The sequence below is a fragment of the Trachemys scripta genome, chromosome 1 (genome assembly GCF_013100865.1).
Source record: "Trachemys scripta elegans isolate TJP31775 chromosome 1, CAS_Tse_1.0, whole genome shotgun sequence".
Lineage (NCBI taxonomy): Eukaryota > Metazoa > Chordata > Testudines > Emydidae > Trachemys > Trachemys scripta.
Window position 1 is genome coordinate 40,316,295 of NC_048298.1, and position 67,440 is coordinate 40,383,734.

General features: G+C 40.9%; 1 protein-coding gene across 1 annotated transcript; it reads right to left on the reverse strand.

Annotated features, from left to right (window-relative positions):
* Positions 1–34,081: 34,081 nt before the first annotated feature.
* On the reverse strand, positions 34,082–60,351 carry LOC117876132 (ADP-ribosylation factor-like protein 8B; the record flags this gene model as incomplete). Its single annotated transcript, XM_034767968.1, is given in 6 exon segments — positions 34,082–36,027; positions 37,167–37,237; positions 39,401–39,468; positions 41,967–42,060; positions 45,443–45,516; positions 60,271–60,351. Coding segments are annotated over 6 exon segments (438 nt in total), but the record flags the coding sequence as incomplete, so codon positions are not given.
* Between the last annotated feature and the right edge of the window lie 7,089 nt (positions 60,352–67,440).

Consider the following 67,440-nt stretch of genomic DNA (forward strand, 5'->3'; position numbering starts at 1 on the left):
TGCATCTCCTGGGCAATCTTTTCATAGATATCCATGTTTCCGTGGCTGGTCCATAGCTGTGTTTACAGTTTCATTAAAAATAATTGCTATTGGGCTTGCAATTTCATGTGATGTTCTTTTAATATTCTTGGATGGAGATTATCTGCCCCTTCCCTCCCTGATTTGGTCCTATTAAGTTGTTTGAATTTGACTTACACCTTGCATGTGGTAATATTTACTTCCATATCCTTGTTGCCATTAGCTATCCTGCCATTACCCCAAAACTCTTCATTACCTTTATTATAAAACGGAGGCAAAGTATTTGTTTAGGTATTGGGCCAAACCTAGATTATCTTGAATCTCCACCCCATCCTCAATGCTTAGCAAGCCCACTTCTTTCCTTGTGTTCTTTTTATTTATATGGATATAGAACCTTTTACTGTTGGTTTTAATTTCCTTTGCAAGGTCCAACTTTGCTTTGCTTTTGGCAGTTCTCACTTTATCCCTACATGTTCTGACTAAGAGGAGCTTTCCTTGCTGAGCCATCCTATTTTCCATTCCTTGTAGGCTTTCTGCTTTCTTTTAATCACCTGTTTGAGATGCTTGCTGATCCAGCTTGGTATGCAACCCTTCCCTGTGAATTTTTTTCCCTTGTTTTGGATGCAGGCTTCAGATACTTTAAGTCAAAGTTGGAGAAACTAACTCCAAACCACCTCCACATTCAGTTCTTGAGTTCTTTGGTCCACGCCACTTCCCTAATTACTTCCCTTGATTATTTAAAGAGTTCCTTTTTAAACCAAGGACCCTAGTTGCAGATCCATTTTTGTTTATCCTTCCATTTGGTTTAAAGTGAATTAACTCATGATTAATCCAACCAAGGTTGTCCCCTACAACCAGTTCTTCTATGATGTCCTCACTACTCACCAATAACAAATCTAAAATGGCGTCACCTCTTGTTAGTTCAGCAACTATTTAGTGAAGAAATCTGTCAGCTATCACATCCAGGAAAATCTGGGCCCTATGGTTATTAGTAACACTTGTCCTCCAATCTGTATCTGGGAAGTTAAAGTCTCCCGTAATCCCACAAATTCCAGTAATATTTATTTTATTAAAAACATTAAAGAGGTCTCTATCCTTATCCAGATTTGATCCTGGGGATCTGTAGCACACCCCCAACACTATCCCAGGGGAGTTTCTGGTAGCTTTCTTCCTGAAAGTGATTTTGACCTAGACAGACTGTCTTATCCATTCCATCACTTCTTATCTTTTACAGTCTACCTCATCATTCATAAACAATGCTACTCCACCACCTTTCCCTCTATTTGTCTTTCCTGAACAGCACATACCCTCCAATACCGGTATTCCAGTCATGACTACTATTCCACCATGTTTATGTTATCCCTATAATATCTGGTTTCACTTCCTGCACCAGTAGTTCTAGTTACTCCATTTTGTTACCCAGGCTCCTAGCACTGGTGTTCAAACATCTTAGTTGTTTCTGCTTGACTTTGCCCAGATTCCTCACCTGATTGGGTACAATCATTCTACTGCCAGTATTGCCTAACTGTTAGTTTAATTGTTATCAGCACTAGCTTTTCTCTTAACGTCCATTCTCCTACCCACTGCTGTTCCTTTCTCCATTGATGTATCCTCTCTTACTTGATTTTCCTCCTGCTCAATGTTAGAATCAGGAGTGGAGGTTACATGAGCATCTCCCAACTGTCTCCCCTGAGTTCCTAGTTTAAAGTGTGCCAACCTCCATTCCAGAAGTCTATTTCCCCTCCCTTACTGAGGTGGAGTCCATCCCATAAGAACAGTCCTCTGTCCATGAATGCATCCCAGTGGTCAAACATCCCAAAGGCCTCCTTATAACACCACCGCCTGAGCCATCTGTTGATTATCATAATCTTGTCTTGCTTTCTTTCTCCTCTTCTAGGGACAGGTAGAATCCCACTGAAGTTCACCTGAACCTCCATTTCTTTCAGCATCTTCCCCAGACTGGTATAGTCTCCTTTGATGCATTCCAGTGAGAATCTAGCAGTATCATTTGTTCCCACATGAGGGACAATCAGTGGATTTTTTCCTGCTCCCATTAGGATCCTCTTCAGCCTCAGGTTCACATCCTGTATCTTAGCTCCCGGCAGATAGTATACCCTTCTGTTCTTTGGATCAGCTGTGGTGACAGGCCTGTCAGTTCTACTTAGTAGGGTATCCCCAATCACATAGCTCTGCCTCTTCCTCATGTTGGTGTGATTCTCCAGCCTTCCTCCTGTTGTTTCTGGTTGCAAGTCTTATCTTTTGTTCTCTCTTGCAATCTTCTGCAACTCAATCTGTATCCTCCCAATCTGGTTATCTCCATTGACTCTTTTCCTTTTCTTATAGGATTAGCCATTCTTATCTCCTTCCTTGTCCTTCCACCATCAGTTACTGCCTTCTGTGCCCCTTCTTCATTTTCCAACTCAGCACAGCTGTTCCTGAGCTCTATTTCTCCTTCATAACCAGTCTTTTCCTATGCTTAGTTCTCATAGTCACATTGCTTCCACTGGACACTTTCTTCACCCAGCCATCTCCCCTCAGAGTTCTTCAGTCCAAATTGCAGCTGCAAGTCTTGATTTTTCCTTTCAGCCTCCTCTTGCCTTCCCTTCATCATCTGCTCAAAGTCTCTTCGAAATTCAAATAGTTTCTCCCTGCATCTCCAAACCTTGGATTTTCTCTGGCAGCAGCTCTATCAGGCAACACTTCTTACAAACCAAGCTCTTTCCAGGTACCCACTCCAGGATAATGTACATGCCACAGCTTCCACATCCAGTCATCTTCATTGTGTCTTCCATTCCTTGGGTGACTACCACTGCTGCCTCTGTATCTGTCATAGCCTACCTGTCTAAACTCCTGTCAAGGAAAAAAACGAAACAAAAAAAAACCAAACACCACACACACACCTCCCCCAAACTCCTCCAACAGAAACTCGCACTCAAACTCCCCTGTTTTCAGCTCTGTTTGCTGACTCCTGTGCCAATGGCTGCCTTTATAGGCCCCCTAATCAGGGTTCTGCTTCTCTCACTGCCTCTGCAAACTACAAAAAAAAAAAAAAAGGTGGGGAGTTCCATTGATGTAGGTAATCCATCTCTTTGAGAGGCAGCAGCTAGGTTGATGGAAGAATTATTTTATTGACCTAGCCACATCTACAGCAAGGGTTAGGTCAACCTAGCTGCACCTACAGTGAAGGTTAGGCCCTCACAGCATGCACATTTTTTCACAGCCCTGAGCAATGTAGCTAGGTCAAACCAAGTTTTAGGTGTAGACCAGACCTATATAAATGAAAATAAAACTAACCAGCAGCCACAATGTCATCTTGTTACATCCTTCATTTCCCTTTCATTTGCCATCTCTCACCCCCCCCCCCCATGCTGGTTTTGCTCATCATTATGTCTAAAATCAGAATGGAGTTTCCTTCGGGCAGAGTGGACCCCAGTCCTACAGAGATCCGTTGAAATCAACAAGGTTCAGAGCAACTGCAGAGGTCTTCCCATAAGAGGCTAGTTACAGGAGCAGGGTATTGGTCTATAAACCACCTAGCACACTTTGTGCACTGCATAAGGGATAACCACTAGTTGAATTTCACATGCCTCATTGTACAATTGCCATACTTTAATGGGATTGATTTGGTTCCGGGTGCCTTTCACTATAAGAAATATTGATTGGAAAACAAAATGTACATATGAAGGATAACGGGTGAATAATGGCAGTATAATTCAAACAGCACCAATTAACATGAATGCAGCAGCCACCGTGCACTGGGTTTCACTTTGTTGCAGACAGGGACACCTCTGGAAACATGTATTGCTGATTTATATCTAGGTAATTCTGCTCCTTAATTACCAATATAAGCTACAATCAGACACATATGAAAGCACCTCTAGGGTCCAAATGAGTTCCTGGTGGCCAGATGAAGGTTAAAATTCCTGTTGGCAAATTGCCTCAACTTAATACTGTTAGAAGATGCTTTTATGGTTTTAAAACCCTTTTTATGATGTGTAAGTAATTGCATCAATTTGGCAACCATCTACTTAATTTTAAAGAGATTTAAGAGAACGCCTAGAGTTGAAAACAATTTTTCTCAATGCTACAGTAAATTGACTCATTTTAACTGCTTTTCTGTTATGAAAAGGGGAAATTGAAACAGCTTTTGTCACTGCTAAATTGAGTCACTTGAACTGTTATTTACGTGTAGTGTAAAGTTTTATTTACTGTCAAAAGACTGTTCATGCAATTGCATTTACATTGTAAATCCTAGACTTTGTTTAGAGTGAAAGAGTTATTTTTTTGCTTTTTATTATGCACTCCTGTACGGGGAGATTTTGGCAAACCAGTAACATGCCTGAAACCACTATGGCTTATTGTTAAAAGCAATCTATTAAGAAGTCTCAGCTTGACCAAGGCAGGTGGAGTGCCACAGAAAGGGCAGCTTGACCCCGCGTCCTTCCTGATAAGAATTGTGTTGAAGTTGCTGATACATGCATTTTAAAAGAGCAGGATGTGCCCCAGGAATGTCTATTGGGGTCCCAAGGTTGCAAACTCTGGAAAAACCCACACCTGGTTAATCAATAATCAGAAGGAACCTCTTGCTTGACTATTGAAACTGCTTATTTAACAAGTTTTCTTTAAGGGACATGTCATTCTATTACTAATGTATAAATAAGCGGGGGGGTGGGAGCTCGAGATAGTTGGACTTGTTTGGGGACTCTTTTGGACTCTTTTTGGACTCTCCCTCTGGATACATCTTGCGGTCCTCACCAGCAGACGGAAGATTTGGCCACCGGAAGCCTGCCACTGTGTCACTCAAAAGCCACACTCAGCTTTGATAATTATCAAGGGTGGGGGTGTTTTACTAACTTCTTGTGGACGTGTGTAAGTGCTTGAGACTAAGTAGAGTTTAGCTTTAAGTGAAAGCACTCTTGTGTTGTCCTGTTTGTGCCAGCCATCTATCGATCGGACAGCCATGTCTCCCCTGATTTATTTCCTGACACCACCTCACACAGAGCAAAAGTTACCAAGAGCTTTGGGTTGAAAGAACCCCAGGTAACACTCCTAGTTGGCAACAGAGTGATCAGAAATAGTTAGGTTTAAACAAAAATAGTTTCCATCACAAGTAGTACTCATTTCTATCATTAGTTTCCAATAACAAAATACTATTTGAAAGCTGAAAGAGCCCCTTACTGAGCATTTATCAACTCCTCTCTCAAAGACCAGCTTTATTCAGCACTTTGTAGCTACTGCCAACAGATAATCCTTTTATCTGCTGCTTTTGACAGGTTTTTGTTATTGACTGAACTGCCACTGTAATGGTAGATTTAACCATTAACCCCAGATGAGCAGCAAAATATCCACCACTCATTAATGACTTGCATCTAAGCATTTAAAAAATCCACAGTATTGACATCACTATATTTTACATCTTCACACACAAATGTATTGCCTATCAAAAGTGCCAACTTGACAGCCTTGCTTAGCATGAAATCTTGTCTCAGCAGAAGAGATGTATGCTGTAGCTGGCTTTGTCATATTTCTCTATGCTACCCTTCCAGCCTGCCTCCTCACTGACTCAGAGGGTGCGTAGAGAATTTAGACTACCTGCACCTTCAGCCTTTGACCTCTTACTAAGATTATCAACACAGGAAGTCAATTAATGCCAGTCATGGTTATGGTGGGTGTACGAGAGATGGACATCTGTCTGCTGGCAAGTTTGTTTCACATTGTCCCAGTTTCAGTGACCCTGGGCTGGATTTGAACTGTTAATGCAAAAGGTAAAGATTTAATATAATCGTTATTTGACATTCAAAAAAATATTGTGTATGTACAGAAATTTAAAGCAATGTGACTTTGTTCAATAAGGGGGTTGCACTTAATATGGATAGCTAAATACTTGTACTCTTCACAGATTAATTGCTATTCCTTACTTCCCTGCTATTAAATTCTAGAGAATGAGGTGAAGAAAGGCTTAGCTGTTATAAGGCTAGATCCTAGATCAGGGAATCCCAAACTGGGGGTCGGGACCCCTCAGGGGGTCGTGAGGTTATTACATGGGGGGGTCGCGAGCTGTCAGCCTCCACCCCAAACCCTGCTTTACATCCAGCATTTATAATGGTGTTAAATATATAACAAAGTGTTTTTAATGTATAAGGAGGGATTACACTCAGAAGCTTGGTATGTGAAAGGGATCACCAGTAAAACAGCTTGAGAGCCACTGTCCTATATCCATGTTACGTAGCATGTTCTGTCTCTCATTCTCAAAATGTATCTACAGAGTGCTCAACCACCTTTGTATTGAATGTGCTAAGAATTTCATTTCGTTTATACCTGCTCCACTTCTTTATCTTTTTTGCTTGTTGGCCCAGACATTTCTTGTGAATCAAACATGACTAGGCTCCTGTGTAGGACACCCTTGCCGTTTCACTGAATTTTTTATCGCGAGCACATCATTTCACTCATACTGAAGGTATATGTTGTGGAACATATTTTCAAGAATCTATACCTTAATCTTCTTCAGGCCGCCATGTTTGTTTGTTTTATTTTTAATTTTTTTAAGGAGACCCATCTTTGGTCTTTGCACCTCTCGCAGTAGTGTGGCCAAATTGCTTGCTTCTAATCTGGAGAACTAAAGCTCTTTTCCTGAAGTGCGTGCCATATGTTTGCTGCAGGTACATTCTGATATAGAAGGGTATATTTTTGCTTGATTTTTACAAAATAACAATTTGCTCCATTGTCAAATGGTAGCAGGTTTAGGATTCTTGCAGTGGGTCACAGACTCAAGGCTAACAGATTTATTTGGGCATAAGCTTTCATAGGTAAAAAAAACCCACTTCTTCAGAGGCATCTGAAGAAGTGGGTTTTTTTATCCACAAAAGCTTATGCCCAAATAAATCTGTTAGTCTTTAAGGTGCCACCAGACTCCTTGTTGTTTTTGTGGCTACAGACTAACCCGGCTACCCCTCTGATACAGACTCAAGGTATTTTCTCCTACTCAATTTTTACCCAAAACACAAAGAATTTCTCCAAGACTATTCTGAAGCTATTTTACAGGCTAAGAGAACCTTCCTATCAGTATCTGCTGAAGCAGCCAAATTCAACCCTGAAGAACTATCCATGGTGGTAAACCAATTCATCAATCATAAGTGTCTACAGCCCACAAGAAAACCTCATACCATGTAAGGAGAACTATCATCCTATTTCATTGAAACGGTCATGCATATTTGGGAAGGCTTCTCACACAGCATGGACTGGGTCCCCCTATGCCAGCAAGCAAACAGCTTTTCTACACTTCCAGAGTTCAGCAAATGCATTCCTCAAGATATATTGGCCATCTTAATGGAATCTTGGCCAAAGACCTGTACGAATGACCCAGGCTTTTCCTGGTTGGTGAAGAGTCATGAGCAGAGCTGACCAGAGGGAGGATGATTCTGTTTCACAAAACTATTGGGTTTTGACATTTGTTTTTGGTCTTCACTGGAACGAGAGCGAAACCTCTCAAACTTTTTTGCAAAAATGGAATCGTCTCAAAATGTCCATTTTTGGACCCAAACTGAGCTCTCCAATTTTGGGTGTGCACCTGTTTTTCCATGAAACGTGTTGGCTTTGACAAAACAGCATATTTCAGCACCGTTTCATTTAAACAAAAACATTCCAACCTGCTCTGCTCATGAGCAATTGGTGCTACTCATGACCAAAATTATCAATGGCTCATTCAGGAAAGGAATCTTTCCTTCCTCTATCAAACATGCAATAGTATGACTGACACTGAAGAAACCCTCCCCAGGTAATCATTTTTAGCAACTATCAACCAGTATCAAACCTTCCATTCCTGAGCAAGCATATAGAGAAGCTAGACAAAAGCCAGCTAGAAGCTCATCTAATATTTTAGAGCTAGCACAGTCTGGATGCAGGCCAGGACATAAAACAGTTTTAGTGGCACTGATGGATGATCTCCAGCAATCAGTGGATGGTGGGAAGACATCAATTCTCATCTTCCTGCGCCTCCTGCAGAATTCAGCACTATCAACCCTGAGATACTGCAGTCCTGCTTGAGAGATAACAGCATTTGATCATGTAATCAGAGACTGTATGCATACACCAAGGTGGCAGATTAAGATTGTACAGGCATTGGCAGTTGGCATAGCTGGGAATATGTTTTCCAATGTGCACTACTTTGCATTTATCAACATTAAATATCATCTACTTCTTTGTTGCCCAGTCAACCAGTCTTGTGAGATCCCTGTGTAATTCTTCACACTCAGCTTTGGACTTAACTATCTTGAGTAATTTTGTATTGTCTGCAAATTTTGCCACCTCACTTTTAACTCCTTTTTCCAGATCATTTATGAATATGTTGAACAGCACAAGTCCCAGTACAGATCCTTGGGGAACCCCACTATTTAACTCTCTCCATTGTGAAAACTGAACATTTATTCCTACCCATCGTTTCCTATCTTCTAATCAGTTACTGATCCATGGGCGGACCTTTCTTCTTATCCCATGACTCCTTACTTTGCTTAAGAGCCTCTGGTGAGGGTTCTTTTCAGAGACTTTCTGAGAGTCCAAGTCCACTTTAAATTGACTGGATCACCCTTGTCCACATGCTTGTTGACACACTCAAAGAATTCTTATAGATTGGTCAAGCATGATTTCCCTTTACAAAAGCCATGTTGACTTTTTTCCAACATATTGTGTTCATGTACATGTCTGATAATTCTGTTCTTTGCTATCATTTCAACCAATTTGCCTGCTACTGAAGTGAGGCTTCCCAGCCTGTAATTGCCAGGATCACCTCTGGAGCCTTTTTTAAAAAATAAGCGTTGCATTATCTGCCCTCCAGTCATCTAGTACAGAGGTTGATTTAATGATAGGTTACATATCACATTTAGTAGCTCTGAAATTCCATATTTGAGTTCCTTCAGAACTCTTGGGTGAATACCATCTGTTCCTGGTGACTTATTACTGTTAAATTTATCAATTTGTTCCAAAATCTTCCCTATTGATATCTCAGTCAGGGACAGTTCCTCAGATTTATCACCTAAAAAGAATAGCTCAGGCTCCCACATATCCTCTGCAGTGAAGACTGATGCAAAGAATTCATTTAGCTTCTCTGCAAGGGACTCGACTTCTTTGAGTGCTCCTTTAGCAACTTGATCATCCAGTTGCCCAGTGATTGTTTGGCAGGCTTCCTGCTTCTGATGCACTTAAATTTTTGTGTGTTCAGTTAGTTGCTCTTCAAATTCTTTTTTGGCCTGCATAATTTTACTTTTATGCTTGATTTGCCAGAATTTATGTTCCTTTCTATTTTTCTCAGTGGGATTTGACTTCCGATTTTTAAAAGATGTCTTTTTCTCTCTAACCCCCTTATCTACTCTGTGTGTGGCATTTTTTGGTCCTTTTACATTTTTTTCTGATTTGAGGTATACATTTAATCTGAGCCTCTACTATCACGTTTTTATGAAGTTTCCATGCAGCATGCAGCATTTCATACTGTTCCTTTTAATCTCTATTTTAACTAGTCTCCTCATTTTCATGTAGTGATCCTTTTTGAAGTTAAATGCTAATGTGGTTGGTTTCTTTGGTATTTCCCCCCCCCCTACAATGATGTTAAATTAGTTACACTATGGTCACTATTACCAAATGGTTCAGCTGTATTCACCTCTTGGACCAGATCCTGTGTGTCACTTAGGACTAAGTCAAGAATTGCCTCTCCCCTTGTGGGTTCCAAGACTAGTTGCTCCAAGAAACAGTCATTAATGATGTCTAGAAATTTTATCTGTGTATGATATCTTGAGGTGATATGTTCCTAGTCAATGTGGGGATAGTTGAAATCCCCTTCTAATCTCCCTAAGCATTTCACAATCCTGGTCATCATCCTGGTCAGTAATATATTCCTACTGCTATACTCTTATTATTCAAGTAAGGAATTTCTATCCATACAGATACTATGGTACTGTTTGATTCATTTAAGATTTTTACTACATTTGACTCTGTTTTCTTCCACATATAGTGCCACTTCCTCACCAGCATAACATATACTGCCATTCCTATATTGTAATGGGGTCTACAAACTGCATACTGAGCAGAGGCAGAAGGGGGAGGGGAGCATCTTCTGCATACTGGCAAGCATCTTGACCACACCCCCATGCAGCTTCCACAACTGCCAATCATGGAGACTGGCACCCAGAGCTGCAACCAATAGGGAAAACAAGGCCTGCTATAAAAAGAGAGCTCAGAGACGGTAGAAGGCAGAAAGGCCTGGGACAGTGAAGGAGTAATACTGTTGCACCAGGCTGCCTCCAGAAACACAGCCAAAGCAACAGAAGCAGACTGCTAGGCCTAACTAGAGGCCAGGGGCCAAGAACTATCCTGACCAGGGGCTAACCAAAGAAATCCAGTCAGGGTAAGTAGAGACCTCTCAAAAGACCATATCAAGGACAGGTGACATATATACTTTGTACCCTGGTATTATTGTGTCCCATTGATCAGCATCATTGCACCAAGTTTCTGTCATGCCTATTATATCAATACCCTAATTTAATATCAGGCATTCCAGTTCACCCATCTTAGTATTTAGCCTTCTAATGTTTATACATAAGCACTTGTACATTTTGTTAATATTCAGTTGCTTGCCTTCATGTGTTTTATTTAAATAGGACTCTCTTACATGTGACACACTAACTCCTACTTGTACTTTACCAACTTCTTTCCTATCCTCTCTACTGGGATAAAGAATCCCTACTTTAATAAGTTCATCCTGAAGGGATGTTTCCACCTGAACAGTGTGCTCCTCTGTACCTGTTAGTTTTTTCCCAGTCCTTAACTTAAAAAATCCTCTACAAACTTTTTTATTTTACGTGCTAGCAGTCTGGTTCTGTTTTGGTGTAGGTAAAACTCATCCTTCCTGTATAGCCTCCTCCTTTCCCAAAAGGTTTCCTAGTTCCTAAAAACCCAAAACCCTTCATCCTACACCATTGTCTCATCCATGCTTTGAGACCCTGCAGTTCTGCCTGTCTTTCTGGCCTTGAGCGTGGAACTGGAAGCATTTCAGAGAATGCTACTATGGAGGTCTTGGACTTTAATCTCATATCTAGCAGCCTAAATTTGGCCTGCAGGACATCTCTCCTACCTTTTCCTATGTCACTGGTACCTACCTGTACCATGGCCACCAGCGCCTCCCCAGCACTGCACATAAGTTTGTCCAGATGTCTCATGAGATCTGCAACCTTCACACCCAGCAGGCAATTTACCATGTGATTCTCAGGTCATCACAAACCCAACTATCTATATTTCTAATAATCGAATCCCCCATTTCTATTACCTGGTTCTTACTAGTAACTTCCCAGGAGGTATATCCTCAGTGCGAGAGGATAGCATGACATCATCTTGAAGGAGGGTCCCAACTATGGAATTGTTTCCATCTCAATGTTCTCCTTCTCTAAGACTTTCATCCTCTTCAACAGCAGAGAGCCTATTAGACTGGGACTGCACTATTGTGTTCCTGAAAGTCTCATGTATATACCTCTCTGCATCTCTTAGCTCCTCCAGTTCAGCCATTCTGGCCTCAACAGTCCATACTGTCTCTCTGAGGGCTATTAGCTGCTTTCAGTATAAGAACACACATGCTACCTGCCTAAAAAGCAGGTCATTGTACATTCTGCATTCAGTGCAATAAATCCCCCTCTGACAGAATACACCCCTGTGTTCACACCGTATACGCTATTGTAATAATATTTGTACAAGATATGCCTGTTAAGATATGATATGAAAACTCATGATTTGCTGGTCAGTATTGTCCTGATAAAACACGTGTGGGAACACTGTATGTGAAGTTATGAGAGTCCCCTGTATGATGTTAAGAGTGCACATTCAAACCTCACATAGCACCAAACTGGTCAAACAGGCCTGTGTTGAACAAAGGAGTGTATGTGTGATGTTGCACTCTATGTGATTTTATGAAAATATACTAATAAGTGTGAATATAATGTAACTGGAATATGCTTCATGCCAAAGGTCTCTTGTAAAGTATCATTACAAAGCTTATAATCTACTGAGTGTGGTCCTCCTATTTGTATAAATGTATCACTCTTGTATCTGAAACTAGAAATATGAAATATAACTCTGAGGTCCTATTGTAATTATGCAAAGTGTGGGCCATTAATGGTGGTTTGGAATCTTGATGGCTCCCATCAACTAGGACAATTGACTTTAGATGGCTCTGTTTACTTGTAAGTCTTCCTGTATATGTGTGTGCTGGCAAGTGGGTAATGAAGTCTTACAGTGACATGTGATCATGTCACCTGAACTGGAATCCATCTTTAACCTTGTGCTTTTCCATTTAGAAGGAGGGGTGGGAAACCAGAAAGGGACAAAGGATTCCCACCTTGTGCAAAAGATATATAAGGGGGTGGAACAGAACAAAGGTGGCTGCAGTCATGAGAAATCCCCTAGCTACCACCTGAGCTGGAACAAGAGCTGTACCAAGGGAAAGGATTGTGCCCAGACTAGGAAGGCGTCCAGTCTGTGAAAGAAACTTATTGAAACATCTCTGAGGGTGAGATTTTATCTGTATTCAGTTTTCTTACTGTATTAGGCTTAGATTTGCATGTTTTATTTTATTTTGCTTGGTAATTCACTTTGTTCTGTCTGTTATTACTTGGAACCACTTAAAGCCTACTTTTTGTATATAATAAAATCACTCTTTACTTATTAATTAACCCAGAGTATGCATTAATACCTGGGAGGGGGAAGCAAACAGCTGTGCACATCTGTCTATCAGTGTTACAGAGAGGGAACAATTTGAGTTTACCCTGTATAAAGTTTATACCAGGTAAAACAGATTTATTTGAGATTTGGACCTTATTGGGAGTTGGGTATCTGAGTACTGGAGACAGGAGCACTTCTTAAGCTGTTTTCAGGTAAGCCTGCAGCTTTTGGGGGACATGGTTCAGACCTGGGTCTGTGTTTGTAGCAGGCTTGTGTGTCTGGTTCAACTCAGGCAAGGTTCTGAAGTCCCAAGCTGGCAGGGAAAACAGGCTCAGAGGTAGTCTATCAGGTGGCAGTCCCAAGGGGGTTTCTGTGATCGAACCCGTCAAAGTATGTTTGCCTTAATTTGCATATAAGCAGTAAACAGTCATCAAGCAGGGAGGAAAAACAAAAGAAGCTCAAACAGGTGAGAAAAAACAGCAGGAAACATCCTTACATATGGACTCAGTCTCCTCATTCCTAGCTGGAAATGGTTTTCAAGGAAGGGGGACTGAAACTATAAAAAGAAGGGGCAAGAGACCCTCCTCTCTCTCCCTGCCCAGTACATTCTTTGCATCTGATAAGACAAAAGGAAACAGCTGTTGGATTTGGATGGGGCGGGGAAGAGGAGGTCCTGACCTGAAGAGTTTGGTCACCTTGCTGGAAGCATGTAGCAAGAAATTTTGCTTGGATCTAATATAGTTTAAGTTAGGCACCACTAAGTATTTTATCCTTATTTTTCTTGTAACCATTTCTGTTTTTTTGTGCCTCGTTATTTGTACTCCCTTAAAAACTTTTTGTAGTTAATAAACTTTTTTTACTGTATTATCTAATCCAGGGTGTTTAAATTGAAGTGTCTGGGTAACTATTTACGATAATAAGATGGCACATTATTCCCTTAAAGGAATAATGGACTTAAAATATTTGTACAACCAGGAGAGGAATGGGCAATATGTTTCTGGGGTGGGGTGGGGGAATCTGGGATTGGAGGGGGGTGTTGGATTGACCCTGCAGTATAACCAAAGCTGGTGAAAGACAGGGTGTAGCTCGCAGGCTGCAGTTACACACAGACACTCAGGGTGACACTTGCATGCTGGAAGGCTGTTTGTGAGCAGCCCAGGTGGAGCTGCTTCAGCAAGACATTGTAAGGCACACAAGGTTGCAGTACATGGGTGACAAGGCCCACCACTGGTCTGAATTGTACCCTAGTATGTCACACCCCCATTCTGCTGCTAGACTTCTGCATGCATTATTTTTACTCTTGCTGGAGGCGGGGGAGGTGTTTGTTATTGGCCTAAGTTCAGAGTATGTTTGTTGGGTGTAACTGCCTCTAATGTACCCTATGTAAACTCCCTTGCAAAACTCCCATTTGCTACTCCTGTTCACTAGCTTTTGTTTGTCTGTCAGTTTGTGGTTGTATGCTTGCGTATCCCTTCTGCCAAGTGAAGCCAGCAGCAACAAGGGTTGGGTTCTGTATCTAGGGGTTCCTTTTCATCAATACAACACAAAACTGGATCGAGCCCCCACCCAGTGACCTGGGACAATTACACACCACCCCCCGGGCACCGCTAAGAGGCAATACTTCCCCTCTCACAAGCGCAGAGTCTGGGTGTGGCAAAAAAAATAAATAAAAGGGGGAAATTAACTCAGCATTAATTTGGGAAAACTCCGCAACTAGGGTTCAGAAACACAAACCATGAGCAAAAGATCCACCCCAAGTAAGTTGGGCAGTGCCCTTTTCTCCTCAGGGTCTTAAGTCCAGCAAGTCAAAAGTCCCTTTAATGTGCCCGTCCCTTCTCTGTACCCCACCCACAGTTGATGTCCTTCGCCAGTGCAGTCCCAGAGTTCAGAGGTTCATTTGCAGAGTTTACCTCCTACCCTGGGCGGAAGGCAGGGTGTGGGGGTAAGGAGGCACCTTACACGCTGCACTGCTCGGGCACTCACTTGTCGCCCCAATGGCCAATTGCCACGCTTCTGCAGGGTTCTGCTCTGACCCTCTCCACCAGCTTCTCTGCCAACTGTCCTGCTGGCAGCTTCTCTCTGCCAGCCACCCTGCTGGCACTACCTTAGTGATTTCAGCTGTTAGTGGGAGAACTGCACTGCTGGTACACACTGTCCCATAGAAAGTCTAATACTTAGACCTAGATATCAGTGATTTCAGCTCTGCAGCATATAACAAGACTCTCAATTGAGTCTAAATTAGCTTTTTTATTATTCCATGGAGAAAGGAAGGGTCTAATCATGTCTGGCACCCTTAAACAGAGCCCAAACCACCCAGATACGTGTTCTCACCCTCTCTCAACTCACTGGGCTTTGGAACCCATGTCCCCTGCCTAGTGAGTGCTATGCATTTGAGGGTATGCCATTGGGTATGCCAGGTACAGTTCTGTGGCCCTCAGTTCACACAACAAGGATAACAACCCTTTATTACTCCTGCCCCAATAACAAGGAGACTGGGGATCCAACACCAGCCACAAGTGATCATTTAGACAAGCAATCCCATCATGCTGAGCTCCTAGGCGGGGTGGGTGTGTCCATGCAAACGAGATCAGCTTCTGAAGTCTTTTTCCACAGCTCACCACTAGATGTCAGGGGAGAGCTCATTCAGACTCTGCTTACGCTTGCTTGAAGATTATAGCATGGTCTGTTCTGGGGTCCAGGGTGCTAGGCTAGGCTGAGAGCTGACCTGAGAGCTGAGGTGAGGCTCTTCATGGGAAAGGAAAGATTATGTCAATATAGATCAACAACAAAAGATTTGGCACATATGGTGTTGGACTAGTTGATTTTTAATATCCAGTGCAGATAATATGGTACTTTCAAATAACAAACAGGAGAAAATGGGGATGGGTGTCATAATAAAAAAAATTGTGTATTAATTGCTATGTGTTAACTTTTAGGTGTCTACCCATGCAGTGGAATCCACAAACCCTGAGTTAGGTGCCCAAGCTCCCTATATAATGGGAAGAATGCCTGCAACTGTGTGATGCTTCCTGGGAGTACCCAGAATTGGGATGCACCTCGCTACCATCTGCCCGTTGAGTGAGGAAGCCGTGTCTGTGCCTGCCATGGGTCAGCTCCTGACACCACCAGCCACAGGCAGCACAAGCACTTCCCTCTCAACCTAGGTAGGCTTCACTATCCCTCTGCAGATTAGGGATAGGCACACTCCAACCTCCGAGCATCCACCTGCAGTGCCCAACCCCATAGCCCTAACTCTGCCTTGTGCTTCAACAAACAGTTAAGCTGAGGCTCAAGAAGAAGAGGAGCGTAATAGTTATGCAGAATATTGCCTGATCATCCCCTCCTTTCCCTTCATTACACAAATGAAATCAATGAGACTACACGCATGCATAAAATTAGGCACACGCTTAAGTCTTTGCAACATCAGAGTCTGCAACTGTCTGGATGTCCGTGGCAGGGCAGCAGCGGGAGAGTGCTTGGAAATCCCTAGCAGTTGAGGAGATAGTCCAGCCCTGCCTACAACGTGCTGCTCTTCCCTCTCTGGGGGCTCCCTGAGTGCTCTCCCCACTGCTGCCCAAAGCCAGGCACCTGGCCAGCCACAGCCTCACTTATTTTGAACCCTCCCAAGCCTGCAGGAGTGAAAGTCTCTGAGCAGGGGAAGGGGGGCAGAAGCTTTGGTTCACTCCATGTCATGTTACCATGCCATGTGTTCTTCCAGGGATGGAGCCAGTCAGTCCTGCCACTGTCCCTCAGTGAGTCACTTTCTACTGCAACAGGTGGGACCTGGGGATAGGGTACAAAGACTGTTATGTGACTTCATGGAGAAGGGAATGCAGCAACACAAGTTTGGGAACCTCTAGAACCCAGAAGTTCTAGAATATCACTTCTGCTCTGGAGTTATTTACTTGGACAAATGGACACGTCTGAGACTTACCTGCCATCCGCTGTCTTCAATCTACTGTAGCTTTTTGTTTTCTACACACTGCCTCAGAGTAGTGAGGAACCCATCCCTTTTAGTGTGAGGATGGTGGTTTCTTGTGGTGATGGTTTTTGTTTGTCATAGTTGCTATTATTTTCCACTCATGCACTGTGCTCTAGAAGCAGAACTCCAGAGTTAGTGGAGATGCAGTCTGCATGACCTGGAGCTTTGAGAGCTTCCCTAATGAAAAGGGAATCGCTTGACTTGGCTTTTAGGAGTTCTGCTGCTCAGGAAATTCAGAGAATCCTCACTGGTACAGCAGTCATTTCCTGATGATCACTGTGATTAGGAAGAGAAAACCAGCTGGGGCTAACTGATAGGTGCATAGGTGGATAATAAGCTGAAGTCACTCTAAAATTGCCTTTATAAGTCCGGAACAACAGCTAAAAATTGGTTTTGCTGCATTCCCCAGCAAACTGGCCAGGTACTGGCCCTCCAGTTAAGGAACATAGTAAAGTGTTCTCAGGCTTTAGGGGACTGCAAAAGCTTACTTGAGAGCCTGTCAAGTTCTTTGCCTTTCATTGGTTAATAAAAGACCTGTCTATGTGCGTCTTACTGCCAGCTTGCCCAAGTCAGCAACCTTCGTAATATTCCTGTGGAAGTAAGAGGCTGCCCCACTGCTGGCTAGCAGCCAGAAGGCTTAGGGCCATCAGTGATGGACTGGGCAACCTCTATAGCCACCCGGGGGCCTGGTCCACTTCAAAACCTGGAGAGCTGTGGCTAATGGGATTTAAAGGGCAGGTGTGGGAGAAGATCAGAATGAATGTGAATATCATGTACAGCTGGTGCGAAGTCCAATCCCTCCCCTTCACACATGCACATTTTTAAAAGATTGAAAAACGCACAGGAAAGACTGGCTACATTTTAGCAATATTCCAGCACCCTCTTCTCCATCCAGCTCCTCATCTCCAGTTTTTTTTAATTACCTATAGAGCTGATGGACATGTTTTGACTTTTGAAACTTTGTATTATTTTTAAGGGGAAAAACATCAATTGCTTTGCTTGTAGAAATGGCCTCACTTTTTGACTTGCTGTATTATTGTGGGGACCTCAGAAAACACCAGCCTGATAGACTTTCAATAGTTGGGGCCAATCTATATTTTCAAAGCTAGCGTTGCAAACAAACAACTAAAACTTGATTTTAAATAAAAGCTTAGATTGACTTGGATGTCTGTAAAGTCCCCAAATGAGAAGGGTGAGAGGCTGCAAACATGGGCTTCATAGACCCCAAATGCTATCTGAATGGATGGTTACTGCCTTTGGTTACAATTGGCTTGGGAGAGATTGGAACTGGTTACTTAGAAATGGAAGGCTGTTTTGTTACCAGTCACTTGACTCAGGATGTTATTTCATGCTTTAATATTTTTGGAAGAACAATTTCACCCTTTTCATATTTTGGAGTTGGAAAAGAGTTGGTTAACTTTTTATTTTTGCCTGACTCTTCTCTTCCTGATTTCTGCTGCAGCAGACAATGGAAGAAACAGAAATTTCACAATAACAATACTAATATGTAGAGCATGTTTGCTGGACTGGAGGTCAAGTCATGACAGAGCTGGGGATAGAATCCAGTCCTATCCATTACCCTCACTGCCTTCAGCTTGTAAGATTTCCTGCCATTTTACTAAACCAAAGAGGTCTGAATGAATTCAGAAGCAATGAAACTTGTTCTGCTTAGTTGAACCTCCAAACCTTTTCAGATGCCCCCTTCACTACTAAAGACTGCTTTACACACCAAGATAACATCACCATATTTTGAAAAATAAAAATAAATCAAAATGTGAGAAGTAGTTATGGCACTAAAAGTCTAACCTGCCATTGGTCATATTCTGCTCTCTGGATCCAGACATTAGGAGAATTTTCTCCTTGTTAATTAGTTGGAGAAAACAGAAAACATATTCTTTTATTCCCCAGATGGAATCTCTCCAGTTCTGTAATATGCCTCAATTATTGGCAGTCTATCTATTTTCCATTTCAGAACAATCTCATATCTGCCCACTAACAGCTAAGAACTGATCATACTTTGGCACAAATTATCAAAGACATAGTTGGTGAAATCCAACCGATTTGAAGTCATTGGGAATTTTGCCATTCATATCAGTGGAGCCAGGATTTCATCCTGTCTATCTAGAATTTCAGTAGTAATTAAAGAGATTCATTTCTCTCAGTAAAAGGAAATCTGTTACCTCATTTGGAAAATTAATTGTTTGGACAAGGCAGTAACATTTGAGGCAAAGTTCCCTATAATGGGTATAGAGGTTTTTTAGAGATGTACAGGACTTTTGGGGAATCACACAATGTTTGTGGAACTCATTGCCACAAGACTTCATTGTGTCCAAGAGCTTAGCAGGATTAAAAGAAGGACTGGACATTTATATGGATAACATGATTAAACAGAGAAAGCATTTTGGAAGGTTATAAACCTTCAGGGGTCAGAGCATAAACGCGTCTCTAACTAATAGTGATTAAAAAGGAACTGTCCTTGGGTAGGCTATCCCATAATGGCCTATTGCTGGTTTTCATTGCACCTTCCTCTAAAACCAGTGTTTCTCAACTGGTGGGTCATGACCCCTGGGGGACTCATGAAGGGCAATCAGAGGGATCACAAGACATTGAAAAATTGATTACAATCTGAAGCAAACAAAATCTCCCTACCCCACACGCCCTTACCCTTCAAGGTCAATTATTCTCAGTTTACCTCTCAAAACACAAAAATAAATAAATGACATAGGCTTATCACTGTTATTGCTGAGACATTTTTTGCTCTTTTATAGAAACGAGGTTGAACATTTTCTCCCTCAAACCTGAAAAGATTGAGAACATAAGAACATAAGAACGGCCATACTGGGTCAGACCAAAGGTCCATCCAGCCCAGTATCCTGTCTGCCAACAGTGGTCAATGCCAGGTGTCCCAGAGGGAGTGAACCTAACAGGTAATGATCAAGTGATCTCTCTCCTGCCATCCATCTCCATCCTCTGACAAACAGAGGCTAGGGACACCATTCCTTACCCATCCTGGCTAATAGCCATTAATGGACTTAACCACCATGAATTTATCTAGTTCTCTTTTAAACCCTGTTATAGTCCTAACCTTCACAACCTTCTCAGGCAAAGAGTTCCACAGATTAACTGTGCGCTGTGTGAAGAAGAACGTCCTTTTATTTGTTTTAAACCTGCTGCCCATTAATTTCATTTGGTGGCCCCTAGTTCTTATATTATGGGAACAAGTAAATAACTTTTCCTTATTCACTTTCTCCACACCACTCATGATTTTATATACCTCTATCGTATCCCGCCTTAGTCTTCTCTTTTCCAAGCTGAAAAGTCCTAGCCTCTTTAATCTCTCGTTATATGGCACCCATTCCAAACTCCTAATCATTTTAGTTGCCCTTTTCTGAACCTTTTCTAATGCCAGTATATCTTTTTTGAGATGAGGAGACCACATCTGTATGCAGTATTCACGATGTGGGTGTACCATGGATTTATATAAGGGCAATAAGATATTATCCATCTTATTCTCTATCCCTTTTTTAATGATTTCTAACATCCTGTTTGCTTTTTTTGACTGCCGCTGCACACTGCATGGGCGTCTTCAGAGAACTATCCACGATGACTCCAAGATCTCTTTTCTGATTAGTTGTAGCTAAATTAGCCCCCATCATATTGTATGTATAGTTGGGGTTATATTTTCCAATGTGCACTACTTCAGTGGTTCTCAAACTTGGGCCGCCACTTGTTCAGGAAAAGCCCCTGGTGAGCCGGGCCTGTTTGTTTACCTTCCATGTCTGCAGGTTCGGCTGATCGCGGCTCCCACTGGCCGCGGTTCGCTGCTCCAGGCCAATAGGGGCTGCAGGAAGCGGTGCGGGCCGAGGGAAAAAGTGGCCACCCTAGTTTGAGAACCACTGCATTACTTTACATTTACCCACATTAAATTTCATTTGCCATTTTGTTGCCCAATCACTTAGTTTTGGGAGATCTTTTTGAAGTTCGTCACAGTCTGCTTTGGTCTTAACTATCTTGAGCAGTTTAGTATCGTCTGCAAACTTTGCCACCTCACTATTTGCCACCTCTCCAGATCATTTATAAATAAGTTGAATAGGATTGGTCTGAGGACTGACCCTGGGGGAACACCACTAGTTACCCCTCTCCATTCTGAGAATTTACCATTAATTCCTACCCTTTGTTCCCTGTCTTTTAACCAGTTCTCAGTCCATGAAAGGATCTTCCCTCTTATCCCATGAAAACTTAATTTACGTAAGAGCCTTTGGTGAGGGACCTTGTCAAAGGGTTTTTGGAAAACTAAGTACACTATGACCATTGGATCCCCCTTGCCCACATGTTTGTTGACCCCTTCAAAGAACTCTAATAGATTAGTAAGACACGATTTCCCTTTACAGAAACCATGTTGACTTTTGCCCAACAATTTATGTTCTTCTATGTGTCTGACAATTTTATTCTTTACTATTGTTTCAACTAATTTGCCCGGTACTGACATTAGACTTACTGGTCTGTAATTGCCAGGATCACCTCTAAAAGCCCTTTTTAAATATTGGCGTTATATTAGCTATCTTACAATTATTGGGTACAGAAGCTGATTTAAAGGATAGGTTGCAAACCATAGTTAATAGTTCCACAATTTCACATTTGATTTCTTTCAGAACTCTTGGGTGAATGCCATCTGGTCCCAGTGACTTGTTACCAGGGCAGGCTCCAGACACCAGCGTAGCAAGCAGGCCAACGGAAAGGGGCGGCACGTACAGCTCTTTGGTGGCAATTCGGCGGCGGGTTCCTCAGTCCCTCTCGGAGGGAAGGACCTGCCACCGAATTGCTGCCAAAGAAGCGGCGGCGGTAGAGCTGCCACCGAAGTGCCGCCGATCGCGATTTGTTTGTTTTTTCCCACCACTTGGGGCGGCAAAAACGCTGGAGCCAGCCCTGCTTGTTACTGTTAAATTTATCAATTAATTCCAAAACCTCCTCTAACGACACTTCAATCTGTTCTAACATTGCTCTAACACATCTGGTACTGGTCATTGTGAATTGCAAACAACAGGATAAGCTGGGTCATGGTTCTGATCCAGTATGGCAATTCCTATGTATCTGAGATAACACTTTGTCTCTCTTTCAGAATAACTACACTTAACATGGGGGGAGGGGGAGGTGTGGAATAGGGGCCACTAGCATAGCTCCCTGTCCTCTGTTTCTCTAATAAAAGGGCCTCTCCTCAGGAGCGGAATTTTAAAGGGCGAGACAAGGGTAAGGCTCCTGTGACTGGATGACTTTCAAATAGCTGGCTTAGTAGAAATTATCTGTATTATTTTTATTTGTTATTTGTATTACAGTAGCATCTATGTATTCCAGCCAGGGTCTGACCTCACTGTGCCAGGTCCTGGACAGCCAAATAACAAAGACAGTCTCTGCCCTAGTGGGCTTACAGACTTAGTGCCAGATGGAACACTACAGGTGGTCAAAACAGACAAATGGGGAGGTGAGTGGGAGTCTGAGATGAGAAAATTAACAGTTTAGCAGAAAAATGAAGCCTTTTCTCGGTTCTTGCCTAACCAACATCAGACAAACGCTTGTTAATTGTAGTGGTTTTTTAGCTGGGCATAATTGTCACTAGTATCTGGTGAGAGGGAAGATACCCAGGACCCTTTATTTGTGTTTAGCTGAAATGTGCTATAGACTTTTTCAATAAAAGACCATTCCAGACAGGGATTTCTTCTGGTCTGAACCTCTGTGATGTATTGATCCGTCAAAAACCTCTGGCCTCTTGCATTCTCTTATGGCTGAAGCATCTGCATCATCTGTCTGATATCCATTCTGTGAAGTCTACCTGGGCACTGATAAAAACTTAAACCAAATGTTAGTGCATCACCATCACACTACAAACAAAGTCAATTGTTCTTAGAGCAACTGAATCTCTCTCTCCAAACTACAGCACTATCGCCTCCCACTGTTCGAGAAAAGGCTGTTACTTTACAGACAGCACTCAAAAGATTTCCACTAAGATTTGTTAAATTCAATGACGGAGAAATAATCCTTTCAATTTTATTTGGGAGCTGAATGATGTGATGTTAAATGTGCCTACTAAGGATAAAGAATTTGCAAGGAATTCAGTTAAAGTTACATTTAATTTCAATAGGAGTTAGAAGCCTAAATGCCTTTGAGGATCTGGGCCTAAATTCTAACTTTAGTTATGGAAACTAATCTACAGCCCCCAAAAGAATTGTGAGAAGATAATAAGGCCTTTTACCTTCATTATATTGATCACATCATTATTAAGTGGGGAACAGGACAGCCACTAGCTGAACACAGGGAATTCACCTGGTCCTTAGTGTCTCTCAAATTATAATCACAGAAGAACTTAAGGGGTGGTGGTTTCTGACACTTACATCTGAGTGGGAGCATTCTGAGGAAGTTTAATGGCAGAAGCTGGTCTGTGCTATATCTATCGAATGACAATGGACTAAGTTTAACCTCCAATAAATTACCAAACAGTGTAATATAAAGTTCAGCAAGTCCTACAAATGTAAGGAACCCCAGTGCTTATCTAAGATGTATGTTGTTTTAAATAGATTTATCTTGTTGCAATATCTTAAATTTGACTCAGGGTCTTTCATAAACACAAAGGCAATGGCAAATCCCACTATTAATCACAAGGAGGAGAAAGATGAAGGTAAATCAGTTGGTGGCACATAGAACAAGTGAATGATGCTGGCCAACCAGTTCATCTCTATTGCACTCAGTCTTTCTATCCTGGAAATATATAGATATAGCATCTGTCCTCAGCTCTGATTTTGCAATCAAGAGCAGGCTGAAGTTTGTTTTACATAACTACTAAATTTTGGCAGCAAAGTATAATCTAAATATCTTAGTTTATCTTTCTCCCTCTAAGGATTATAAGGCACATACCACATCACTCACCAGAACTGTTACAGTATGTTTAACAGGAGGACCATTGATTTCCTCACAATAAATCATTTCTTTAAAAAAATCCAATTTCGGCTACAAATTAGAAATAAAAGTAACAGAGAGGCAAGAAAACTAGCAGCCTATTTGCTTACAAAACAAAATTTCATTTAATTAGAGCAAGAGAATTTCCTTTGATGCTCTTTGGCTGGCTGTAAATGAGCTGAAAGCTAGAGCAAATGAGGACACCTTCCCCTTTGTAGCCCAAAGCTATTTAGAAGGTTCTGACTCAGCAATCACCAGTTTAATAAACATTGCAGGGTCCAAACCTCTCCAATTGCCAGAAAAACCCAGTGTATGCAATTGAGCCAAGCAGAGCTCTCTTGTCTATCAGATGCAATTTTTACATACATCAAAAGGAGCATTGTTTGTTGACAAGTGGATAATATCAAGTATATGAAATTGCTTGATGGGAACCAAACATTTCTAAAAATGGTTTGATATTGGTTGATGAAACCTAAATAAAAATCCTTTCAATAACAGAGAACATGGTTACACTACATGGCAAAAAAGGCACGTGCAATATAGACTCATGTTTTGGTTTTCTATTTTAGAGCTATATCTTGGAAACCTTAATGGGACTACTTACGAGTAAGGTCTACAGAATCAAGCCCTTTTAAAAAAATCATCTCCCCATGCAAATAGATGCAAGTAGATCTCAAAGCACTTTACAAAGGAGGTCAATATCATATACCCCTATTTTACAGATGGAGAAACTGAGGCACAGAGAAGTGCAGTGATGTTCCCCAGGTCTTTCAACAGCAGCGAATTGAACCCATGTATCCTGAGTCCCACTCTAATGCCCTACCCATTAGGCATTAGTGCTTCCCTAATGGATATTATTTCCATTCTTAGGGAAATCATACAGCAGGCTTGGATAGTCAGATGCTTAAGGCCTCTTGGCTGTGGATCACTAGGCATTTTCAGGCCTGCTCAGCTTTTATCAAAGCAATGTGTGTACTGGGCTGTGGAATGGCTTGTAGATTCTTATCCTAGACTGGACAAAACATTCATATTGAACCTACTCAAACTGAACTTCAATACCCACTTGAGCAGTGGGATGAAAGTTTGCACAGTGGAGGATTTCACAAACCCTGTTGAATATTCTTCCTTCATCTGATTGGATAGCCTCTTGTATTTTCCTCAGTTAGGGTCCCTCTTTCCCCCCCCCACCATCACTCTTTGTGCACAAACAAACCTTGGAGCCCCTACTTACTATTGCTTTCTTCAAAGATGCCTGGTTTCCCCCTCTCACTTCCCTATGGGTCTTTGGAGTGGGGTGCCAGTTGCTGATGGCCCATTATGCTCAGGAAGCACCAGATACTGTTCAATTGTTGCCAAATCTTGTAGTATTATTTCAAGTCTTGTGATATTGGTGGGTTTTTTTTTTTAAGCCTCAGCTTCCACAGTCAAAGGATTGTGTGATAATCTCAGTTTTCTTTCTTTTCTTTTTTAGTGTAAGCTTCTAGCTCTCTTGGTTGAAGAGAGAGGCTTAAAAATGTGGCTCCCAACGGCTCAAATGAAAAGAACCCCGAAGGTACTACTTTTAAAGTTCCCCTGATTTTTAAGCCAGTCTCCAGATCTTTGGTGGTAGTGGGAGATGACTCATGATGTTTGAATGCTTGGGTTGGCAATACTATGCTTCCCTCAATACCAATGGTCTTGGGGCAAACTGGCGAGAAGGAAGTGACCTGATCCCAGCCCTCTCAGGGCAGCAGGACAGAGAAGCACTGCACTGCGCTGCACTGTATGTTGCTTCTGGTCCCTGACTGGATGACTCTAAAAGCCACATAGTTTTCAGAAACAAGTATGTGTGACATGTCCTGTAGGAGTATAGGCCCACATTAGACCTGGGTGAACTATAGTTTTAAATTGAGTTTGGATCTTAGCATGAGTGATAGGCCCAAAGCATTTGATGAAAAAGAATGAACTCACGAGAAAGAAGGATTGTTTGTACTAAAACTTGTAGTGAGCCTGGAAACACCAGTGTTATCTTATTTAAGGTTTGGACTGAGCAATAGAAATAAAGAAAACATGGCTAACTGGGCAGCAGGTGCAGTAAATAATTTGGTTAGAAATGCTTAGTCCAGTAGTGAGGCAAAATATATGGCAAAGTGAGATAAGGAGAAAAAACCTGAAGAGAGCAGAGTGCAGCCCTAAACTTCTTCAGCTGACTTTAGCTAAGGTCCAATAACCAGCAATGTCATTGTTTGTATGTTATTGTGTATAAAAAACAAAAGGCTTTCTAGGGATTCTTTGTCAGAGCTTTTCCTTGCCCCTCTAGACTCATGCCATGATGGGAAGGTGTCTCCAAGGCCTGAGCCAGCTGTGAGTATTTGGCCAATGCTTCTCGCCATAGTGTTGCTAGGATATAGAATATTGGGGTGTATATGCGTATGTTGATATTTTGGATGTAATCAATACCAAGTGGCCTTTGAACTAATAAAGGAATGCTTGTTTGGAAACTAAGTCATAGTAAACCTTAATAAACTCATTAAGAAAATTGTTTCCAATATGTCCTCTTTCCTTAGTTATACTTTTGTACTTGCTGTCACAAATGTTAGTAAAAGCCAATAAAAGGGTCACAAAAACCTGCTGAAACAAAGTCTCAGCATCTGTTTCAATAACATTTTGCAAATCCTTTCCCAGTATTTCCCCAAGTTAGGAATTGTTGGGGAAATAACATAGTTTTCTCCGCATAGTTTTCTGTAGGATGCATACTGATGCCATAAAGCCTTCCGTGAATATGTCGATGGAGGCAAAAAATTTTTATCAGGAATAATTCTTCTAAAATTAAAAGCAGAAGCCCATATTTGCTGGATGCTCTTTATTACTTCTCAGCATCCAAACAAATGCTAAAGCTTTATGCAACAAATAAGAAGCCAGGGGCCCTTGTTCCAAAGAACTTACAATCTTATTTCAGACATGCTAGAATGAAGAAAGTATCAAGATAGCAGGGAGGGATTGTGGGAGGATGGACAGAAGATATTGCAAAGAGATCACATGGTTACTCAACAAAGCTTGGAGCGTAATATGGTAGAACAGAAATTTTTGTTTTTCTTTGCTTTTGTTTAAATAAATGTCTTTACTGAGTTATTTCTTAAAGCATCGATGTAGAAGTGGGTCTTTAAAGAGGGTTTAAAGGCCTGCTCCAATTTTCATTACAGTTAATGTGAATCTTGCCACTGACTTCAATGGGGCTTTGGATCAAGCCCTAACTGAGAGATGAGGACCACTGTGGACTAGCCCATGGGTAGTGAACGACATGTCAGGAAATGCAGACAGCTGCAGGAGAAGCAGACAAATGTGGCATTGAGGCTGGCATCATTGGTAGAACAGCTAATGTGGAGGTCAGGTAGGAAAGCAGCAGTCACCTAAATCTTCATTTAACTCGTTTCTGTTTTTTTTTTTTTTTAATTTGCATAGTTATTTTTACACGAAGACTTTCCAAGGAGTGTTCAGTCACTCTTCATTTGCCATTTGAGTGGTAAATCTGAGCCATCATAGTTGACCTTTAACTCACCTCCCTCCAAGACGGCCATTCAGATGTTTTAGGATTTGTGTAGTATTGTATACTCCTATTTTTACATTATCAAAAAGATAATACTGGACACTCTTGATACAAAACATGGGGCCTGATCTAGCCCCAAATCTTTTTTGCATTATGTATGGCAATTCTTTAAATCACCTCAAGAAAAGTCTTCCGCTGTAATACTCTAAGTACAACTCCTAAATATAATTAAAACGAAGCAAAATAAATATCAATACACTGCTTTGTGCAGTGAGAAAATTACTCCTGCTGAGCACTAATCTTTAATCCATTGTATAAAGAAATTGATTTGTTAATTTACAGTTTCAGTGAAACTGATATTCCAGGAAAAGCCCTATGCTCAGTCTTTCAATAGATCTGGTTTCTGACTCTTTGTTTCTTAACAAAATGTACTTTGAGTCTTTCTTTTACAGTAGCATTAATTGGAAATCCTTTTCTAAAAGTTCCAGTATTATTTTATTAGTGCTGCCCTCTTTTATATTAAATTTAAGATGAAGTGAACTGCAGCTTTTAAACTTTATTTTTGATCCAGTTAGGCCAGTGTAACAATTCCAGATATGGCCATCTATGAAAACCTAATAATATCTATCAGTAAGAAAAGCCTTAGGCAAACACAGCTCTTTTGAATTATAATTCCCCAGGAAGAAAGGACTCCTAATTCTCAGAATTCTTCATCTTTTCCCTGAATTTTCAGAGATGTGTGACCGTACTTGGCATACATTTTCTGATGATTTTTTACACACACACACACACACACACACACACACACACACACACACACACACACGTTATGATCCTTCTGCATTTTTTACTGGAAAAAGTTATTACAAGGAGCAGTGTAACAGCAAATAAAGGGTAAATGGGGGTTAGATTAACTCTTGGATTTCTTTAGAGATGTCTAGATGGTGCAGTAAAAGGCACAAGCATGTTGCAATTTATTTTGCCATTAGTGTGCCAACAGGTCCTCAAAAGAATGGATTTGGTTCCAGTACCAGATACTCTGCTGTCTACTGTTGGTTTAGCGCTGCTTTCTTGCAACATTAAGAATACTATTCTGCCTGCATTTATGAGCCACTCATCTCTCATTTTTGCATAATTGATACAAATGAGGCATGCAATGTGGCTTTATCAAGTGTGTGAAAAATGGCTGTATATTACATGTGACTTGGAGACCTTTCCAATTACATGGGAAAGGGGAGCAGGAGGGACAGAGCACATCATGGAAAGTTTGAGGAACTGGTTAAAAGAATTGGAACAGGTCACATAGTTTCACTCTTCCATAATGTGAACACACTGAAGATGAGCATATTAACTTTCATCTATTTGATCATAGGGTCATTTTATAAACAGTAGATAGACTTCAACTACTAGCAACTGCACAGGTGTTATAGAAGGTGACATTTATACACTGGTATTTGCTTGTAGGAAACACAATGAAGACTCCCGAATTGTAGCTTAAAAATTCCACCTTCTCCATATTAACTGAAAAGTATCATTCCATGCCCAAATTTGGATGTTTGCATAAACTGAGGCTCCATTTATTCTTTTCTGCATTCAGAGTACACCCCAGAACTAAACCCCACAGCCCAAGCTCGTGATTTCTGAGCTTCAGAAACCCAAATGCTCTGGGCCATAAACACTAAGGAAGCCTTGGCATACAGGGAAAATCAAATGTTTTCTTATTATTTGTATTCTCATAGAACCCTGTATATGGGCAAGAACCCCATTGAGCTAGACACTATACAAAAACAGAATAAAAAGACACTACCTGCCCCCAAACAGCTTACAAGCTACCACAGGTGGATATCTAAAGATAGAAGAGTACAAAGAAACAATGAGATAATACTGGTCAGCATGATAGGCTGTGGTCTTAGCATACATTGTCAAGTGTGCTAATATTGTCTAGTCAGTGTCGAGTTTTCTGTAGATATAACAGCAAAGGAAAATTTTAAGGATGGATTTGAAGTAGGATAATGAGTTAGTTTTGCATGCGTTTACAGGGAGCTTTTCCCCAAGTGTGAGGGGCGGCATGTGAGAAAGCTTGAAAATTTAACAAGAGGACAGTGGAGGCTGACATCCTGGGCAGATCAGATCAGCGGCATGGCTGCGGGAGGTCTGCCGGTCCCGCACCTTCGGCGTACCCGCCACCGAATTGCCACCAAAGCCACGGGACCGGCAGACCTCCTGCAGGCATGCCGCCGAAGGCAGCCTGACTGCCGCCCTCACGGCGATCGGCATGCCATCCCACACGGCTTGCCGCCCCAGGCACGCACTTGGTGCACTGGTGCCTGGAGCCGCCCCTGCTTGGTTGTAATAGCTTGTTGTATGGCACAGCCTAGGAAACACCTCACAGCTGAAGAGCAGGTGTAGGCTATTCCTCTCTTTTGCCTGACATACTGCTGGATCTGAGATATGTAAAGAACCACCAGCATGGTATTGTCTGAATGCTCCTTGGCTTTGGAACTCATTCCCATCTATGAGGTGGCAGAGTCTGGATTTGTTAGCCTTCCTCACATGCTGCATGCCACCACCTTTGTTCACAGGCATTTGGGAGGGGACAGAGGAGTGGTTTTTGTGGTGGCGTTTGAAGGTTAAAAAAGAGGGATTTGTGCTGAGATGGAGTACGGTGAAGGCAATAAAATGTCAATAGTGTAGGGGCAATTTAGTTGATCTATTGGATTTTATGGCCTTGTGCATACTATGGTAAATGCACCCAGAGAATTTGGATGTGCTTATTTTCATGGATTGATTATAAATTTAAAAATAAATATTTGTAGTAGCAAATAGTTTATGTAGCATTGTAAATCTACATTAATTTTTACAGAGAAGATATGCTGGGTTCCTCTGCACATGGGACCGTATTTCCAAAAAGGTAGCCTCAGGCCTACACTTAAATAGCTTAAATAGGTTTTTAATGCCCATCCTATTAAAATAGCTAGTCAGGTGCCCAACTATCTATTCACATTTGTTATTACCGATTTGTACCCTCAGTCACAGTAACCGCACATGCAATTAAGGGTGCACTTTTGTATGTGGATCCAAGCCTCTAACTCTGGCCCATAGTATTGAAAATAAATGTAAAGGATAAATTATCAAAACCCCGCTTGCTTGTCCCAGATGGATGGAATTGCACACTATGCCAGCTGAACATTAATCTGCTCTGTTTATTCGTGACCTTAAGAACAAATTAACAAACGCGTCTCTCATATCTTATTCATGCTAAGAGGTGTTTAGTTTATCAGTTTGTTCTTAAGAGTTAAGTCTTAGTGTAACCCACACACTACCTGGGTGTGGTGTTCTGTCCCATCTAGTGGCACCAAGACCACTAAAAGAGATTAATGAATCTGCTACAGCCTTAGCTAAAGGCTGTGTGGCGTTTAGCTCATGCAGTAGAGGCTTATGCACTACGCTTCAAAGATTCCAGATTTGATCCCACCTGCTGATGACCAGAGTCTGTCGTGTTACAAGTATCATTAATCTCTCTCTAAGTGGCCTTAGTGCCACTAGATGGGATAGAGCACCACACCCAAGAGGTTGTGGGTTACATTAGTATTGCAAGCCAATACGTTAACAGGTATACATTTGACATATACCCATTCACTTCCTTAGTCGCTCCATGACTGAGGAGGCAATTGAGCATCAAAGGGGCAAATTACTTCCCTTTTATCTTTCCACAAAGAAGTCCTCCATACACCAAAGAAGAATTCCATCATAATACAGCACCATCTCCCCCAATTTCTGTGTGTCCAGGGTCCACGTGGGGTAGGGAGTGGAAGGAGAGTAGGTGCATCGAGGGGATGTATGTCACTCCCCATCCAAGTCCAACCCTAGAGATGTTACCCAGAATGAAAGAACAGGCCCAGAGGGCAGCTGCTGCTGCTGTCAGAATGAGTCCCTTTTAGAATGACTCCATTGAGTGGCACTATCAGGAAGCTAAGGGAGGAGGAAAGGCAGGGGGCAGAGGAACAGGACCTGCATCCCTGGTCCTACTTCCTTGGGATTGGCACTAGCCCTTTTTCCAGAGGGGGACAAACCTCTCCTCTCAACTGTACAAGGAGGAAGATGCTCAATTAGGGATTGAGGCTCCCGCCTTTTAACATGGGAGGGAGCGACCTGACCCAATGGATGGAATATCGTTTGTGCTTGGACTACCGTGCATAGCCAGTCCCTTGGCCCAACACAGCTCTGATATGCAGTCAGCACAAATCCAGTGATGTGCTGCCAATATTGGCAAAAGGAGGTTCCCACAATTCCCGTCCTTTAACCAATGACTGAACCCTGCATACCAGAATTGCATATGTCTGCACATAGAATGGATGAGGAAATGATGAAGTTTATTAACGTTTTCCACTTAAACAAAAACACTCTCCACTTCATCTGCATGTAACAATAACCAAGGAGTGAGACGAAACGGCTTGGCCAACACACTTATAAATGCACTTCACTGTAAATGTTTATATTATGCTCCTGAAAAGTATACTGAGTGTATTGCTAGCATCGCATAGTGCTCACTGTTTACAACTGAAAGGGAAATGAGTTATGTTCTTCTGGGGCCATATTTGGAAGTTACTAACATTTGGTGCAATATGGTCCATTCCAGTGGACAACAAAAGTGTTCCAAATGTGTTTGTACAAGCCCCAGGGATCAACTCTCTCTGCTAGGGCTGATTAAGCAGTATTGAGAGAAACGGTGAACTCCCATCAGAGACAGGGAAATCACTTCACTCTTGTCAGTTCACTGGACTCTCACCAGCTCACTCCAGCACATCATGGCAAAAGCCTCATTTGGAACATGGAATCGTCTAGAGCAGAAGTTCTCAAACTGTGGTCTGAGAGCCTCTGGTGTCCACAGAAATATGGCTGGTCACACAGACTTGGCTCTCTTTCTCATTACTGCATTCATGCACCTCATCAATGCATTTCTCATTGCATTAAAAGACATACCTGTATGCTGAAAACTCTCCTAATAATACTGTACAATATAAGAAATTGCTGTAATTATCACAGGCATGCTATGTGATTGCAAAGGAGAGAAGAGGTGAAAAAGTTTGAAAACCTATGAACCAGGGGAACAGCATTTCCACATTGCAGCTAAAATAAGCCTTATTTGCTGCTGTTTATTGGATAGCTGCCCCCTGGCATCACTGGAAAGACTTATTCCTTATTATATTGTTTTGGGAGTTAGTTAATTTATTTGGCCACTTACACATGAACCCAGTACTTGTCCTACAGACTTGCTGTGAAGACCACTAGGACACACTGTACTAGAGTATACAACAAAGCTATTCAGTTTACTATTCTGCCTAGGTGACTGAAGTACCAGCATTTTACAAAATGACTAGTTCAGAAACAAATTATTTGTGAGTCACTGCTCTCTGCTGCAATTGTTCAGGGTTTTTTTGTGTGCCTGGTAACTTGACTTTCCTTTGATTTCCCCCTTCCTCCCCATGCCATTTAACTACAATTTTATATTCTAAAGTTTACAGAGTTGTTTTATACAATATATACAAACAATATGGAAAAGAAATATAGAGGATACTTTTCAATAAGCAAAAACTAGGTACTAAATGAAAAACAGATGTTGACAACTAGCAGCTCTGCTTGGGCCCCAGTTCTCACTCACTCCGTTTCAAAACTTGGGGCAGAGATGGAGATGGGGCAAATGTGCCTAAGTCATTTTTGTGTGCCCTGCATGCTGGGCTGTTCAGGGCCCTGCCCAGCCCCTGGTATAAGTTAGAGCAGCTCAGAAGTTACTCTAAGTCAGTAAGCTTCTCATTGTGAGTCTCTTGTGAGCTCAAGGAAGCAGTGAGTAGCCATAGAGCTCTGCATTGCAGGCTGTCCCTGAAAGACACTAATATGGCTCTCACACTAGGGGCTGGGGCTGCAGGTTTGTATAGCACTAACAAAAGCTTGGTTCTAGTTGGGGTGGTCCCCTGCACAGAGAGTACTCTCAGGAAGCTGTTTGAAACCCCTTTTAAGTCTTTTATTCTGCACATGTATGTCTTATTATCTAGTCTCTGTGATCCTATGTTTGTGTATAGCCTCAGAAACAGGATGATGCCAATCACAGTCAGATGTGCTCTATCTCCCTAGCCCTGCTATTGTGTGACAACAAAAGCCCATCTACAGTTAAAGGTAACTTTTCAAAGTGGGCTTAAGAAAAATGGACAGGATATTTTGAATGAGGACAGCAAGGCCAGTGTCTGCACTGTGCTGGCTGGGGCTCAGAAACTGGTTCACACAGTAGGGGGGGAAGGGAAGGAATTCAGTATATGCTGTATAATGAGACATTCTTAATAATCAAATCCCTCATTCACACCGCTTGCTCTCTGGGATTCATTCAGCTGGCTCCAAACACGAGCCTGTTCCCTCTAAAGGGCCTTGACTCCAGCTTGTGAAGGGGGATGTGTGCTCCACATAATAAGCATGCTACTTAGTTTCTCTGAGTAAAGAAACGAGAACCAACCACAAGTAGGGGGAAGGTGGAAAGTAAGTGCTGCCTCTCCTTACCCCTGTTACCTAAATTGGGCTGCAGCTGCTGCTGCCATCAGGTGTCAAGAAATCAAGGAATCCAGTGGGGCAACCACACCCAAGCCTCCTGCAGTGAAGTGGTTGAAATGTCCCAAAGCTATGAGTGGAACAGCAGGGATTGATAGACACCCCTGGAACTCCCCATGCAGAAGCAGTAGCACAGTGCGTTCTCAAGGAGCTATCCCCTAGTGACAAGCAGCATAGTCCTGGTAGTGATGGAGACCTCTGGCGTGGATGCGGCTTGCTTTGTGGTATATACAACCTGGCTCTGGGATGCACTGAGGTTCTGCCTCCAGGGCTGGCAGCAGCCCCACCCCTTAAAAAGACAAAAACTGAGCATGGCTGGTAATCACTGTTCAAGATTTATTAATTTGGCCATTAGTGCTCGTTTTCAAAATACCACAGGCAATTAGACTACTAGACTATGGTTACTTGTTCAAGTTTGGAATCAAGGTTGTTTATAAGAAAACAAAAATACCCCAGACCAAGACACTTGCATTTATTATTTTGTTTTTCCTATTCAAAGTTGTAAGGTGGCCACATTATTTTTAACTGCTAGACAAAATGGTTTCCAGGCTGTGACTTTGCATGCAAATACCAGCATGCTGCAAACATTTACAAACAAGCTATATGCCCCTGAAAATAGGAGGTTTGACAGAAGTGCCAATCTTGATTGCAGTGGCACTGGTATGACACTAAAATAAGATTCCATCAGCTTTGTTTACCATGGCACTGGGAGTGACTCACTAAAGCTACATCCAAAAAGCATCTTCAAACTGAAGCTGCATTAAAATTATTATCATTTGTATCGTTTATACATATAATGTTTAAGTAGTACTTAAACATATAACAACTTTATGTTGACTGCTGTAGCCATCTGTCCACATGCCATCTTTAGACCAATAAACCCAATAGCTTTTCTCCCTGCTGCACCTGCAAACATCTAAAGGAAAGATTTAGCCCTTGGTCAGCTTTCTTGGTTACCTCTGAAGGTCTACTCACTATTTACGCCTTAAAGTTCCATTAATAGAATCATACTGATGTGTGTATATAGGGAACAGGTTCCATAAGAATGCATTTCAGGGCAGAGGGATGTAACTAATGTATGGGATTGAAGAATAATAAGGAACATACAGTAATATAAAAAGAATTAACAGCTTCTTTACCCTGTTGGCAATGGAGCAAATCCTAATTCCAGGTCAGAGCACAAGTAACGAGGCTGTGTGCTGGGGAGTTCTGCAGGGGCCAGGGAGGGAAAGAATATTCCACTTTTAGGCCACACAGCAGCACTGGAACCACTTGGAGTGCTACTTCAACCTCAGGAAGGAAATGGCCAATAGATCCCAGGGTGTTGAGGGTAGAATGGCTAGTCAATCTGTGCAGTCAGATTCATGCGCTCTAGCCTACTCCTCTACATGCGGGTGCTGAGGGGCAGCTGTTGTAGGGATTTAATACATCTACCTCCCTGCATGAAGCCCTGGCATTCTGTTCCACCCATGAGGTGGGACGACATCACTTTCACTGCAGTCACACTCTCAATGTCTGCTACTAGGGTGTGGAGTGGGATTTGCCACAACGTGGAGAAAGTGATTTTTTTTTTTTTTTTTTTTTAATAAAAGACAAATGAATATGAGTCATTTATACTTGTGATGAGACTATGGTACCAGATTATAAATGTTCAAATTCTTAAACCACTCTTTCCCACATCTGGCCATTTAAACAACATTTTGACTGATGCATTCTTTTTTTTAAAAAAAAAAAGAAAGATCTGAATATTCAAGAATAAGTAACTCAGTGTTGGCAATTGAAAATAAAAATTAATAGCAACATAACCATAAATACTGTGCGCATATGATTATACATCATCACTGCAATACGCCTTACAATAAGAGACACCAGGTTCTATTGTGCAGTTTATTCGTTCAGCTTCATATTTAAAAAAATTACTAAACAGTTGACAATTCACATGCATAAACTCAAAACATTCCAGCTCAGAAAAAGTATTGATTTTTTTCAGTTTTATATTAAGGTTTTTAGGACAGACAGACAGACATTCTGGATGTATGTATGTTTGTTTTCTAAAGGCCATAATTGACCGAAATTTTCCATTTGTTAACAAATCTAGTGAAAGTGAGTCCTGGTAGTATTTAGTTTCATTTCTTATCTTTTCAGTAGTGTATATCAGATGAGGACCAGTGTGATTTGGAAGGAAAAGTTATCTTCCACAAAAGTTTTCTTCAACAATGCCTTGATTTGGAGTGCTGAATAAGCCACTGTAATGTTATGTCTGCAAGGATAGATAAAAAACAAATAATCTATGAAGGGACATGAGAATGCTAGCAGGTTGTTACAATAAAAAAACAGAAGCCTCACATTTGACTTTATATCCATTTCAAAAGTGGCAGGAGTGGGGAGAGAAGAAAATTGCTGCAGTCTGCCTCAATTTGAGAAGAGATGTGCATGGCTGATTTCACTGTCATGCCCTCATTGTCATCAAGCCTTTGGGGTATGTTTCAAGGCCAAGACTTTCACAGGTAGCTTACACTCTTGGTCACTTTACAGATGACCCAACCCCAGCTGTGATATGCTCAAGATGGGAGTTCCCACAGTTTCCCCTACTTGTTTATCAGGCTCCAGGGATGGGTGGAGGAAGGAGAGGGAGTACTGGGTTAGTGCATGGTAATGATTTCTATTGCTCTGCTGAGGACAAGGGATTACTTCTTGCCCTGCTCTTCTCCAGCTTTGTATAGGATAGAAAAGTCAAGCAGATCGATCCTTACCTGGTGTAAATCGATACAATTCCATTGGAGTCAATGGGGCCCCACTGATTTACACCAGCTGAGGATCTGGCACTATTTTGCTAAAGGATGGAAAAACATCCAATATTTAAATAACTAATCTAGAGAAGTAGTCTGGGAAATAGTGAACTACTTAGGGCTTAGTTGGGATGTATTTGAATTCAAGGACATTCTAGTACAGAGGACTTAAAGCTTAAAAGTCTGCAACAGCCCCAAGGGTAACATATACTTGACAGCTGCCTACAAGACCAGTAACCATCAGAAGTTTATTAGATTAGATAACATACGGGTATCTTTCTATCTCGGAAATAACATTCTGAAAGTATTACAAGTTGCATAATATATTTAGTTTATGTTTAAAATGCATCTTAAAGAGTTCAGTTAAACTAATTTAATGATTTTCTGCAGAATTAAATGTCTTTCTAACTGACTAGTCTATTTGCTTCCTAAAATTTCCAGACTGTTTTGAAGGGTTGCTTTAATAGCAAGCTTGGGTCAAAATGTCTCCAACTATAAAGGTAAACAGATTTACAAAGCTGCCTAAGGGAGTTGGATGCTCACTCCCCATTAAAATCTCAATCATAATGTATGTAGTGTACAGAAAGCATTGTCAAAATAACATGCTTACCTATGTTATCCTTTTCTTTACAGGAAATAGAATAGCAGCAGATTTCTCGGTCTTGAATAGCTGAAAGGTTTCTATAGAAAGTAAATTCCATTAAGTAGTTTTATTACTCCACAAAACCAGACCCAAGCATTTTCCACACAATCCACTAAATTACATGTTTGTAAATTTGTATTCAAAGGGCCAAACTCTAACCTCTGACATGCAACTTTAAAACTCCACTATTGCTTACAACAAATGCATTTTTTTAAAGTGTTAAATGTTTTAAGGGCTTCAAGTCCTTTCTGATTAAGCCAGGTTTAATCGAGAAAGATAGAAAAGAGTAGGCATCCATATGTCTGAGACAATATTGCTTAGTAGTAACTAGGAAACAGTGCCTTGTCTTAAAAGCTTAACTTTCACCCTTTTGTATCAGAAACCAAAGATTTTACGAGTTTACTACATTTTGTATGTAGTATCGAGAGAAGCTCAACAATAATCTTTGGGAGGTTCACACCATCATACAAAGTTTATTAGGTTAAGAACTAAGGCAGGGATCCGCATGGCATGCGGCACGCCAGGCCGGGCTGGTTTGTTTACCTGCCACATCCGCAGGTTTGGCCGATCGCGGCTCCCACTGGCCTCGGTTCGCCGTTCCCGGCCAATTGGGGCAGCGGAAAGCGGCGGCCAGTGGGATCCGCGATCGGCCGAACCTGCGGACGTGGCGGGTAAACAAACCGGCCCGGCCCGCCAGGGTGCTTACCCTGGTGGGCCGCGTGCCAAAGGTTGCCGATCCCTGAACTAAGGTATCTAAGATTCCTGTATAAATGTGGATGCTGCCTGGGGTGGGAAAAAAAATCTGTATTTTAAATAATATTTTTAGTCTCTTTTAGGCACTTATATGGCCCCCACTATTTAGTGTCTGAGTGTCTCACAGTCTATAATATATTTATCCTCACCATATCCCTGTGCGGTGAGGATCTGCCATTATCCCCATTTTACAGATCTGGAACTAAGGCATAGAGAGGTTAAGTGACTTGCCCAAGTTCACACAGGAAGTCTTTGATAGAGCAGTGAATTGAATTCTGGGCTCCCGAGTCCCATCTTAGTGCCCTAACCACTGGACCATCCTTCCTCTCTGAATTCTTTTTCAAAAGGATTGCATCCCACAAATAAAAAAATGTAGTTTGATTCATAGCAACTTATTTAAGCAAAATTACTGCTGTATTGGCAGGGCCCTACCAAATTCAGGGTCCATTTTGGTAAATTTCACAGTCATTGGATTTTAAAATTTGTCAGTTTCACAGTTTCAGATGTTTACATCTGAAATTTCATAGTGTTGTAACCATGGGGATCCTGACCCAAAAGGGGCTTGCAGGATTGCCACCCTCACTTCTCTGCTGCCAGTTGGGCTCAGAAGGTAGGTTTCCGGAGGTGGGTCTGATCTCCCCCATGTTGCTGGGAGCGTCCCAGTCAGGGGCTCCTAGCTGCTAGTCCTGGTGGGGCTGGGCTCTCGGGGGGAGATCAGACCCACCTTGCTGTGGAGTTTGCTGCAGCAGGGGGAGGTACCCAGAGATGATCTCCCCCTGGAAGTGGCCTCTGCAGGGGAAAAAGGAAGTCCTGTCCCTCCCCAGCCCCGTCGGGACTAGCAGCTGGAGCCTGGTGCATGCAATGTGCCCCTCCCCCTCCCCCCTCCTTCCAATAGCTAGATTTCACTGGGGAGATCTGATTTCATGGTCCGTGACACATTTTTCATAGCCATGAATTTGTTTAGATCCCAATGTATTGGACTTCTTTGTATAAAAGTAGATTTCCCTTACCCACTGTATTAATTTAAGCAAGTTTCAATAATCAAAATCTTTGTGCTTTGGTTGCATGCCAAAAATATTGAGTTGCTTAAATTTACAGACAATAGTTTCAAATGAATGAGAGTCAAGCATAAAACTGCCATTACAATGCACCCTGGATAGCATAAGAAAGAACATTACTCTTTACATTAGTTGATCTTCAGTGATGAGAAAAAAAGATATCTGAAACAACTTTATACAACTGAAACTATCAGAAGGAAAGATTCAATATTGGTTTCCTCAGTCATCAACCATTGCTATTTTAGATGCCAGTGCAGCTAAAAGTGGAACATCTGAAAATGTAAAATAGAATCTGTAACTGCTGGTCACTGCAGCACACTTCCAATGATTTTGCCTTTACACACCAGCTTTTCAGAATGCCGCAACTATTTAGATAGGCCAGCTACTTACAATTTCTCAATTAGCTGTTTTTCATCCAGTGCACCAGGAAGGTCTCTTTTATTTCCAAGGACTAACACCTGTGAAATAATTCACATTCAAATTCATGTAAATAATTTCATGTAAAATTTGTTTTATTTTATTTACTATTTACTATCACAATTTCATTCCATTAGCTTTAACACCTAAATATTTAAGACACGATGAGCTACATTCTCAAAAGTGACTAGTGATTTTTGGGTGCCAGACTGGAACACACCTTAAAAGGGCCTGATTTTCACAAAGGATTGAGCACTCACATGCTGAAAATTACATCCCTTTAAGGTGCTTCAAGTTAGGCACACAAAAAGCAGCCAGTGCCACATTTCGCCCCTCTTCCCCCCTCCCCCCGCCCCAATATCCCTTCCATGCAGAAGCAATCATAGGAGCCTCCATTTAGAACTAGGTATGAGAAGTAAGAAAAAAAAATAGATGCTTGTGCTCATAGAACTACATAAAGAATACAAAGTGCACCATGTATAACTTAACTCTGGATAAACATCCTGTATATTTTGTGGAAGACAAAATAAGAGACCGAGGGGTTTTAAAATCATGGTCATATTACTGTTTTAATGTATGTCACAACTGCAAGTAAAAGTCCAGATTAAAATTAAACAACACATTAAAATTCATTCATTGTCATCTTTGGTTAATAACACTATCTTACTAATATGCCAAGGAATAACTACAGTAAATAAAGAATAATTCAATACTAGTTACTTACAACAAACTAATAAGTAAAACCAACATACTACTGCAACCTGAAAATTTGGGTGTACCCACAGACTGTGATATAACAGCACACAAAAGGAAAAGAACTTCATTATGCATGGCTAAAAATCTCAGATCCATTTCAACCTCCTCATGCTCAGGAAGGAAGGGGCAACAGTATGGGGAAATCTGATGAAAAACTGAAATAGGCGCTCCGTACTTTCTTGTCCCTGTCCTTATAAATCTGTAGTTCTTTTTTGTCCCTGTCCTTATAAGGCTGCAGTTCTACTTTCTCTTCCCCATTTGACTGGTCCAATAATATGCAGTGAGGTTACAGAGGGGGTCTCAAATCTTTCTGCTACAATAGTGGGTGGGATCAGAAATTCTGCCTGAATTCATTCTACAAATCTCAGTTTACTGCAATGATTTGGATGTTGGTCACCTGTCTACTCCTCCTCACCCAGCTCTCTTTTAGCTAGCATTTTCCTAGGTCAATGACTGGACAGAACTGAAAGTAGCTGCCCACAGAAAATATGCAGGGGTCAAGCAAAAGCCCTAAATTCCTAATACTCTTTGTCCTGGGTCAGAGAACAATCTATTTTCCTTCCCAAAACAGCATCTCTGTGGATGGGCCCCATGTCCTCTTTTGCTGATATCTGTATCCAGGCAGAAAAATGATAGAAGGCTGAGGATAACCTATTCTAAAATTGCAAATTATCTTTAACAAAACATTCAGTTCCACCTCCTCAATTACTTAATGGTGCTTCAAGCTCACATTATTTTTTGCCAAAAGTCAAGATCCTGCTTGAGGAGAGAGTAATTTTTGCATTCATTTTTACTTTGCAGCCAAGGTCTTCCTTAACCTGTAGAAGCAGAGGACTATTTCATGCTTGAGTTCTGCTAACCAACCTCTACAAAGACAAGTCTCAGCAATCTTAAGATATTGCTACTAATACCTCTGGGTCACCAGTTCAAATCTGGCCCATACTGGTACTGACTGAAAACTATTACCAACTGATAATGCCCTATGTGCAATTAATTTGATAGGCTCAATCCACCTCCAAATTTTTATTGACCTTTACACTGGAAGATGTACAAACACACTGTAGCAGCGATACCATGTGATAATAACCAGAGTTCTGTGAAAAACTGTCACAAATTCTCACAAAAACAAAACTGGGTGAGAACTGGATTTTATGTTTTGTGGGAAATTCTGTGATTTTGAATTTTTTTCCATTCAGAAAAGGAATAAAGCCAAAACATTTAGAAATGTATTGGAAAACAAAATTCTCAAAAAAAAAATAGTTCAGGTCAATCAAAGCATTTCATTCAGATTTTGACCTTTTAAAAAAAATTAATATAAAAAAAACTATTTTGTTTCAAAAAGTAATTTTGAAACAAAAAAATCAAAATAGTTCATTCTGAAAATGTTAAAACACTACATTTCAACATTATTGAAAAGCTTCATTTCTGTTTTTTCTAAACAAAATTCTATTGAAATGGATGTGTTTTATGCAATGTTTCAATTTTTACAAAAATGGCATTTTTCATCAAAAAACACTTCTATGAAAAAATGTCCAACCAGTTCTAGTGTTGTGTAGCCAACCTGCATCACATTTGGGCTGGGATTTTCAAAGGCTTCAGAGAATGGGAGTTCAATGGGAGTTGGGTGCCCTTAGTTTTCTTTGAAAATAGCAGCCTAAGGCTATACAGTCTAAATTCACATGTGAACAATTAAGTAAGTAAATAAATCCATTTATTCATGTCTGAATATCAGTGACACCATAGCAGAACAATTACATAAATACAAAACCTCAAAAACACTTACTGGAATTCCATGCAACTGTGGCTTGTCTATTAAGCTGTGTAGTTCATTTTTCGAAGCTTCTACTTTTTCTAAATCTGCTGCATCCACCATGTAACTAAAATGGGGAAATTGTCACTTGTACTTTTATCCAATACACATAGAAAACATCATTAAAAATATCTGAAATGTGTCAAATGTACCCACTCCTCCCCCACTGAGCAGATGATTTTAAAAATATAAATTTTTCCTATTTCATTGGGAATAAAGAAAAAAAGAAGAATTAAATACAGGCTGTGGGAAGATAGAAATTTCTGGAAAAATGTAATTGATTGCATACAAAGGATGCTGGATGTGCAAAATATACCATATACATGTGCCAGGTCTTTTTACTGAATGAGTTGTCAGATCCAAACATAGTTTTAAAAAAAGATTTTTTGGAGTAACCTTCTCAGTTGGCAGGAGATGGGCAGTATTACACTCCAAGCATAAGGAAACACCACCTATTAAACAATATTGGGCAAACGGGCGTGAAGCATGTGTACCAGGCAAATACATATGTGAGTCAAAATCTCCAAGAATAATCTTGCACAAGCTAGGGGACTGACTGGATAATTTAATAGATCTTCTTCATCTAGGGCCTGATTTTTGGGCCTGACCTTTTCACTAACATCAGTGTGATTTGGATCAGGCTCTTAAATTCTACACATGTATTTCCTTCCAATGCTCCAATGTTATTTCCAATAGACCCTTTGAGAGAAATTTCCTCCCAACCTCCAAAATCTGGCCATCAGTTTAACTTCCTGCATATGACCAAGAATAACTGGGTTGAGAAAATGATCCCATTTTTACACAAAAGATACGGTTAGTGACCAAGTAATTTTTTCTTGTTGAATTTTAGTATGATTATGGATACGATTATGTCACAGTAAAATTAGGCAAAATTCACAGAGCTGTTATGGTAAAAATGTATAAAATCAGGGTATGGTCACGGCAACAAAAATTGCGTAACAATTTAACAAAGTATTTACACAAAACAAACAAGGTTAATGCAATAGTTTTCATTTCCTTGTCAAAGTAAACTATTTTGAAATTATATATGCATATTGTGCAATCATTTTTCAAACAAAAATAATGAAAAAGCTATATAACAAAAATAACATTCTTTTTAGTAAAGTCCCTTGTACAAACTGTTGCAATTTTGGTATAAGAAGTTATTTTTTATGTGGTCTCTATTGACGCCAAGCACATTTTTAATAAGATAGGGAGCATTTGGCATCAACATTGTTGACTGGTACAGCTAAGTATCACAGGGCAACTACTGACAGAGCTGGGAATCTGGCCATCATGCTTCTTTAGAACTGGAAAACATCCTCTTTCCTCAATTCTTGAACTGCTCCACAGTAAGCCCAGTACTCTAAGTGCTGCAATTTTGTCTTCAAACAATGGTATATTTTCAAATACTGTGCTTTCACAAATATCAAGGTGTTTTGCTTGATTTGGCTCAAATACACGGCATGCACAAAGAAAGTGGCAGCAGACTGGCGAAAGTGGGAGGCTGAGTCAGTGTCCATGGATGACCATTTTTTTTGAGCTTTCCTGTTTTTGCTGTTGGGTGTTGGCAAGATTCAGAGCAGCTCTCTGCCCACAATGCAGGGTCACACAATTTTTGACTTCATGAGCATGAACTGTGAGCTCTTCATAAGCTGTAAGTATGTTCATGATTTGGGGGTGTAAACTCTTTTAGAGCCTGGAGTTCTTCAATAAATGCTGTGGATTGGCAAAGAATCTCTTGAAAACTTGAACTACTGCTACAACCATTCTCTTCTGTAAAAAAAATATGAAACATAATTCTCAGTGTGCTCAATGTGATAAAGAGATGCATTGAACCGGCTGTTCCATGTGGTTATTATGGGGATTGGTAAGATGGAAGGCCTTTTAGCTATTTCCATTAGAAACATGTTGAACCCGGTTTTTTTGGGCAGGGCAGGCAGTGAAAGCATGTTTCAAAGCCACAACTACACTGTAATTCATTTACTTGCAACAGTATCTTCCTTCTCAGATTGCCCACAAGGTTAAACAAATGTGCCATGCATGTAAGATATACAGCATTTAAAAACATAGGTTTCAAATCTCAATCCCAAGCTTTCCCCATGTAGGTGGCATTATCAGTCACAAACTCAGTGATGGAATCAAACGGTATTGTAGATTTTTCAACAATTTCCTGTATTGCTTTGCTGACTGTTTTTAAATCAACTGCTTCCAAAACTTCACACTGTAACAAAAAAACATCCAGCTTGTGTTCACCTGCTTGTGAAGTGCCTGCATTATCACTGCTTGTGTGAATGGGATGGCAAGAATGTTAAGCACATACCTGTCTTCAGCATTGGTAGTTTCATCTGCCACAATGCTAATTCCTTCACAGTACTGCAACTTTTCCTTTAAATTCTTCAATATGTCAGTCAAACATTTTGGGGAGGTAAAACTTTTTAAGTTGATCTGCACTTGGTATAACACCTACCTTGCTCTCTAAAAACCTCACAGTTTTGGATTGTCGAGGGTATTCAGGGGTATATTTGCTGCAGAGAAGGCTTCTGTTAATTTGACTACTACATTTCTCCTGTAAAGCTGCTCTTCTGTCTTGGTATTAAACAGCTGTCTGCTTTTTTAAAAATTCTATCTTCATCCATTTTTAATGCCTCTCATTTGCACGTATGAGTTGCACTTCCAATATACTTATCACAACCAGCCTTTCTCGTAAAATCAACAGATACATTGCATGACGTACAAAGCAACTTTCCTCCACTTTCATGGAATGTTTTAGAGTACTGCTCTGGTTGCTGTTTAGAGCTTAATTTTGCTACTTTGCTAATTGTTTTGTTTGCTGTTGTTCTCCTAATTTCAAATTAATCGCTGTAACTCCTCCTTTTACAAGATGCATGACTCTTACTTGTGAAATTCAATGAAGTCCACATGATGTTACATTCTTAGTTACTGTTGCTGGAAGACTGCATTCACCACCGCTCACTTTGTTTACAGTCAAACAAATGTTGGTGAGTTTATTGTTTCTTTTTTTTTTTTACATATACTTCTAGTTCTTACAAATAAACAAATTAAAAAAACGGTTTTACAGGGATGGAATGGTGCATTTTAAGGCATTCTCACGACGTCAAACTGAAACAAATGGCAAAATTCACGGATTCTATTCATTGTAACATAATCGTATCCACAAGTATGGTTAATTCTTCTATTTTTGGGGCCAGAGACTAAATGTTGAAACAAGCTACTCCATGTTTTAAAGCTTTTTTTGTTTTAAGGTTTAAAGCACTGTCTACCAAGTTAAATTAAACATATAACCATGATGGAAAGCAGGCAGTCGCACAGAAGAGGTAAATGATTGAGAAATATCTGTAGGTTGAGGGGACTGAAAGTGGAAGTTGACAATATTACAAAAGATATTTAAATCATTGATTTGTAAAGAGATACATGAAGAAGCTTACACAACTGCATTGACTCCTCTGCAATAGCGCTCCCACATGCTTCGAAACCTTGGCTGTCCCCCAATGTCCCATACCTGGAGGGAAAAAAAGGCTTCCTATGTTATTCTGAATATACCGTTAGTATGAACAGAGATTTAGAAATTAAAACATAAGTCTTAAATTAAATTGTAATGCCTATAAAGATGAAGTCATTCAATCCCATTAACAATGTTAAGTTATGTGTGGGGGTAAGGAGACCAGAAGAAAGAATGCATTAGTCATTAGATATGAAGGACAGACAGTAAAAAGTTGGGGGGAAGAGAATGAGTGAGTGTAATGATGGACTAATCTGGCTAACTCTATTATCTCAATAGCTTTCACATTTGATCATTGAAGATGCTTTTAAAGATATGAGATCAAGATAATCAGAACAAGAAAGAAAACAGTAGTCAATTGCAAAGTTGGAGAACCACTCAGTTATGAGACATGACTAATTAGTTCATCACATGAAAAGATGAAATATAGATACATTCTACTTAAAGAATTTTCAACCTATTAAACAATCACTCAGGCCCCATCCTGCAAACACTTATGCACACGTTTAACCGTAAGAATGTGAGTAGCCCCACTGACTTCAATGGAAGCAGAGGCTACTGGAGTTCTTTGAGATGTTCTTTCAGATGGTGTCACCTCTTCCTCAACTGTCAGTACTTGCTCCTCAAAGGAGTACCCTTGAGGAGGGGAGAATAGGGCATGGTCTTGGACAATGGCTGTCCCTCCTGATGGATCCTCTTGCATGTGTGTGCCCTGTAGTACTGATCTCCAAACAAGGCAAGGATTCCAAAAGGCCCACTGAGGTGAGGCAAAGGCAAAAGGTGGAGGAACATAAGGGTGTTCCTGCCAAGGATGTTGTAGAGTGATTCGTTGACTAGTTTCTGGGAGCTCTTCTTCAAGATACATCTCAGGTGAGGGGGTCTCAATGAGAATCTAGTGGTACTTCTGAGTCCAAAGAAGTAACCTTCTCTGTTTCTAGTTGGGGGAGGGAGGCCAATCGTGTTGGTACCAGCACACATGCTGGCATCAGAACGTGCAACAGCACCAGCAGAAGATTCCTTTTGGTATCTGTCAGGAGAGGGAAGTCAGAGGTCTATAGCTGTGGAGAAAAGACCTATTACAGGTCTGCTAAAGTTTGAAACCTGGGGTTTGGGGCACATGCTGTTTAAAAAAAAAAGGAAGAGAAGGCCTCAGACAAAGGGAGAGAGGTTGAGGGTGGGGCAGATAACACGTGTGTGTGGGGGAGAACGTCCTGACTGCAGGAAGAAATAAGGGGGAGCGGGCAAAATGCACACCGGGTGTCATGGGGAAATAAAATAAACACAATAAGAAATAATGAATAAAAGATAAAGCAGATTAGCTAACTTGAAAGGCTAACTAATGGACACCACAGAGATCCAGCTCAGGCCACGGGCGGCTGAGAAGGAACTGGAGTGGCGGTGGGTCTGCTCTCCCCTATATGCCCTCAGATAAGGGCACGTGGATATGCAAGGTGCAGGTGTGGACCATGTGGACACTGCTACAAAAGAAATGTCTGATCAGACACACAGGCATGCACCTGAAGTGCAGAACCCACAGGGACAACTACTCAAAAAACAATTATTCATGCATTTGTAGAACTGAGATTTTAATTTCCTGCCTAAAACCCATTTATTCTGGTTTTGTTTATATAGTGGTGAATTTTACCCATGAGAATAGACCCAAACGTTCATAATCATTAGCTAAAATTGCATCTAAGATAAAGTATCACTGTAAGGATTTAAAATGTATGGTTACATATAGGGAAGTTGTAGCTACGTTGAAGTAGATGTTATGTTACATGGAAGTAGATGTTATGTTACAAGTCACCCAACTATTAAAATAGTGATGACTTCTGAAAAATAAAACCAAGAGAATGTATTTGTTTTCAAGCCAGGCACAGAGAGAGGTGATTATTTCTTAAACCTATTTAGTTACCAAAATGATAAGATCTGAACCAGAACTAGGAGGAATATGTATTACGACTCAGTTTGGATTTATAAAGAACATATAGAGCAGAAAAGGTTTACACCTTTTACATTTTCTCAATAATTTTTTTCAAGTTTATTCTCTTTCCCAAATCCACCTATGTTGGAGGCTGCTAAGGACTGCAGACTCACATGGAAGAGTTAGACTTAAATAGATCCCTGGAACTAAGTCTTTTCCAACTGGCATGAACCTTACTTTTTATTCCATAGTCCATAAATCATATTCATGTATTGATCTCTGTATCATTTCCAACACTTTAGGCTCATATTTTGGATAAAAATACTTCCCAATTCACAATTAAATAATTCCTGGATTGATATCTTACTCCCTCTGGCAACACATTAATATATCACATGAAGTAGACTGCTTTTGAACCCCAACTAAGAATGTACACTTTAAGGACAGCAAAATGACCATTTGTATGCCACCTGCGTATCAATTATGACTCTCCCTGACCTTTTTGGGGATGTTTCAGAAAGACTTAATAAAAATCAACCATTTATTTATAAAGCATAAAAAGGGATGACTACATAGTGCAATATTGCAAACCTCACACCAATGCCAATATCACACTAGGTGATGAGGACCTTGAAAAAACAGTTACCATATGGTGCACATCTGTTTGAGTGGGGAGAAAAAACAAGTTATTTTCCTGATGGATCAGAAGAAAAAGGAGGAAGGGGGAGACAGAGTGTTAAGAAAAGACTTCAGCAAACTACGATTCATTACTCTTGGAAACAGAAAGGTCTACAGGATGGTGTAGCTTTGAGAATCTGAGATACAAAGATATCGGTTCCACCCTGTCCAGTGATATAGTATACCTAATCTAGGCGATATTTCTTCAGCTATATGAGCATTAGTCTAATCAGCAGAATCATCCTGAAACACTGGAAAGACAAGTTATCTCCAACTGATTATGAATCAGTTCTCTCAATAAACCTGTTGGCAATCCATTAGAGAATGGCATACAGGATGCAAAATGGTATGAATGTATTTGATAGGATTTGGAAACCATTTACTCTATAACTGGAGACACTGAAATTATCTCTAATAGGGAAAGAAAACAGACAAAACTGATTAACTAGAAAAATGTGTACTGTATGAACTGCCATCTGTACCTCTTTACCTTTATTTATCCAAATAAAAATGATTAGGTAACTACTGTTCATACTAGTACCATCCTTCTTATGCTTATTTGTTGTTTTACAGAGCCCACAACTGTGGTAGGTACTCCGTAGAAAACACAGTCCTCTGCCGCAAACAGTTCACAATCCAAATGACAGAAGTGACAGACAAATGAGGATATAACATACACCAGGAAGAGGAAAGACATGGGTTAAAGATACATGCTTAGATGGTGACTCATTTAAGACATGCATTCGACTTGGTCATAGAAATGTATTCTTGTGCATGCCCTTTATGCTGAGTACATAACTCATTTTTGCATCACAGTATTTCATGTATAGGGCAGTGGTCCCTAATATTTTTCTGTCACGCCTCCCCTTACCTATAATGGAATCTGTCCGCGTCTTTCTCCCTCTGCACCACCATAGCTGCAGTTGGGAGTGGGGCTGGAGTTGTGGTCAGGAGCTGGGGCCATGGTTGGGAGCGGGGCCGCGGTTGGAGGCTAGGGCCCAGGAGCCAAGGCTGGGGCCGGGGCCTGAGCTGCAGCTAGAGCAGATCTGGTGACAATGTGGGGCTGGGTGGCGCTCCTGCAAGGCCTCCTCCCCGAACATTCCTCCGTGCCCCCCTAGGAGGATGTACCCCACAGTTCGGGGACCACTGATATAGGGAAAAACATGTATATTGGGTATATACTGGTAAAGGAGGGAAGCTATGACTGAATAGCACAAGATACAACTCGCTATAAAAAAATCAAGATTTAGATCAGGGGTTCTCAAACTTTTTTTTTTCTGCGCCCCTCCCACCCCATGCCATAAAAACTCCCTGGCCCACCTATGCCACAATAACTGGTTTTCTGCATATAAAAGCCAGGGCCGGTGTTAGGGGGTAGCAAGCAGGGAAATTGCCTGGGGCCCATGCCACAGGGGCCCCCGCGAAGCTACGTTGCTCAGGTTTCAGCCCCAGGTGGTGGGGCTTCAGCTTTCTGCCCTGGGCCCCAGTGAGTCTAATGCTGGTCCTGCTCGGATGCCCCCCTGAAACCTGCTTGAGGCCCCTTAGGGGGCCCCGGACCCCTGGTTGAGAACCACTGGTCTAGGTGGTATTAAATGTAGATTAGACTTTAAATTGTTACTGCAGTCTTCTTTGGTCCCTCGTGATTAGAATGGCCACATTTTATAGGCAATTTTATCCCAAGTTGACCAGCACATCTGAAGAACTGGAAAATGCCCTGCATATGCCCAAAATGAATAATACTCCTGGGGGAATTCTGCACCAAAAAATTAAAAAGTCTGGGCACAATATTTTCAAATTCTGCATATTTTATTTGTCAAAATAGCACAATATAATCGCACCAATTTCAATGATTTTTGGTCATTTATTTCAAAATACCTGTCAGCAAGTATGTCTGTAACAATGCAGATATCAAAAAAGATTCAGAAAATGATTTTTGAAAAATAGATTCCTTACTAGGCATATTAATACAGAACTCTGAGTAATGATTCATTTAAACTATAATAGAGAACCATATTTCCCACATCCCCCAGAAGCAGTGCAATGGCTGGGGGGAGTCGGGGCAACAGAAGCGCTAAGGAAGAGGGAAATAATTGCTGGGAAGGAGCCTAGGTGTGAACTTGGGAGGGTTGTTGAGTATGGATGGGAAAAGTATAGAACAGGTTTTTTGGGGGGCTGGAGAGGGATTGTTAGGGAGCTTTCCCCATGCAGACCATGACTGACCCCTAGTCTCTCCCATTCAGTCAAGCACATGCATCTCTTCACCCCCATTCAGACACCCACTCCACCCACTCCCCATGTGGCCCTTCAGCTCCTGCCCCAGTCTGTCCTCCCCCACTAGCCCTTATGAGCCCATCTGACCTCCCAGCAGCCCAACACTGCCTACAGGCGCTGTGAAGAAGGTTCTGCAGGCTCTCTCTTCCCTAGCTGGCTGGGAACAGCTGTTGTGTTCTATTGCCACTGTGCCCTCTGGTGGGCAAAATGTGGAACTGCAGCAACTTTTCAGCAGAAGCTTTTTTCTGCGCAAAAATTAAAAATATGCATGGCTCATTAATTATGCACAGGTGCAGTGGTGCAGAATCCCCCCAGGAGTAGAATAAGGAAGAAGATTCTTTGCTAGGTGGATGCATTGCTAAAGAGGCTATTTAAATCATATTAAGCAGATGTTGTTCAGACTAAATCTCAGATCATATTCCCATAGAATTTTATAAATAAAATGTTTTATTCATTCCTGTCAGTTTCTGTGGAGTAATAATTCTTAGCATATAAGAAGTGTTTCATATTCTCAGCGGGCTGTCCAGTACAAACACTAGTTAATGTTTTAATTAGCAAGTTAGGGTAATCAGTATGCTTTAGATTCACCATTCCTTTTAGTGTCCTTACACTGATTGGTTAAATCAAATTCTTCAAAAACAGGAATCCCTCTTGTCCAATTTCCATACTTTATCTGGGCATAAAACTCTCTCTTAAAATTGCAGCTATCAGACTGCGTAACAGGTTTAAGGGGCAAATCTTTCCCTTTTGTGCACAGGAAAGTTTTAGCAAGGGAGCAGGGATGCAGTTGGAGGCATGCTTAAGAGTTTGGAAAGCTGTAGGTGGATTAGGGACTCAATGCACTGGTTGGTTTTCGATAAGTGTTTATTGTGGAAAGATTTGACAGGTAATGGAAAGTTGCAGGAGGAGAAAGGATAGTTTTGTCTTATGCTGTTATTTCAATGTCTGCCTCCATGCAATCACCACATTTATTTCTACTCAGAAGGTTATCTTTGCAACCAGACAAGTTTTTTTTTTTTAAACTGTTTTCAGAAGAAAAAACTTTAAATCTTGTAGAAATAGAGATGGGAACCAAACTCACAGGGAGAGACTAAATCCTTGGACAATGCAGAGATTAAACAGATTTCTAGGGTGCTGCTCATAGGGCAACATACACCAGCAATTTCTGACAACATTATACTGTACACTGACAAGTAGGGAGGAATAAGGCGCTTCTACAGAGGTCCTAGGCACACCTATAATATTTAATGCCAATTCCCAAAGTCACAATATAGAGGCAGTAATTATCAGTAACTGTTCATCTAGCACAGTGAGGAAATAGCACATCAGGAAATACTCAATTTCACTGACAAGGAAATGGGAAAACACACTTCAATTAAAGTAGCAAAGTAGGGTATCTAACAAAAGATGCCTTCTTTTAGTACTAGCCAAATTAGCTGCTGTGGAAGATACACTCCCCTGCTCAATGCAAATGATGGGCTAGATGTACTTCTTAATGGTCTATCATCTCACCTTTTACAGTGTAGATTCTTTTTATGACTAGCTCTGTATACACTGAAAAAAAAAAAATTCACATGACTACATTTCCACCAGGCAATACATCAGAGAACACTACGTTCTTTGAAATAATTCCTGGCCCTTTGAAGAACCCTGCTGTCAGTTTCTGTAGGTGGATGAAGCCCTACTTGTATGACATTTTTCCAGTTAGGTAACAAGATAAGCAATATTGTGTTACCTCTGAGAGAAACAAGAGTAATTTTCCCAGACACACACTTTATGCAGTATATTTTTAAATTTAATCACGATACTCTTCTCTAATGATCAAATGGAAACATATTTAGGGCCTGAGCCTCAAAACTGCTAAGCATACAAAGCTCCTGAAAGAAAGGCCAGGAGTACAATAACAGAAAGGGGTATTACTCAGTGGCAATGCAGATCTAAGTGCATTATCTTTGACATGTATGGTAGCCAGAAAAAGGGCATGATGCCAGAATTTTCAAAAACTGGACTTCTCAGAAGGGACAAAAGGAAACTCTATTCCCATTGAACAAAATTGACATTAATGGTGCCTCAACCCACACTGATTTTGGGGGACAACATATACCCACTTTTACCATGGCTCATGAAACTGCTCCTAGATTATACAAACCCAGTGAGAGGCTGATTCAGTTAATAAAATAAAAATGTCAGAAGTGCCAAAAGTTTGTTTTAAAAAAAAAATCTGAAGAACCATTTCAAAATGTAATTTTGAATTAACATTTTATTTAGAAGTGTTGATTTGGACATTTAAAACATTTCATTTTAACTCGAACAAAAATCTGCTGCATTTTCATTTGAAAAAAAATGTTCAGTTTAAAAGGAATCTATCCATCCTCCCCCCTTCTCCTGCCCCCTCTCCCCCTCCCCCCCACCAAGTTTGGCCACCAAACCAAAAAGTCTGTTATTCGCTCAGCTTTATTTGGGAGACTGAAAGCAGGAAAGAATGGGCTGTTGGCTTAGAGAGATGGGTCAATAATTAATGTATGATTATTAAGTTGTCTGATGATCTTTGAATAACGTCTATTAAAGCAAAGATGAGGTTTTTATTATTAAACAACAGTGCAATGGCACCAGGACTCACAGCACTCTATACTCCATGGGAAAAAGAAATGTTGCAGCAGTAGTTAAGAGTCAGAGAAGGCGGGCTGGCAATGGCAGCTTGAGCTCTCCTGGGCAGTTCACACCTAGAGCCCTGCACGGATACAAATGTATATCCGTGGATGTGGATATAAATTGGTATCCGCGGAGCTGCGGGGCTCTCCCAGGAACCACAGCGGCGAAAGGAGCAGCACATGGGCTGCTGCTCCCAGGAGCCAGCGCCCCATGCCAGCAGCTCCTCTGGCACAGCTGTACGGCCTCTAGCCCAATCCCTGCCCCTTCCATGCAGCTGTCTGCATCTCCCATCTGAGGGCACGGACTCCGCTTGAACACGAGAACATGACCAGGGACAGCTGCCAGTGAGTCTGGTGTCCGCCCCAGTGGGCAGTGCTGGAGGCGGTTCAGCTGCACTGGAGGAGCTGCCAACACGGGCTGCTGGCTCCTGGGAGCAGCAGCCCCACATTCTGTTCCTTTCACTGCTGCAGTTCCCAGAGAAGCCCGGCGGTTCCGTGGATACCGATTTATATCCGAGGATATCCGCATCCACGGGTATAAATTTCTATCCACGCAGTTTCTTCACAACTTTTTCAACATGTCCATAGTTGCTCCCCCCATTCAGGTCTGGGGTCTACAGAGTAGTTCTCCTGCTCCTGCCTCTGGGGCTGAAGCCAGGATTCACTTACTCTCTGTCACCCCATCCATACCCTACTTCAGCAGGGCAAAGAGGCTTGAGACAGTTGAAACTGAACCTCCACCCAATTCATCTCTGAAATCCATCCCCTCCAATAGTTCTATTCTCAGTCTTTAGTCCAGTGGTTCTCAACCAGGTGTACATGTACCTCTGGGGGTACAAAGAGGTCTTTCAGGGGGTACATCAACTCATCTAGATATTTGCCTAGTTTTGCAACAAGCTATATAAAAAGCACTAGCAAAGTCAGTACAAACTAAAATTTCATGCAATAACTTGTTTATACGGCTCTATATACTATACACTCAAATGTAAATACAATATTCATATTCTAATTTATTTATTTTATAATTATATAGTAAAACTCAGAAAGTAAGCAATTTTTCAGTTATAGTGTGCTGTGGCACTTTGTATTTTTATGTCTGATTTTGTAAGCAAGTAGTTTTTAAGTGAGGTGATACTTGGGGGTACGCAAGACAAATCAGACTCCTGAAAGGGGTACAGTAGTCTCAAAAGGTTGAGAGCCACTGCTTTAGTCTATTCTGTGCCCCCAGCTTCATCAATTACATTCTCTCCCTGAATCCCATATTTCTCTGTCCCATCCCCCCCAAGACCAAACACTACATTCTGATGGCCCAAGTCCTAGCTGTTCATCCACAAAATTCCTCATTACCTACGATAGGAATCAGGAAGAGGCGGGGGGCTTCTGGTCACCCAGTCTCTCCTTCTCAAATTCCTCCTTTTCTTTGTCTCCCTCTATTCCATCCACCCACTTCTATCTAGTCCAGTACTGACTACCCCAAGCTGAAAAATCATGAGATTACAAAACAAATAATTTTTGAGCTACACTCCCATTGCCTTTTGGTCAGTTTTCTGAACTCTTGGAGGAAGGGGGGAGAGATGTGCGCGCACATTTCACATTTGGGAGGACCTACTCACTTTTACTCCTAATTGATAGGTGGGACACTTCAACACCTTTCCCTGATTCCCTCCCCATGCACTGTTCTGTGGGTTCTTCATCCATGCCCTGCTCCCTATAGGCCCCTCCATCCAGTGGGCATTATTCAGTCTCATGCTCTCCACTTCTGCTGGACACAGCCCCAGCCTTGCGCCTCCCCCATCACCAGATGTTGGCCTTGTCCCAGCACCTTCTCTCCCCTCAATCCCTGGCACACACTGCTCAGTTCCTCCTCCCAAAACACTGTCCCTGCCCAGCTCCCTCTCCACTCCCAATTGCTGCCGCTGCCCGGCCCATTCCACGCTGAAGCTCCGTTGCATCAAAGGAACTGGCTCCCCACAGGATGTAAAGGTGGGAAGCACACATACCTAGGATCACTTCCTTCTCCCACCCCTCTGTTCCAGTCAGGGCTGGATTATGACATGCTGAGGCCCTAAACTATGTCAAGTGTAAGAGGCCCCACACCATAAAAAAAATGGAATTTATTATTTTCACAGAAAGGACATTGAATATATAAACATGAAAAATTTATATTTGCATATATACAAAGGCTAAGTTGTAAAAATAGAATAATAATCTTCATTTTCAGCAGCCCTCTGTAACGATGACATCATGACAAATAAATTTTAGACAAATTCTTTAAACTAATTGCATATGTAAGTAAAGTTAGAAGTAAATAATACAATATACAAAAATACAAAATAAAATACTACAATTTACTAGATGAGTTCTCAGGAAATTTTTCTTCTCCGTTGGGGCATTTAAATTGTGGAATTCCTTGTCTGAATACTCAATGAGACTCAGAGGATATAAGATGGCAAAATTAATCAAACATTTTTTCATTTATTCGTATGAAAAGAAGTATAACCCACTAGTTTAAAGCTCAACTATTAGTTATACTGATACAAATTACAACCAGGTAATAAGCAAACCATCAGAAAATTGCATGTGGGTTGTATTTTTCCAATACATTGATTTGTTTTGTTTTTATAGAAGGTTATGCTGAATTACCTAAGATTGGTACTAAAATTAGTAGTAGAAAGTTTTTATTGAAACAAGTAACAACTTTAATTTTATATTATAAATATTGAGATTTATATATTTATCTCAACAACAAGTAATATTTTTATTAATATATATTATATATGCCAAAAACCTGTGTTATTTTACCAGGATATTTCTGTGAAAATTAGTGCTATTTTGTCTATGTTCTCACAGGAAAACAAGGATTTTTTTTTTTTTTACACCATGAATAAGGAAAATCATCCTTCTTTTCATATGAATAAATGAAAAAATGTTTGATTAATTTTGTTAGGGAAATACAAAGTTTATCCAGACTATATATAAAACAGTTACAAATGTTTATTCCGATTTAATTTTCGCTACAAAACAATGAATTGTTGGGATTTTTCTTTTGCCATACTATAAAAATACAATCAATTATGCATATGATGTGTGATTTGTAGACTCATAGGACTGGAAGGGACCTTGAGAGGTCATCTAGTCCAGTCCCCTGCCTCATGGCAGGACTAAGTAAAAATCTCCAGTGAGGGAGATTCCACAACTTCCCTAGGCTATTTATTCCACTGCTTAACCATCCTAAAAGTTAGGAAGTTTTTCCTAACATCCAACCTAAACTTCTAAGGATAGGACAAGAAGCAGTGGGCTTAAATTGCAGAAAGGGAGGTTAAGAAAAACAATTCTTCTCCCTCCTCCTTGTAACAACCTTTTACATAATTGAAAACTGTTATGTCCCCCTTCGGTCTTCTCTTTTCCAGACTAAACAAACCCAATGTTTTCAATCTTCCCTCATAGGTCATGTTTTCTAGACCTTTAATCATTTTTGTTGCTCTTCTCTGGACTTTCTCCAATTTGCCCACATCCTTCCTGAAATGTGGCCCCCAGAACTGGACACAGTACTCCAGTCTATATAAGTATCTTATATAAGTCTATATAAGAATTTTTTACATCGCATACTACCTATAATAAAATAATATCTTGTGCCCTTCAAACCCAGCGAGCAGAAAATCCCATTCTTTTTTTGAGGCAGACATCTCTTTTCGCGTTCGCTTCTCTATCCTCTGTCTCCCCAGGACCACTAATTAACCTCGAGTAAACACCTCGGAGACACAGAGTGACAACAAGCTATACGCGTGAAAGAGAAAGAATTTACCAGAAAAATGACTGGTAATCTCTAGACAGGCACTGAGAAAATGAGAAAAACTAGTCTATATTCAAGCAAATATAATGACTATTATAGGCTTTAATAGCCTATAAATCATATATGCACATAGTTTGAAATAACTTGCTCACCAAGTACTCAGAATATTTTGATATATATGTACATCTTCCTTCACTTCTCTCAAAACCCTCTATTTATCCTTTCGTCAGCACTCTCCGATATTTACTGTGAAGTTCCTGAAACTGACGGAGGGAAGCCAACACAAATTTATCCTCCTCAAGATCCACTTGACCCAAGTCCACAAGACAATCATCTGCAAACTCAATCATGTGAAGCACAGATAGCGCATGAAGCAGAAAGTGGCGTGTGCACTAAATACACAATTGTACATATGTACAGATCAAAAGAAGAAAGAATAGGCTAACATACGAGCATAAGTTCGGCAGGATTGCTTCACGACACTGCCATCTCTGACCTCACATTTTTCCCGATTTTATCAGCAGTGAGATTTATTTATTTAAATAAGTTATGAAGGCACGGTCAGAATTTTACCAGTAGCAGCTGGCCAACAAAACACTGCCTTAGGAGATCAATAGCAGACTTACTCATAGAAACACTAATTTTACAAGTGCAATTATCGTTTTTTCCCTCAGCCCCGGCCTCCCGCCTGTCAGTAATGAACAATTAGGGAAGGAAGGATAGGGTAAGGGTATTTGTGTAGCCAGATATGTATATTTGTCATTTGAATGAAAATGTCTATATTTAGAGAGAATCTTCTTTTTCCCAAATCGCCTTTATTTATCAACCGATTTTGATAAAATTTGAAATTGAGTCATTTTTTTCTTTTTTAGAGGCCCCTCATATTGCGAGGCCCTAAACTGTAGCTTAATTAGCTTATACCTTAATCCGGCCCTGGTTCCAGCACAGCACTAAATGGGAGTGAGAAGGGCTGCTATCCCTGAGTTGCCTTCCCATGGGCTTCCACGCCCTGCATAGGCAGCAGTTCAACTGAGAGAGCAGATTACACAGCAAGTGGAGGGGCGTCCTCTGCTGGCAACAGCTAGAACTGCAGCTCAACCTGCCAGTGCCTGCCTCTGGAGGTTCCAGCCAGAACTGCAGCATCAAATATAGCTCAGGCAAAAATGTTGAATTGCCAGGATCTTCCCATGAGATTGAAATAGACCAGTATTCATGCTGCAAAGTTGGACTCACCAAAATACCAAAAGAGCTGGCAACACAGCTGCCACCCCACCATCCTAGCTACACATCTCCTCTCCAATTCTCTCTAATCCACTTCTGTGGGTCTCCCTCAATTTCCCACTACCCCGCCCCCAACAAACATCGCCCCACTCTGGGCCCCCTCACCCCAATACCTCTGCCTGCCACCCCCAGGCTCCTCTATTCCTCCACATCTTTGCATGTTCCCACCAACCTGGGGGTTCACTCACTTGCTACAGTACCCTTCCCTGTGACTACTTTCCACTTAAGCACTCAAGTTTTCTTGAATAACTCAACAGAATCAATTTCCCTCTCAGTCCTCAACAGTCCTGCATCAATTCCCTATCCCCTTGCCTAAATCTGCCCTATCTTTCCAGAGTCGTCATCTTTTTGAGTTCCTTGAACCAGTACATTCAGAGTCCCAGTACATGTCACTGGGAGTGTCCAGAAGTAGGTCTTCCCTACTTGATTTGCTCCCTGGCCCTTTGTTTCATAAGGGTTTCATCACTGGGACTCATCTGCCTTTCCACCACTGTTCAGAGAAGTCCATAGCACTGACATGGCGATTACAGTGAAAAAGATGAAATTACCACAATTAACCACAGAAATACTGTAAGATAATAATTTCAGTTCACTTTTAAATTCCAATGCTCTCTCTCCATGGCCTAGAACTTTTAAGGACCTCTAATCAAAATTCGCACATAATTATAGGGGTAATTGGGAGTGCTAGATTTTTATTAGAAAGTGATCCTTGAAGGTGGGAAAAAACAAAGGGGACAGTTGGTGGTGAGTGTAACAGGACTAAAAGATTAATGCAAGCCTCAGGGAAAAAAAACCCTAGCCAGTTTGCAGAACATACCTGCAAGGGAGAGAGGGGGAAAAGATTGATAAATTCGTACTAGAGAACCCATTGTACTAGGTGCCGTACAAACACAGAGCTTGTCTACATGGGAAAGTTTTGACAGTTATACTGATACAGCTATACCAGTATAGCCCACTCATGTGGATACTCCTATTCCAGTAGAAGAGTGGCTTTTTTGGTTTAGATTAAACCCACCAAGAGAGAGAAACTAAACCAAAAAAAAGTACTCATACCAAAATAAGAGTGTCCAGAAAGCTTTGGGTAGGTTAACAACAGTTTAAATTAATATCTTAGACTATAAAAAACAAACAAAAAAACCCCTCAAACTTTCCTGAGTAGGCAAGGCCTTCAACCAGGTGCAGGAAGCCCACAAATCCAGAGGGAAGAGAGACAATTGCCAAGAAATGGAGGAGAAAGAAGCGACGAGAACAGATCCAGGAAAAAAGGAGAAGTAGCGGATAACTGTTTATATATGAGATAGCACAGTAATTTGAATATATGCAATATTGCTCTAATTTAGATCAGTTGGAGCCAAAAGAAATTCTCTCAGCCCATCCTATAATTTTTTAACTTCTTCCATTTGAAGAAGTGTGGAGGGAAGGCTTTGGCCTGGCAGGGACTTTCCAGTGACAAATTAAATGAAAGCAATAATACAAATAAAATAAGAATGTATTTAATGGAAAGAAGATGACATGTTTTGACCAGAAACATCTAAAAAATAACATTGTCAGCTTAGACGCTTGTCTGCTTTTCCCCTATACTGATGTTTTAACTGTAAGATTATTATATTTGAAAAAGATTAGAGGGAAAAAAATCATTGTCAGTTTAATTTGTGCATTGGACAGCACATCATATAGTCAGATTCACTACTTCCTGGCATTGTTAAGTAAATTTTTCCTGTTTTTCACACAGCAGTAGAGCACAGAGAAGAGGATTAGTTCAAACATACAAGAGTTATTGAAAAGTCACAAGAATTGGCAAAGAGATACATTGGCAGGTGTAGAAAATAGTTTTAACTTTCTTTTTTAAATAGACTAAGTTTCACATTTGCTGGATTACTTTAATAATGTGTTCTTCACTATGTAGGTCTGTTTTCATAAAAGTGAACATACTTCTGTTGGTTTCTTGAAATAACTGACCACAGTGCATATTCAAAAGAAGTCTCAATAAAGTTTATTAAAAAGAATAGTCCATCCTATTATTTTACATGACAAAAATGACAGCTGTCATCAATTATGCTAAGTGCAGCCATTTTCACCACGCTCACATTCTATGCTAAAAAATTTGGTTTTAATAGTTATTTCCTCTCTTGTATAATTCAGATAAGAACACTTACCTTTATGGTAACATTTCCTTTTGTTATTTTTCTCATATTGAAGCCTACTGTAGGAATCATATCTTCTGTGAACTGCCCTGACTTTAAAAAAAAAAAAAAAAAAGTTATAATTAATGTAACTAATTAAGAACTAATACATTCAGCATTTGTAGTCTAAATAATATTTCATTTTCACAACATAAATTGAGAATTATGTAAATTATTTAAAATAACATGAACCAATGCTTTGATTAACACACTGTCCTCCCATTGTGAAAAAACTGACTCATGTCTGGCCTCTTGTTCCTAGACTGATTATCCTGAGTAGTCAAAGAAACTCTCAATACGCTTCATCTGGTTCTTTTAGCTAATCTGAGGGCAGCATTGTTGGATTACTATGAGGCCTTGACAACACTAGGATGTTTCTCCTAAAGTTCCTCACCATTGCTACCATGGGTTCAGCTCCACCAAAGGTAACAATGGTGAAAATGGGTGGTGCTGCAGGGAATAACTGGTATTTTGAGTAGCTTGATGTTGGAAGCACCATCTACCCTCAAGTTCTTACTATTACTGCAATAAATGGAGCTGAATGAGTGATAATTTGGGAAATTTTAGGAAAATACTCTTTCATACAAAAGGTTAAGGCAGGGGTTCTCAAACTGCGGGTCGGGACCCCTCAGGGGGTCACGAGGTTATTACATGGGAGGGTCACAAGCTGTTAGCCTCTACTCCAAACCCTGCTTTGCCTCCAGCATTTATAATGGTGTTAAATATATAAAAAAGTATTTTTAATTTATATGGGGGGGGTCGCACTCAGAGGCTTGCTATGTGAAAAGGGTCACCAGTACAAAAGTTTGAGAACCACTGGGTTAAGGGGAGTCCTGTCCAGTGCCTTTCAATTGAAATGAACATTGCTATAATAAAGGAACTTAGTTTTTGGTAAAGTGCGCTTTACCATAATACCATGAGAGAGGAGGAGGTGAAAAATGAGAATCTAAGTAGAGGACTCTCTATGCCCTCGCCATCCATCACCTCCAAAAATGTAACTTTAATAAATATAGTAGGCATTTTGTCCCACGAACAACATTACATTGGAGCTATTTTCTATGCTACTTGACAACTGACTGATTCTTAATGTTATCACTGGTCAAACCAGATGTGCTGCATCTTTCCCCTTCATTAACTGGGGTTAAGAGGATAAGATTCCATCACTCTATCCTTTATCTACCAACTATGGTAAACCACTTTTAGTCTAGGGCTTAAAAAGTCACATAACTTTCAATAAAGATCTGTTGCTCTCACTTGATTTTTTTTTTTAAATGTTCTCTATCTTTCAGATTAAAACAACTTCTATTAGTTAATTCCTTGGTTTGTTCAGGGTATATTGTTCCCAGGATCCCAAACTTCTCTATAGGCAGTCTTATAGATATATTTTCTCCCATGCTTTGCCCCCATCCTTTGTTTCTGTGTCTCTCTCCCTCGTTCTTTGTTTCAGTCACTGTCATAAACATACAGCTAAGGGTAGCATTTAATTCCTTTTTTACCTGTAAAGGGTTAAGAAGCTCAGATAACCTGGGTGGCACCTGACCAAAAGGACCAATAAGGGTGAGAAGACGCTTTCAAATCTGTGGGGGAAGATTTTTTTGTCTGTCTCTCCCAGAGTCAACAAGGAAACAGGGCAGGGAAAAATACATCTCCCTAAGCCATATTTGAACTAAGCATCTAGTCTTGCAAAAATAGTAAGTAATAGCAAAGAAATGCATTAGATTACCTTTTGTTTTAGTTTGTGAATTTTCCCTGTGCTAAGAGGGAGGTTTATCCCTGTTTTTGTAACTTTAAAGTTTTGCCTAGAGGGGAAATCCTCTGTGTTTTTGAGTCTTCTGTTATTCTGTAAAGTACTTACCATCCTGATTTTACAGGGGTGATTCTTTTACTTTTTTTTTTTTTTAATTAAAACTCTTCTTTTAAGAACCCGATTGATTTTTCATTGTTTGTTTCAATTCGCTTTGTGTTCACCTGTACCAATTGGTGAGGATATTATTCTCAAGCCTTCGCCAGGAAATGGGGGGGGGAAGGGTTTGGGGGAATAGGACTCCAAGTGGTCCTTTCCCTGATTCTTTGTCTAAATCACTTGGTGGTGGCAGCATACTGTTCAAGGCAAGGTGGAATTTGTGCCTTGGGAAAGTTTTTAACCTAAGCTGGTAAAAATAAGCTTAGGGGTCGGGTCTTTCATGCGGGTCCCCACATCTGTACCCCAGAGTTCAGAGTGGGGAAGGAACCCTTGACAGTCACTTTCTATAAATGCCTTCACGTGCAAAAATCATCACTAAACACAATTGGACCTGTGCTCCTATATAAAACCACATGCCTAGCAGCAACAGAAGCAGAAATTTGGAATTGAATAAAATCTGACAAAGCCTAGTTAGTTTCAATCTTCTGGTAAAGACATTGTTCAATATTTTATGCTGAATATTTATTTTATGCTGAACTGACTTTCAAAGGGAGAAACCAGAAGAAATGTGATTATTCTTTAAATACTGAATCTTGGGGGGGGGGGGGGAGGAGGGAATTAGATAGTTACACCAGGAATCCATTAAAAGTCATGATTTTGGTAAATCCTAAGAAAGTAAATCTTCCATTTTTATTAGTAAAGTATACATCAGACATGTTAAATAGGAAGACATATGTAATAAAATAAAAGGCATAACTGCCCTTGTATTGGAGATACAATGTATATATTGGGGTCCTCAAACAATTAACGTCTCCTGTTTAGATATTTGGTCTGATCTTTCTGAGATGTTTCTATTATGGTAGAAAGTAAATAGTTACAAGCTAGACAACATTATTTTTATAGTTCTTTTCTCCATATACAATGTTGGACTAACTAGCTGAAAGACAAGGATGGGGGGGGGGCAGGGAGAGAGATTACTAATCATTGCCCAATTAACATATAGTTTCTTATCAAGGGGAATCTGTTGTGATAAGATTATTTGGTTCAAGCACTATAAGGAGCCTTGAAGTGAAAAGAATAACTCCAATAAAACAGGACTTTATTTCCTGGGAAGGTCCCACAAGATACATATCTTGTTTTTGCAATATTTAGGGGTGTGCAGTCAGACATCCTTATTCTATCATATTTCAATAAAACAAACGACAATCTAAAGAAAACAATAGATTTGATGCTTGAGGGGTTTGAAATGAATTTTTCATAGCTTCCAAAGCCAGAAGTGACCATTGTAATCATCTAGTCTGAGTGCCTGTGTTACACATGCTTACAAATATGGATTTATAAATGCTTTGGGATACTGAATTAAATGCCTCCAGATACTGAATTACCATAACTATATGGACTATTTTCATTAGCAGTCACTCTTACCATTAACAATGGCTCAGATTCTGCTCTGTTATACAGGCTAAAATTCAAAATAACTCCTTTACAGACAATAGAATTTGTCTGGATTTACACTGGTAGAACAGGGCAAAATCTTGCCCAAGCTCTTCAGGGCAGGGACTGTCTCACAATGTGTTTGTACATGGCTTAGCACAGTGGAACCCTGACAAGGATCTCTGAAGCTATTGCAATACAAACGACATCCTACCACTGTGTTTTATGGTACACCACAGTCCCTTGTCATGATGGTTTCTCTTTTCCCATTCAACCTTTCCCTCTTCCCCCCACACACTTCCAATCCCCTCCCCTCAGGTCTATTGTAGTCAAAAATAATCCACTGTGAACCACTTATTCTGGACTGTTTACTTCAGAATTGGTTCCCAACCAACCCTTCTCTATCATGACACCTTATCTCCAACCTGAAGGACACAATACATGTGCTTTTCCATAGCTGCAATCTGTGCCCTTCCCCAAATCAGAAACCATGGTCAAAAGTGATTCATTTCATAGCATTCTTCTTAGACTGCATCTGTGCTGGCAGAAATTAGACATGTAATTTTTCACTAGTGCATCTCCACTGATTATAGCAATGACAAACTGTAGTGTGCACAGTGCAGATTTTTTTTTGTACCGCCATATTGTCTAGCCCATTCTGAGTAGAATTACATGACATGACAACAAGAAGTTGAGAGTCCTGTCCAACATTGCTACCACTGATTGAGTTGTGATGTGGTGACTTATAGCCACAAAGTTTGCTAATGTAAATGCAACCCAAAACCAAAAGGTGTTATTTCTTAGTTACTTTTTCTCCTCTAACCTACAGCAGAAGGTTGAGAGTTTGTGCCAGGCCCAGTATACCCGCAGAGAGCACCATAAACACACTGCTAGTGGGAAGCCAACTCCTTGCAATGTAAATCATTAAGCACTAACACCCGCACATCTTATTACACTGGTGCTGTCGTCTTATTGTAAGACTATTTCTATTTTTGCAATGGTTGCAAGTGGCAAGATGATTTATTGTTTGCCAAGCAAGAACTCCCAAGGGCAGAGCAAGCCCTTGTGAGCTGAATGCTCCTCGGCTGGAGACTAGATTAACAGCAACACTGCTGAGGCCCATATCATCAGATCACCCGCATGCCAGATATGTCAGCAAACTGCCTTTTACAATCTGAACTGCAGACATCCTTTTCCATTTGCTGATTGATGGTCTTCCTCACAACATACCCTCCCAGTGGCCCCGCTGCTAGCCTCATTCTCCAATACCTGCACGCTTCTCTTCTTTTTCCCTTCTATCTTGCTTCCTTCCTCTTCTGATCTCACTCCCCACCCCCTCGCCGCCATTTCCCTTCATCGCACCTTGGTCCCCATATTATAAAGTAAAACAAATGTGGGACTAAAGTTGTGTGCTTACCACTACCCCAATCACTTGTTTATATGTTGTATCCCTTCCTCCCATGCTTCCTGTTTTTTGTCTTCTGAAACTGCCATCTTTTCAGGGTAGGGACTGACTCTTCAAGTGTCTATATGGGTGATACCGCAACATAAGTTAGTAGTAACTGTCAAGGCTGATTCCCCTCTCTGGCACTTTGAGTGCAGAAGGTGGGGACCCACAAGGATTCTAAAAATTAATACTGGCTACGCCAGGCTGGTATTAAACTCCCAAGATTACAGCTTTTCTTTGACCTTGAATGGGTAGATGCTGCCACCACCCAGGTGCAGAACCCCTTTGAGAGCCCAGGAAGGCACACTTGGGAATTCTTTCCTGTGGGGGTACTCTCAAGCCCTTTCACTCCCCCTCCGGGGAAGAGCTGAGAAAAAAAACAAAGGAAATCAGCTGTTGCCAACAGCTAATTAAACAACATTTGCACAAACCTCTTAGGACACAAAAAGCCAATCCCGTTCTTAAAAAAAGGTAAATTTTATTAAAAACAAAAAGAAAGAAAATACATCGGGAAACTCAGGATATTGCTAGATTAAAAAGAGCAAATATAATAATTAAGCATCAAGAATGGTTTTCTTGAGGTCCAGCTTAAAGGTTACAAGCAAAACAAAAGCTTTTGGGGGTTAGCACAGAGGAGTTCATGAGCCAATAAGAAATAAAAGAAATAATCCTAATCACATTTTCCTAGACATTCCCTGATTTACTTACATATCTGGGGTTCAAATAAGTAGTTCTAGGTATGATCTGATGATTTTCCATACCTGTCTTAAAGCTTCTTATAGCATTGCTGCTATGTGTCTCCTCTCTCCGGAGAACAACGGACAGACCGACCAAGGGAAAGTTTTTTCCCCCAATTTTAAAAAGTTCTAGCCCTCCCATTGGCTCTTTTGATCAGGTGCCCACTCACTTCCCTTTACCTATGCATGCAGTCAGACTTTTTAACCCTTTACAGATAAAGCAAGTGGAGAAGAGCTACCAAGAGAGATTCTATGCTAACTGGCTGGCTGGGTGTCCAGAAAAGAGAACTACCCCCCTCTAATTTATCACAGTAACAATGACAGACTAAATGGAGACAATGGAATGCATTGGGAAGCCCAAAGGAAAGATAAACTTTGAGTAACAATAGATAAACAGATAGATAAGATAACTTAGCTGATCAGTACATACTGACAAGTAGGGCTGGTCGAAAGTTTTCTGACAGAACAATTTTCCATCAGAAAACACTGATTTGATGGAATCAAAATGTTCCATGGGAATGTGTCTATTCCATTGAAACTTTCGGAAGAAGTCAGGCAGAATGGCAGACCAGCTAGTCAGTTCCTAAGTTCCCTCAAAGCTGCGCAGCAGCCTATTAAGCACCGCGCAGGCACTCAGGGCTGCCGGCCCCAACCCAGCCCAGTCCCAGCCCTGCCGCGGCCTGGGGGAGAGGTGCCCCTCCCCTAGCCCCAGCCTGGACCTACCACGGCCAGGGGAGAGGTGCCTATCCTGCAGCCCCAGCCCAAGTGCTGCTGCAGGGAGAGAGAACTGGGGGAAATCCTCTCTCCCCACTGTAGCCCCGAGGCAGCCTGCACCCCAAACTCCTCATTCCTGGCCCCGCCCCAGAGCTCACACCCCCAGCTGGAGTCCTCACCCCCCACACCTCAGCCCTCTGCCCCAGCCCTGAGCCCCCTACAACACACCGAACCCTTGGCCCCATCCCCGCCATATGAATTTTGTTATGTGCACCAACATGGAGGTGATGTGTCACACATTGCCTTTGTATTGGTGCACATAACAAAATTTATTCCGCACACGTGTAGGGCAAATTAGAGGGAACACTGGTCAGCTCCTCAGATCGCTACCTGCTGGCCAGCTTGCCTATTATCTAGCTGCTTGGCTGCCATGACATCATAGTAAAAATCTTTCAACCTTTATATTACATTACATAAGTCTTGTTGATTATAATGTTATAAAGTCAAAACTAAATGTTCCGACCTTATCAAACCAAAATGTTTTGACACAAAATAAAATGTCATTTGGATTCTTCCAAAATGAATTTACAGAATTTTGCTCCAATGGACATTTTGAAAAATTACTGTTACATTCCTATTCTAACTAAATTTTGGAATTTCCTACAGAAAATGTATTCTATGTTCCAAACAGCTCTAATATTCAGTCTGCATCTTTTTGGTATCAGGGAAGCAAATCTTTTGGAGGGACTTGGATGTGAGGAGTGGTGGTTTGACAAACTGATATGGAGTGTTTCAGAGTAACAGCCGTGTTAGTCTGTATCCGCAAAAAGAAGAACAGGAGTACTTGTGGCACCTTAGAGACTAACAAATTTATTAGAGCATAAGCTTTCGTGGACTACAGCCCACTT